The following is a 72,089-nucleotide window of genomic DNA, read 5'->3' on the forward strand; positions in this document are numbered from 1 at the left end:
AGATAGAAATAACTATTGAAACTTTTACATGTGCAGTCACTATAATCATGCTATTTATTCACAGTTTTCCTACATTCCTATATTTTTGTCTTTCTCATTCTGACTAATCTTATTGGTTGCATTCATATTGTCACAAATGGCAAGAGTTCATCTTTTTTATATAGCTGAGTAGCATTCCACTGAAAGAGAACCTCATCATATGAAGCTCATCCTGTGGAGACTGATGATTGGAGATGACAGCTTTTTAAGTGTTTTATTAAATCCTATCCTGCAAAGGCAATAACATTATACACACACATGTATGTATACGGCTTTACCCTATTTATCAATCTACTTACTAAAGGGACATGGATATGTTGTGACCACCTCTCTGTCCAAGAAATTCCAGGTTGAAATTTTTCCCAGAGATTTCCTTGACTCTGAATCCAAGATCCTATCTTCAATGTAGGGGTTTTGCAAAGACATCCTTCATTTTCCTGGCTAGACCACAGATGAGAAGGGATGGAGGGAAAGAGTAAGAAGTCTATGCCTTACACAGGGCCAGATGATTGAGTTTACTTAGAACTATTGGCATTTCTTTCGCGTATTCTTTAGTCAACGCTGATCATTATAATTTCACATATTTCAGGAAATTTAAAATTCCTAAGATTTTTCTTTTTATAGTTACCTTCTATTTGGCAGTCTTTTGTGACAACTCAACTTAGGATCTGGGTTAGTCTGGCCCTATAATTAACAGCACATGAATGTAGGAACAAATTATTGCTCATACACGTTTAACAACCAAATCATGGCACATTATTATTTTAGTGTATCTAACCTGAAATGTAATGAGGTAGAAGGGTCAGAAATTATTTCCATTTTTCACATGAGTAGACCCAAACTCTGATAACAATAAAGCTAGTATATTATTATTTGCTGGTTATGTGACATTGAACAAATCATTCCATATTATTAGGTCTCAGTTTCTTCCTCAATAGACTGCTGCAATGTCTTTTTCCCATTGCTCTGAGGATCATTTAGGACCGTTAAGAAGCAAAATAATTTTAAAATTATGAAACAAATAAGAGAGTGAAATGGTTGTTTACCCAAGAAATCTTCCTTTTTATTGAGTTAATATTAGTTTACAACACTGTATATGATTGAGTTTACAACACTGTATATACCTAGGTTCACACCTCCTCAGGTATGTTACCACAACACACCCCTGCAGTACCCCAACATAGTGCATTGGACCATCTCCACACTTTGCTCTCCACCTTGCCCTACTCCTCTGGTAACCTCAAATTTACGTTCAGATTTCTAGACTTTGATTTGATTTGATTTTGTCTGACCCTTTGTTTTGTTACTTTATAATCCACATATGACTGAAACCATCCAGTATTTTTGTCTTTCTCATTCTGACTAATCTTATTGGTTGCATTCATATTGTCACAAATGGCAAGAGTTCATCTTTTTTATATAGCTGAGTAGCATTCCACTGTATATATATGTGTGTGTGTATATATATGTATGTGTATACATACATACATACATGTGTATGTATGTATACACATACATAAAACAACTTCTTAATCCTTGGATATTAGGTTGTTTCCATAGCTTGGCTACAGTAAATAGTACTGTCGTAAACATAGGAGTACATATATCCTTTAAAATTAGTTTTTTTGCATTCTTCAAATAGATACCTAGGAGTGGAATTGCTGGATCATATGGTAGATCTATTTTAAATGGTTTAAGAAAACTCCATATTGTTTTCCATAGGGGCTGGAACAGAATATACTACCAACAATAGTATATGAGGGTCCCTTTTTTTCCCATACACTTGCCAACATTTGTTATTTCTGGTCTTTTAGATATGGATCATTCTCACAGGTATGAGATGATATTTCATGAGGTTTATTTTTTATCCATCACCATCTCTTGTGTCCTCTTGACCCTCTCCCTCCTCTTCCTTCTTAACCCAAGAGTTCTCAGGATATTTATTGATATCCACTAGTTTTTAAGTGTTTTACATTGTGGAATTGTCTGTTATGTGAATGCCCAGTATTTGTTTTTATCATTCTGCCTTACTTTGCTGCACATAATTCTCTCAAATTTCCTCCATTTTTGTTGAACATGGCTGCATTTCATCCTTTTTATGGCAACATAATACTTCATGGTGTGTTCATACAACATCTTCTTGATCCATTTATCCATTGCAGGAGATTTAGGTTGTTTCCTCATCCTAACTATTGAAATAATGCTGCTGTAGGACACAAAATCAACACACAAAAGTCAGTAGCCTTTCTATATGCAAACGATCAATCTGAAGAAGAAGAAATCAAGAAAACCAGCCCTTCTACAATTGAAACCAAAAACATAAAATACTTCAGAAAAAATCTAATAAAAGAGGTGAAGGACCAATACAAAGAAAATTATAAAACTTTGTTAAAAGAAATAGAAGAACACACAAAGAAATGGAAAGATGTCCCCTGCTAATGGATCAGAAGAATTACCATTATGAAAAATGGCCATCCTACTGAAAACAATTTATGGATTCAATGCTATTCCAATGAAAATTTCAATGACATTCTTCAAAGAATGAAGCAAATGTTGATGAAATTCATATGGAACCACACAATACCTTGAATAGCCAAAGCTCTCCTGACCAAAAAGAAGGGGAATGGAGGTATCACATTCCCAAACTTTGAACTATACTACAAAGCCATAGTAATTAAAACTGCATGGTACTAGAACAAAAACAGACACACAGACCAATGGAATTGAATAGAAAACTCAAAAATAAAACCACTTATATATGGACAACTAATCTTTGACAAGGGTGCAAAGAATATGCAATGGAACAAGGACGGTTTGTTCAATAAATGGTGCTGGGAAAACTGGACTGCTACAAGCAAAAAAAATCAAGCTAGATTACCACCTCATATAATGCACAAAAAATAACTCAAAATGGATGAAAGACTTGGATATGTCCTGAAACTGTAAAATATATAGAATAAAATACAGATAAAACACTACATGACATACATCTAAGTAATACCTTTAAAGGCATATCCCCCAAAGCAAAAAAAAAAAAAAAAGTGAAGGAAAAGATGAACACCTGGGACTGCATCAAACTATAAATCTTCTGCATAGCAAAAGCGACATTAACCAAAAAAAAGAGACACCCTACTGGATGGGAAAAAATGTTTTGTACACAATACAACTGATAAGAGACTGATCAGAAAATTCTACAAAGAGCTCACACAGCTCAACAAAAACAAATTAAACAATCCAGTCAAAAAAATGGGAAGAATAGAATACCTGTACCTATATGTTTATTGAAGCACTATTTACAATAGGTAAATAGACCTGGAAACAACCCAAATGCCCAAAAATAGATGACTGGATCAAGAAGATGTGGCATATATCACAATGGACTATTATTCAGCTTCAAAAAAGATAAACTCATGCTATTTGCAGCAATGTGGAAGGAACTAGAAGAAATTACACTCAGTGAAATAAGCCAGAAGGAAAAAGAAAAATATCAGATGTTTTCACTTATAACAGGAATATAGGGGAACCAAATAAGACATCAGTGTAAAAAATAATAACAGTACAAAACAAAAACAGACAATTATAAATCAGACTTACTACAGGGGAAGAGGAGGAAGAGGGATTAGAGGGTGGGAGGGAGGAGCACAGGGGACTTAGGTGATGGTGCATGGGTGCATCGGTGAAGGAAACTCTATGGGGGGAGGCAAATATTGTTTAAAAGTGAACAATGACATAAAAAATAAAAAAATATATAAAAAATCAAAAGAAAGGAAATGTAGGTACAAGAAACAACTAAAAAGTATATAAATTTAATAGAAAGAAATAAAAACTATTGATATGGTCAATAAAAAATAAATAAATACAAATGAACAATGATGTAAAAAATAAAAAATAAAAATAAAAAATGAGCAGAAGAGCTAGAAAGACACTTCTCCAAAGAGGAAATACAAATGCCAATAGGCATATGAAAAAATGTTCAACATCACCTGTAATCAGGGAAATGCAAATCAAAAGCACAATGAGATACCACCTGACACCAGTGAAAATGACTCATATTAAAAAAAAAAAAACGGGCAAAAGCAAATGCTGGAGAGGATGTGTAGAAAAAGGACTCTCTTACACTGCTGGTGGGAATGCAAATTGGTCCAACTACTATGGAAAGCTGTGTGGAGGTTCCTCACACTACTGAAAATGGAGCTTCCATATGACCCAGCAATTCCACTCCTAGGAATCTACCCAAAGGACACAAAAATATTAATTCAAAAGGATACCTGTACCCCTATGTTCATTACAGCACCATATATAATTGGTAAACTATGGAATTGGTAAGCTATGCTCAAAAACAGATAACTGGATCAAGAAGAGGTGGTATATATACGCAATGGAGTACTATTCAGTAACCAAAAAGATAAACTCAGGCCATTCACAGCAACATGGATGGAGCTGGAAAGGATTATGCTCAGTGAAATAAACCAGAAGGAAAAAAAAAATATTGGATAGTTTCACTCATAGGAGGAATGAAGGGGAACCAAATAAGGGACCAGGAAAAAAATAAATATAATAAATCAAAAAACAAAATTAACAGGCAACTATTAATCAGAGACACTCTGCAGGAGAAGGGGAGGGAGAGGGATCAAAATGGGGTGGGAATGCGTTCTTACACAAGGGACTATGGTGATGGGTGCATGGGTGAATTGGTGATGGGAATTTTGTGGGGAACTATACCTGAAAAGAGAAAGCATGCATTGTACAAAAAGGAAGAAAGATGTAAAATATATACAAAGTAAAATTTTAAAAAATAAATAAAATACCCTGGGGGAAAAAAAAAGAATTAATGCTGCTGCAAATATTGCGGAAGATGTGAGATTTTTTAATTGTTTAATTTTCTTTGACTATATGTACAAAAGTGGGATTGCCAGATCATATAGTATTTCTATTTTTTAAATTTTTAAAAGAAATCCACATTGTTTTCCATGATAATTTCACCAGTTCACATTCCCACCAACAATACATTGTTGATATGATTAATGATATGTTAATATGATTCAACTCAAAATTGATAAAAGGTTTGGATGTAATATCTGAAACCATAAAATACAAAAAAGAAAACATTGGCAAAATATTCTATGTCAAAAATTTCAGAACTTCTTTTTGAACTTATCCCCAGAAGCAAGGAAAACAAAAGAGAATATAAAAAACCTGGGACTACATCAAACAAAAAACTTCTGCACAGTGAATGAGATGATAACTAAAATAAAGAGACACCCTACGGAATGGGAGAAAATATTGCACACCAATCATTTAACAAGGGATTGATATCAGAATTCTACAAAGAGCTTGTGTGACTCAACAAAAAGAAAACAAATAACCCAATGAAGAAATGGCCAGAGAAGCTAAATAGACACTTCTCAAAAGAAGACACAGACAGCCAATAGGCACATGAGAAAATGTTCACCATCACTTATCATTAGGGAAGTTCAAATCAAAACCACAATGAGATACCATCTGACACCAGAAAAAAATGGCCTACATCAAAATGACCAGCAGCATCAAGTTCTGGTGAGGGTGAGGAGAAGAAGGAAACTTCTTGCACTTTTAGTAGAAATGTAGAATAGTCCAACCCAGTTGTATCTGCCATACAGCTCAACAATTTCACTCCTAGATATCTACCCAGAGTACAAAAACATTAATTAGGAAGGAAAAACACAACCCTATATTGGTGGTAGCACTATTTATGACAGTCAAAATATGGCAAAAAGCGAAGTGCCCAACCACAGATGAGTGTATTAAGAAGATGTGCTACATATATACAATGCAATGCTACTCAGCAATAATAAATGATAAATTCATGCCATTTTGCAGCAATATGGATGGAGTTGAAGGGATAAACCTAAGTGAAATAAGTCAGAAGTAGAAAGATAAATGCCAGATGGAATCACTAATAAGTGGAATATAAATAAACCACCCATTGTTAGTGTCCATTTCATGGAAAGTAAATTTTATCTATAAGGTTTTATTTTATTTCAAAATATGGTCTGCCATTTGCTAATTGGATTGAAAGCAGTAGTTAACATTTTTCTATCTACTTAAAGTGGTTCTTAATGACTAAGCTCTTTGTCTTTCTCTTTCCTGCCCAATAATCTTTTTTTTTCCTCAGAATCAAGTTCTCTTTATTGTTTTCAGAAATTTTGAGGATCTAGTTGTTGTGCATATTCCAGCTCATTGTTAATCATAACATTCATAAATAACTTCCCTGTTCTCATATGTCAGATGATAACTAAGCCATCATAAATTGGGTTGAATGGAAAATGACATACAAATGGATGTCAATTCCCTATGAAAGATATTATGAAAATATCAAAAATTTCATTCACACAAAAATAAGGGTACTAATGGCATCTGTGATAGTCTTTCATTCATAAAGTCATTTATTTGTTCATCAAAAATTTGCTGAATGTCTACTATGTATCTTTTGCTATGATTAGCCATGGAAATACAGTGGTATAAAGTACATACAACTTTACCCTTGTAATCACCACTGCAGTCATGGAAATGTCATATTTATTATGAGTTCAGTTTTTGGAGTGGAACACTTGTCCTGTCCTATGAGCAAGATGTAGAATTTCTACAAACATGCAGAGTACTTTCAAACATAGTCAGTGCTACTAGATGCTTAAATTTCTAGTTCACCTTCAATGGCTTTACCCCAAAATTCTATTTAGGAAGATAAATCCTGTTTGTATTGGGAAACAAGTTATAGGGCACTCTGACATTCCCAGTGACATGTAGTAGATAGAATACATTGGTGACTGAGATATTGAAAATAAAGGAACAATTCTCAGAGATGTTTAGAAGCCAAGATCTGGTGGTGGTATAAATAACATGATGGTCACCTTAGTTTTCCTACCACCAAAGTGCCCACAGTCCTCCGCCATACTCCACCATGTTCTCCTGACTCCACCCCTTCCTTTCGCTCCTTCTACTGAATGTTTCAGATCTATGGTCTGTGTTCAAGGGTCAGTCTTACAGTTTGCCTTTGTCCTATCCTTTGTTTGTTTTCTCTAGATTCCACCTATAAGTGAAACTATCCAGTATTTATAGTTCTCCTTCTGGCTCACTTGGCTTAGTATAATCCCTTCTACTTCCATCTATGTTGCCAGAGAGGCATGACTTTATCTTTTTTGATCACTGAGTAGTATACCATTGTATATATGTACCAATATCTTCTTAATCCATTCATCTGTTCTGGGGTATGTAAGTTGTTTCCAAATCTTGGCTATTGAAAATAGTGCTGCTATACACATAGGAATGCAGGTTTCCTTTGGAATTAGTGTTTTTGTGTGCTTAGATACCTAGGAGTGGAATTGTTGGGTCATATGGAAAATCATTGAGAGAAATAGCTAATAAGTACAGATCTTCCTGTCATGATGAAAATGTTATAAAATATTTATGCTAATTGTTGTACAACTCTGAATACACATTAAAACTATTATGTCATATACTCTAAATCTTTGAATTTTCATTACGTGAGTTACATTTTAAAAAATGTTTATAAAGAAGAAATATGTAGACAATTGTTTTTAAAATCTTTTTGAATGACTGGAAAAACAGTATTAAGAAAATGGTGATGTCCTTGATAACAATACTAAACATTTGTTGAACATATCAAATATTAAATTTCCGTGCTAAACCAATAAATTGTCATTTAACCTTTATAACAATGTTGTGAGGTATTATTATATTCCCCATTTTATTGATGAAGAAATTGAATTTTTGAGACATTAGATGATTTTTCCAAGGTCAGATACTAACAAAGGTCAGAATCACATGGTTGTGGTCTGATTCCATTGTTTGTACTCTTACCCATCATATTGCTTTGCTGCAACTAAAAGAAATGAGAAAATCAAGAGCAGACTTGGAAGCAGGAAAAATAATCAAGATATTCTGTAGGGAATTGAAATATTAATCTCCTGGTCAAATTCAGAGATTCTTGCCTAGTTTTTCATTAAGGACTAGAAACAGTTGAAATACCTTTAAAGCGTTGCTAACCATGAGTACATGGTTATAAGTTACTCATCCTAAAACATATTTCTACTGATTTCTGCAGTTGTTCCATTTGGCAGAAAAACAGCTTCAGGGAGAGTTGTCCAGTCCAATGCTTCTGGGAATGATCCAGGAATTTGATTTATATCTTTGAAGAAGCAGGCCATTTTCTAGGTCCACTATTTCCCTGCATACATAACTTAGTCTCTGGAATATGGTAGGTAATAGACGACAAGGGAATAAATGACATTAGCTTTCTGGAATAGATTCTCATTTCTCAAGTGCATTTAAAATTTTCTTTGTAGGTTACTAGGCTACAATAATAGGAGGATGCAACTTTTTCTTAATATAAAGACAAACTTCATCACTTCGCAATGATAATATCATATTTTCAAGGTGAAGAAGTTTTACCTCACCCAAATTCATAAAAAAATATAAAAATCACATTTCTTTTTTTTCACTTAGGGCAATTGAAAAATCTAGTAAAAATGTCTGTGCTTTCAAAATACCCCTTCTAAATTGTCAAAAATAATCTTGTTGCAGACTTTCTTTGGGGAATTTTTTCAAAGGAGTCATGAATCAATAGCTGAGCATGTCTTGTCTGGTTACAAATTGCATAAGCACAAATCCTGAGTAATACAAGGAGAAAGCTTAAGTCTAGTTCTTTTTTTTTTTTCAAAGAATTATTTTTATTTATTTATACAAGCACTGGGTACAGTCAGAAGCACGGGAGGGTGAGAGAATTCACCAGAGCCAGAGCAGGAAGCAGAGCAGGCAGACTGAAGTACACTGCTGCGGGGAGCAGCAGGCGGCAGGAGAGGTCTGCGAGCCGTGTGGGACCCTCCCTCAGGTGGCCAGGGAGCAGCAGGGGATCGAACCGGTGCTGCAGAGGTTGCGGGCAGCTTCGCACCCCAGCGTTCAACCGCTGTGCCACCGGGGAGGCCCTAAGTCTAGTTCTAAGAATGCTTCTGAGAATGTACAGTTGGTTCATTTGCTCCATAATATAGTACTAAGTGGGGCCTCCCCGGTGGTGCAGCAGTTGAGCGCTGGGTTGCGAAGCTGCCTGCAGCCTCTGCGGCGCCGGTTCGATCCCCGGCTGCTCCCCGGCCACTGGGGGAGGGTCCCACATGGTGCGCAGACCTCTCCTGCCGCCCGCTGCTCCCCTCAGCAGTGTACTTCGGTCTTTCTGCTTGCTCTGCTCCCCGCTCTGGCTCTGGTGAATTCTCTCACCCTCCCGCTCTTCTGACTGTACCCAGTGCTTGTAAAAATAAAGAAATAAATAAATAAATAATTAAAAAAATATATAGTACTAAGTAATACTAAGCTATCTTTGTGACTGTAGAACTGTGTTCTTATTCAATAAAAGCTTAATTAATGGTCTTTTAATTAATGATTGTTAATCCAGATAGTCTCTTTATCCAATTTTTAGTTTTACTGGTGTATCCACATATTCTGTTCCTAGTTTATTCTTTCTTTTTTTTAAGATTTATTTATTTATTTATATAAGCACTGGGTACAGTCAGAAGCGCAGGAGGGTGAGAGAATTCACCAGAGCCAGAACAGGGGGCAGAGCAGGCAGAAGGACGGAAGTACACTGCTGAGGGTAGCAGCGGGCGGCAGGAGAGGTCTGCACACCATGTGGGAACCTCGCTGCGGCCAGGGATGGAACCGGTGCTGCAGAGGCTGCGGGCAGCTTCGCAACCCAGCGCTCAACGGCTGTGCCACTGGGGAGGCCTGTTACTAGTTTATTCTTAAGACAAAATCCCAAACTGTCATAGAAACGATTCATTTTTATTGTTCTTGAAATGCAATTTTGTTTTTATTTTTATTTTACTAATTATTAGATCAACTATGACATATTCATATCCCAAAGTTTTTAATTATCCCAGAGCATGAATGACATATTACTAATATTGAGGGCAGAAGAATATACACAACAAAAGAATGCTCTAAATTAGATTTTCAGGTCAATGGGACTGTCTCAACAAATCAAGTCATGTCGTGATCAGAAAAACCTGGTTGACAATCTCCTAACCCAGATTCAAGTTCCACAGAAAGTGACATTTATAATTTAGAGTGTTTTTGTTTCTGTTCTAGTGCAAAAGGGAAGTTTTCTGTAAAAGAATACTGTACTGTGTAGTAGCTTCTGTACTGGTTTTCATCAACACATCTCTTACACTTCCTGACTTTCGAGTTATAGAAGTGATCTTCTCAGAATTATTTTATTTTGTTTTAGCAACTGATATTTGTAAGAGCCTCCACCATACTGAGAATACTGCACAAAATTAACATTAACACTGAGAAGGAAACGGTTTCTTCTATGTTCTGTTAATGTTGCAGTTAGCACAGTAAATAGTCATTTCTTTCCTAATATTTGGCTTTAAGATTTATAATTTAAAATATTATACTAAATGGGAAGATTATAATAGTGCCATTTATAAATAGAAATGATTGCACAAATGCCAATATCCATTATTAATGAGAATATTTTCCTTCCCCCGCTACAAGATTACCTCTTGACCTTTAACCTTTAAAAAGGATTCTTCTTTATTGAACTATAATTTGCTTAATTCTCTACTTCAATAAACCTTCCAAGGGAACTAAAAGGTATCCATCCTGGTGAATTCTTACTCGGTGTCCCTTTTTACATCCTTTGGTATCTTGTTTGATAGTTTATTTGTAACTATCTTAAGAATAAATCAATTCTCAATTCACACCAAGAACTGATACTGAAAAATAATGAAGCATGAATTAAATAAGAAAAAGGAATGTGCGTTTTAGAAGTTACTCAGGAAATTAATTTGCTTAGGAGGCAAGTATAGCCTATGAATTGTAAACCTTGATGAAGCTGGGGAAATAAAGTAATGATTGATTACCAAGAATCTAACAAATACTATAATGAATGTGCTGAGACTGTGGGCAGAGTATGATTCTGCCACCTACATTGCAATTTCTTCCAAAGATAACTCTGTAAGAAAAAGAAATTGAATTCTAAATCTGCTTCTCAAATGAAGCTAGAAATCTCTTCCCAGCAATTAAAAGTGAAAGCAAGTACATTTTTTTTTCTAGGAAATTCAAAGAAGCCAAAATATTCTCCCAACAAATCAACTAACACATAATTTGTTTCTGTTTTTGTGTGTGTTTGTACATGTATTTGTTTTAATGAGCATATTCTTTTGAGACTAGTTTCTCTAAATCGTGCAAACATTTTAAGCATCCAAAGAAGCTTTAACTGGAAAACTCCAAAGCATGTAAATTATACTTTGTGTGCAGCATATAGTACAACTGAAACTAGCATGATGTTAACATTCTTCTTATTTCTTGATAATTACTGGCATCATCTTCAATTTTATGCTTTTTTATATATCTGTGAAGCTTGTAGTTCTAATTTGCCTGCCTGGTGAAAGATTAACAGAACTATTCCTAGGAAGTAATTCAAGTTTCTTATGCTTCTGCAGTAACTGGCAGTAACTCTGGAACTTACTGTTGCTAAGAAAGAATGAAAGGGGTTTGTATGTTATTAGAGTGTCTTATTGTATAGTCAATTCCATATATATCTATCTTTTGCCTCCATCAGACTCTGTCTAACGTATCTTTGAATTCTTGGTACTGTTTATTTACTTTGCCTATTACAAAGATGAGACAATAAAATTATTGATTTAACTGAATCTGAAGTTCACAGACAACAGTCAAAAAGATGTGATACATGTACACAATGGAATATTACTCAGCAATCAATAAAGATAAACTCATGCAATTTGCAGCAACATGAATGGAGCTGGAAGGGATCACGCTCAGGAAAATAAGCCAGAAAAAGAAAAAGAAAAATAATGGATGGTCTCACTCATAGCAGGAATTTAGAAAACCTAAATAAGGGACCAGGAAAAAGACTAATTATACTAAATTAAAAGTCAAAATCAATAAGCAACTATAAACCAGAGACACACTATGGGGGGGTGGGAGGGAGAAGGAAGTAGGATCAAAGCAAGGGGGGGTGGGAATTGTATGGGGACTATAACCAAGATGAAAATGTATACATTGTGCAAAAAATGAAAAATGATGTAAAAATATTTGAAATAAAAAAAAATTGTGAACATTATCCAGCAAAACAAAGGGGTCCAGCTGTATTTTTGTATATACACCCATTACAGTTTTCACAAAGACTTTTCTACTTTAGAGACATCTCCAATTAATGCTCTGTCTGGTGTGATTCTGTCTGCACTCCTGTATTTCTAAATTGGTAAAACAATGCATGGGTATATAGCACATCTTACCTTGGAACTAGGGAGCACCCTTAGAAATTCTGAAGCAAAATCATCTTGTACAAAACAGAAATCTATTCACTCCATGTCTCACTTCCTTCATGGTGCTTTCCTGGAACACGGTTCTCCCATTCTTTGATCTCCACCAACACTAACTTCACTTTTTTCTTCTGCTCTCTGATGCCACTGTATGTGACTGTGCTTCTTTCTCCTGTCTAAATATTCTAAATGCCTGTAAAGAGCAGAAACTGATCTCCATGTTTTATACCTCCACAATGTCTAGCATGAGTCTGAGAAAATACATAGTGTTCAAAGGAGGTACACCTATTGTGCAATTTGTTGACATGTGCTTCTCTTTGCAGAAAATGGGAGAAAATAAAGGGAAAATAAGTGGCACAATACTGCAGTTATCTTCTTTTATGTGCCTGACTCTAAGTTGTATAGAAAATATAGAAATATGAAGAATGGTGTCTACTACAAAAATATTTAATAAAGTCTTTTGCAATAGAATAATAATAGATTCCATCTGTATAGGATGATATTTGCTTTACATCCCTTATTCCACTTGATTCCAAAAAAAAACTTGCATATGCATCAGGGCAGAGCTCATTAAGTCCCTTTGACAGAGTATGTGGAGTTGTTTCCAATCACACAGCCTGTGTAGTATAGCTTGGGATTGAACACATGTCTCTTAACTCCAAGTTAAGTTTTCTACCTATTATACCATGCTGCTTCCTGGTACAACAGATGTCCCCTGTCTAACTATCACTGTCATAAATCAACAGTAGTAGTATGAAAATATGACCTCTAGTGTTTGCCATTTGAGATCTCCTTTTTGCCAAGGAATTTTATGTAAAACAATACCAATAGCATGCAGCTTTTTCAAACAGACCATGAAAAAGGTTTCTACGAGAAATATGACACGTTGGCCCCAAGACACTTTATATAATAGCTATTCACAGCAACTTCAGCCTTTCTGAATTTATCAAATGCAAAAATGCACTTGAAATATATGTAGTCAGTGTTCCTTATCTCTGTCCTGATCTTTGAGGCAATCTAGAGTAATGGTTATATGCAGGCTCTGAAATCTTCCCCAGAGGTTTCTAAACAGATTTTCCTTGATGTCATATTGACCTTATTGCATTATATACTCATTCCTAAATCAATTATTGGCAAGAAGAATGAATGGAATTACCACAATTGATTTAGTCTATTCAAAATTCACTCGGGTCAGAGAGATACATTTTATTGAGTGAACAAAATTGGGTTATCTATAGGTAGGAATAAATGCATTGACTATAAGGTAGGCAACCAATAATTCTCCCACAGTTATTTCCAAAAAAAATAACAAAACAAAAAACATAATCTTCAGTGAAATTCTACATAATATTATCAGTAAATTATTGCAATTTGGGGACTCTTTAAAGCAGAGATGTTAATCAGAAATATATTTTTAGACTAGCTTTATTTATTTCCATTTTGTACATAAACCATTTTAATTGTAATAAGGCTTATTTTACTTAACCTAAAATAGTTGTGGTTATTCAATTCACAGGCCTTTGGTATTTCCTTGTTGATGAACACAACTTAGGAAATATAGGTCCACACTGTTAAAATAAATAGACAACCTATTCAGTGGGAAAACATATTGTCAAATAATTTATCAAAGAGTTAATACCCAAACTTTACAAAGAACTAAAAAACTGGACAGAGGATTTCAATAGATACTTTCCAAAGAAGAAATACAGCTAGCCAAGAGACACTAATTATAAGGGACTTATAACAAAGATCTACAAAGAGCTGATGAAACTCAACAAAAACAAAGTAAACAACCTAGTCAAAAAATGGGCAAAAGAGCTAAAAAGACACACCTCTAAAGAGGAAATGCAAATGCCGCCAACAGGCATATGAAAAAATGTTCAACATCACTCATAATCAGGGAAAAGCAAATCAAAATCACAATGAGATACCATCTTACACCAGTGAGAATGGCACATATTTAAAAAATAGCAACAACAAATGTTGGCAAGTATGTGGAGAAAAAGGAACTCTCCTACACTGCTTGTGGGAATACAAACTTGTCCAACTACTATGGAAACCTGTGTGGAGGTTCCTCAAACTACTAAAAATGGAGTTTCTATATGATTCAGCAATTCCATTCCTAGGTATCTACACAAAGGACACCAAAACATTAATTCAAAAGGGCACCTGCACCTCTATGTTTATTGCAGCACTGTTTACAATAGGTAAGACTTAGAAACAACCCAGATTCCCAAAAAGAGATGACTGGATCAAGAAGATGTGGTATATATACACAATGGGATATTACTCAGCAATGAAAAATGATAAACTCATGCCATTCACAGCAACATTGTTGGAGCAGAAAGGGATTATGCTTAGCTAAATAAGCCAGAAAGAAAAAGAAAAATATTGGATGGTTTCACTTATAGAAGGAATGTAGAGAAACACATAAGGGATCAAGGGAAAAATTAACTATAAAAAAGTTAAATTCAAAGTCAACAAGCCACCAAAGACCAGAGACATTCTGTAGGGGAGAAGGATCAGGACAGGGGTGGGAAGAGCACAAGGGACTATGGTTATGGGACAGAGGTGAATTGGTGGTGAGAATTTCATTTTGTACATGAAGAATGATTAAAAATTTATATAAAATTAAAAAATAAAATAAATATTAAAAAATGTTATTGAAAATCTCTTATTGTTAGGGAAATGCAAATCAAAACCAATCACTGAGGTATTATCTCTTATCTGTGGGAATGGTAATCATACAAAAGACAAGAAACAAATGCTGGCCAGGATGCAGAGAAAAGGGAACCGTCATACACTGTCAGTGGAAATTGGTGCAGCCGTTATAGACAACAATATAAAGAACTCTCAAAAAGTTAAGAATAAAAATATAATGTGATCCAGCCATCCCACTTCTTGGTACTTAAGCAAAGAATATGAAAAGCACTAATCTGAAGACATATATGCATTCCAATAGTCATTGCAGCACTCTTCACAATAATCAAGAGTTGGAAACAACCTAAACACCTACGGGCAGAATTTTGGATAAAGGAGATGCTGTACATATATACAATGCAATACTACTTAGCTATAAAAAAATAAATCCTGTCATTTACAACAACATAGATGAACCTAGAGGGTATTATGTCAACTGAAATAAATAAAATGGAGGAAGACAAATGCCGTATGACTTCATTCATATGTGATATTTAATATATAGAGAAACCAAATCAACGAGTTAAAGAAAACAAAACAAAAGCAAACATTTGGACTATAAGAACCAAATAGTTTACCAGAAAGGGAGGCGGAAGGAGGAGTATTAATGGAGTAAAAAAGGTCAATTGTATGGTGATGGATAGAAACTAGACTTTTGGTGGCAATGTAATGTAGCATACACAGATGTTGATATATAAATCTGTATACGTGAAACTCCAGTGCTATAAACTGATGTTACTTCAATAAAAAAAAAAGAGATCAGCAGAATAAATCTTAAAATGTGATTCAATTATGAAAAAAGAGAAGGTGAAAAAATCAAAGGAAATATAGGTTCAAGTGGCGGGTTGAAATATAGTTGTGTTGAATTGAACTTCAGGAAAAAAAGGTACAAACAAGTTTCACATTTGGGTTTTCAACAGATTTCGTGATATGAAATTTCCACATTTGATTCTGCAGCAGTTCATTTTTTTTAAAGATTTATTTATTTATTTGTTTGTTTGTTTGTTTGTTTGTTTATTTATTTATTTATACAAGCACTGGGTACAGTCAGAAGTGTGGAAGGGTGAGAGAATCCACCAGAGCCAGAGCAGGGAGCAGAACAGGCAGACTGATGAAGTACACTGCTGAGGGGAGCAGCGGGCATGGCAGGAGAGGTCTGCTTGACATGTGGGACCCTCACCGGTGGCTGGGGAGCAAACCAGCACTGCAGAGACTACGGGCAGATTTGCAGCCCACCGTCAACCGCTGCACCACCGGGGAGGTCCTACAGCAGTTCATTTTTAAAGTACTGTTTCTTCAATTATTTTATATAAGTATTTAATGATGTGAAATTTTGATCAAGTTTTTGTTTGTTCATTTTTTCCTTGAAAAAAGAATTTGTGTTGTATTTTTCTAATAGCAACTAGAATTAAAACTACAAAATGCTCAATTAGACTTTAAATTCAGAAGCTATCAAGTTTATTTCTAAAAGTGACAATACTTCAAATATCTACAGATGGAATTGGTAATGCTTTATGTTCAACATGGTAACCCAAAAAAGATAATTTTGCTCTTACTGTGGCTCAAATTAATTAGCTTAATGTAGAATCTTCTCTCTTGATTCTAAGAAGCATAAAGTGAGTAAAGAGTTGAATGGCAAAATGACTAAAATCCCTAAGAACTCATAATGCTTTCTCTAGAAAGACAATATGATTGGCATAAAGACTTTTCTACACAAAATGGGTGATATCAAGGCTGAGACAATCTCATTGAGTACAGATTTAATTAGGTTAATATATATGTGTATATGTGTGTATGCACCTGTGTATATTTACACCCTTGTTTAAGTTTTCATTATATAGGCTTTTTCCCCTCAGGTGTAGTCACCACAGTTTTCCCACCACCAGAGCACCCATAGTCCATTACGCTCTCCTCCCCCTTCCCCTTTTTTCTACTCTCTCCTTCTCCCTTCTCCACCTCCTCCTGACAGTCTCAGATGATGGTCTGCTTTCAAAGGTCATTTGTAAAGTTTTTCTTTGTACTCTTATGTTTACTGCAGCATTATCTACAATAGCCAAGACATGGAAACAACCTAAATGCCCAGAACTGATCCATGGATTAAGAAGATGTTACACACACACACACACACACACACACACACACACACACACAATGGAATACTACTCAGTGACCAAAAAATTAAAACTGGTGCCATTTGTGGCAACGTGCATGGGGTGGGAAGAGATTATTCTAAATGACAAGAGCCAAAAGAAGAAAGATAAATGCTGGAAGTTTCACTTATGTGTGAACTATAGTTTAATATTAAAATAAGACCTTTGTACAAGTTGATAAATTTGGAAACAAATGTCCGAGGCCTGATAGTAAGAGCTCAGATGGTAGAGAGAGCCCATATGTAAGGTTTTTTGTGTAAGCAGATACTTTCATTTTGGTATTATTTCTATGACTTTGCACAGACTAATATTCAACTGATGACAAAATTATGCAATGAGTGATAGATTACTCTTGTGATATTTTTACCTTTTAGTTGTATGACAATTACAATGCAGTATTTTCAGAATCTTCTCCTGGATGGAGAAACTTGCTGGAAGAGGACAGTAGATTTAGGAAGATTCCAAAGTAGACAGTGGAAGTCAAAACATATAAGTAAAATGTCAGAGGACTAAAGCAGTAGGAATTAGAGTAGAGCATCAGAGAGGTCTGGGAATACTTTTGAGAACCAATCACTTGTGTAATTGACACTTGTTCAATCTACACATCAACTGAGTTATTGAATAATTGGCTCTGGTTTTTAGTCTTTATATTTTGCACTTTCCATTATGTAATAAGTCTATACTTCCAAATGTAAGTAGCTAGAGTATTGACAGGAAGAAACCCAATTCAGTGTTGTAAGAGATATAAGAACTGAGGAACAAGATCAGAGCGGGCTAAAAATAAACCCACTGTTTCATTAGATTCCAGTTACCAAATTGACCAAAAAAAATTAGATAATTGACTGGAAACTCTAGGTAGACTACTGTTTAAAATAAAGATCTATTAATTAAAAACTTTTCATTTATTTATGATTTGTCCTATTAAACCATAACATCCTTGTTCACTCTTCACAGAGGCACCTGAAGCCTCTGTGCCAAATGCAAAGATAAAGGTAACTTATTTCTTTATGACTCATTTAGAAAATAATACTTATATCAGGATGTTAGTGGATTTTTCCCTGTCAATGTATTTACCATTAGACAAAAAAAATTATATCCTTCCCCACACCCAACCTAGCAAGTTATGATTATTCATTGACATTATTTATAAAATTAGATTCCTGTCTCTGGGGAGAAAAAAATACTGTTGGCGTTGAGGCATAATGAAATCCCTACTTTCCTTTTTTATCTTCTCTCTCTAAACATAACTTAAGGTAGAACCATCTTGAATCCTGTTGTCTGCATTTTCTTTCTAAGCTTGTTTCTCCTTGGCATTTTTTCCTCCTCTATACATTACATACCTGAGGAGTATATAGAACAGGTTTTCTTAATGTGCACACAAGCTTCATTTATTTAATTTCTTGCATTTTATTTTATGTATTTTTCAGTTATTTTATTTTTTTAATTTAAGTAACACTGGTTTACCATGTTGATTATGATTCATAAGTTTACTATCTCCCCCTTCAAATGTTACCACATCACACGCACCAAAAAAAACACCAATAGTTCTCTACCATAGTCGATTGTGCTCCCTCCCCACTTTGTTCTCTCACCTCGCCCGCCCTCTCCCTCTGGTAGCCTCAATTCTACAGTTAGATTTCTAAGGTTTGTTATTGGTTTGGCATTCTCTGACCCTTTGTTCGGTTTATCTATATTCCACATGTAAATGAAATCATCTGGTGTTTGTCTTTCTCCTCATGACTTATTTCACTTAGCATAATCCTCTCCAGTGCTACCCATGTTATTGCAAATGGCAATAGTTTATGATTTATTATAGCTGAGTAGTATTGCATTCTGTATATATACCACATTTTCCTAATCCATTCATCTCTCTTTGGGAATTTAGGTGTTTCCATAGAATGGCTATTGTAAACAGTGCTATAGTAAGGTAGTATTTGTGTATTCTTCAGGTTAATATGTAGGAGTGGAAATGCTAGGTCATATGGTAGATCCATTTTTATTTTTATTTTTATTTTTTTTATAGTTTTATCTTACTTTTTTATTTTTATTTTTTTATTTTTTTTATAAATTTTATTTTTATATTCCCCATACAATTGCAACCCCCTTATTTTGACCCCAATCCCTTCCCTCCCGCCCCCTAGCCCCCATAGAGTGTCTCTGGTTCATAGTTTTTTGTTGATTTTGATTTTCACTTTCTTATAGTTATTCATTTTCCTGGTCCCTTATTTAAGTTTTCTAGATTCTTGCTATGAGTGAGACCATCCGGTATTTTTCTTTTTCTTTCTGGCTTATTTCGCTGAGCATGATCCCTTCCAGCGTCATCCATGTTGCTGCAAATTGCATGTGTTTATCTTTTTTGAATGCTGAGTAATATTCCATGGTATATATGTACCACATCTTCTTGATCCAGTCATCTATTTTTGGGCATTTGGGTTGTTTCCAAAGCTTAGCTATTGTAAACAGTGCTGCTATAAACATAGGGGTGCAGGTGTTCTTTGGAATTGATGTTTCTGTGTCCTTTGGGTAAATACCTAGGAGTGGAATTGCTGGATCATATGGAAGCTCTATGTTTAGTAGGTCCAGAAATCTCCACACAGCTTTCCACAGTGGTTGGACCAGTTTGCACTCCCACCAACAGTGCAGAAGAGTTCCTTTTTCTCCACACCCTCGCCAACATTTGTTGTTGCTAGTTTTTTTAATATGTGCCATTCTCACTGGTGTAAGATGGTATCTCATGGTAGTTTTGATTTGCATTTCCCTGATGACAAGTGATGTTGAACATTTTTTCATATGCCTGTTGGCCATTTGCATTTCCTCTTCAGAGAAGTTTCTTTTTAGCTCTTCTGCCCATTTTTTCACTGGATAATTTTCTTTGTTGTTGTTGAGTCTCATCAGCTCTTTGTAGATTTTTGTGATCAGTCCTTTATCATTAGTGTTGGGTGCAAAAATGTTCTCCCAGTTGGTGGGGTTTCTCTTTGTTTTTGTTATTGTCTCTTTTGTTGTGCAAAAGCTCTTTAATTTGATGTAGTCCCAGCTGTTTATCTTTGCCTTCACTATCACTGCTTTGGGTGATGTGTCTGTAAAGATGTCTTTGATGTGCAAATCACGTAGTGTTTCGCCTATATTTCCTTCTATATATTTTATGGTTTCAGGTCTTATGTCTAGTTCTTTAATCCATTTTGAGTTGATTTTTGTGTATGGTGTGAGGTAGTAGTCAAGCTTCATTCTTTTGCATGTAGCGACCCAGTTTTCCCAGCACCATTTATTGAACAAACTTTCTTTGCTCCAATGCATAGTCTTTGCTCCTTTGTCAAAGATTAGTTGACCATAAATCAGTGGGTTTATTTCTGGATTTTCTATTCGATTCCATTGGTCTGTATGTCTGAATAGCCAAAGCTCTCCTGAAAAAAAAAAAAAGAAGGGAATGGAGGCATCACACTCCCAGACTTCAAACTATACTACAAAGCCATAATCATCAAAACTGCATGGTAGATCCATTTTTAATATTTTGAGAAAACTCCATATTGTTTTTCATAGGGACTGGACAAATGTCATTTAAATCAGGGTCCAAACAGGACTTAGGACCAGTCCAGATTTGCATCATACATGTACATGTGAAGAGGAGGTCTCCTTAGAACTATTGGACTCTGTACTTGCTTGGCGACTTCTGCTTGATGTTTGTCAGTCTGAATATAGACAGGCATGTTGAATGACCAACCGGGGTCTCCTAGTCTTTTAATGCTGCTTTTTCTTTCCATTAGTACAAAAATCAGCAGATCTAAACTAGTTCACAATTTTATGGCCCTAGCACTGTAAAGAGTGTGTTTGCTTAGCAAAGACAGATTTTCAGTTTTCCAGTATGTACTTTCTTTTAGAAAATCTGGGAGTGGATGTTTCTGATTCTCTGCAATCCTCTAGTTCCTTTCTGGCTATCTGGTTTTCATTAGTATAATCCACTTTGAAGGGGTGTGTTTTAGGGATAAAAGACAGAGATTCGGAATGAAAAGTCTAAACTCGGAATTCTATCAGCTTCCAATTGCAAAAAAAGCACTCAAACACCAAATTGAAGATTCTGAAATGACAAAACTTCTACATGAAAACATTATTGCTGCAAATAAACTTGTATTTTCTTATTGGACCCCTCAGGACAGCCACTACCAAAATATCTTTTGTTTGAAAGATTTCCTATTCCAAAAACAAACATAAAAAGAATGGGACCTCATAGAATCCCAAAATGTCAGAGTTGGAAGGAATCTTAAAAGCTTAGTTGAGGGAGGCTAGGAGCGAAGCAGGGCTCAGTGCACTGCTGTGGCCATGGTGCAGGGAGAGCAGTGATAACATACACTTGTAAAGCTTCAAACCTTTGACTCTTCCGAACTCCTAAAACATGTACATGCTGTAAATCGATATCACTTAAACATAATTCTCTTTTTAAGATTTATTTATTTATTTATACAAGCACTGGGTACAGTCAGGAGCACGGGAGGGTGAGAATTCACCAGAGCCAGAGCGGGGAGCAGAGCAGGCAGAAGGACCAAAGCACACTGCTGAGGGGAGCAGCGGGCGGCAGGAGAGGTCTGCGCACCATGTGGGACCCTACTCCGATGGCCGGGAGCAGCCGGGGATCGAACCGGCACTGCAAAGGCTGCGGGCAGCTTTGCAACCCAGCGCTCAACCGCTGCGCGACTGGGGAGGCCCTTAAACATAATTTTTAAAAAAGACTCAGTTCAACTCCTTCTTTGGGTGCCCAGTGAGGAGGTGCCTTCCTCCAAGTTTCCTGTCAATTGGCCGAAAAAATTGGAGTAAAAGTCTCTTTTTCTTTTGCTCTTTACACTACAGTCTACTACTTCCTGGGTTCGGTGTCTACTCTGATCATGATACTGCTGATTAAACATTTATTCCCTCCTCCATAAATATCATTTTCACATAATCAAACATACAATAAAAATGGGAAATACAATATCCCCTTTTCATACTCAGTTTTTACTTCCAGGGCCTTTCTTTTCATATAGACTTTGTCCTTGTTTTAATTTTGTTTATTACATCAGAACTAGGGATCATCTAAATTCTACAATCTGTGATAAAGGATTTTTGGTCTTTGGTTTTATTTCTAATAATATTTGGTTCATTATGATTGATAGGCATAGCTGGGCAAACATACAAATATGCACACACACAGTTGCTCAGAGGCTGGCTGGTAACAAGAAATGAACAGGTGTGAGGGGCTGTCATTGGAATCTGCAGTTTGGATTCAGGCAGATCCAATGTCACATTATGATGATTTACTCTGGGTCACAATGAGCACAGGTGCTGCAGTAGTCATCCAGTGTTCATTTAATATTATTCTGTTTGCAGCGGACTCTAGAAAACACCTGCTTTCCCCCTCACATCATGATGTCTTCTCTCCATTCACCATTCTACACCACTTTCTTTTCCTTACCTCCACATCTGCTGCCTGCTTGTTCAGATTTGGACCTCCTGACTGAATGGTGACCATGTGGAAGCTGCCCAAATCATTTTAGCCTTGTCCTGAATTTATGTTCCAGAGCTTCATTACCATGGCATTAATTTATGGGTCTCATAAGTTAGATACATCAATTCAAAGCTATCCTTTGAATGTTTGCTCATTGACTGTTCATATACTCATTACTGAATTGCAGCAGCAGTTTTCACAGAAGTAAAATGTTTTTGGTTTGTGTGTTTTTGCTTTTCATGCCTGATACATGAATGAGGTTTTATAAATCATGTCATCCCTTTTAATGCCCTATGGTCATATTTTAAAAAGACCCTGTGACAAGGCACCCCTGCACATTGAATGGAAAGACTATAAAAACTTCAGAACATTTGACATAAAACTGATATATTATGTGATAATGTTTCTAGTAGAAACCAGGACCTTATTCATCATAAAGGCACTCCTTGGTTACGTTCCAGGTTGTATATTAAGAAAATTATCACCCTCTAGTTACACTGAAGATTGTCACTCCTAGTCAGAGCTTGACCATCTAGAAATTTTAGAAGAAAATACTGTTGTGAAAATTGAATTTTGTCAAGCAAAGAATATTGGGGGACAAGCTCAGACAGCAAACCCTCTCATCAAGACAACTCTCAGGGTCTTAATTTTATTTTCCACAATAATGAGGAGATAGGCCTGCAAATCCATATTTCTGTGGTATACTTTACTTTTTTGCCTGATGTTAAAATCTCTGTAGCTGGTCCACATGTTGGAGTATAACTTAAAATTGGTAGATATTAACTGGGGAGTTAGGAGCAATAATCATTTAGTTAGAATGATGATTGGTTTTGCACACCCTAGTGGGTCTCATTATCTCAGAAGGCATTGTGAAATGTGAGGGAGGAAACAAATTACAAAAAAAAATTTAAAAAATGAACTGAAAGTAGGAGCCAACAGCATTCAGCACTTGTATGGGGTCGTGGGAAGGAGTGTTAGGAAACTGAACAATGCTTTCCTTCTTCCTCACCCACATATCCAACTGGTCACCATATTCTGCCAAGTCTTCTCCAGTAATATCTCTCACATCTGTTCCTTTCCATTTGCAGAACTGACATTCTCTCGGCAGCCTCCGTCCGCAGTTCACCCTTGATTTACTTTAAAAGTCCCCTTGAGGGTTCTCAGCCTGTTCCTGTCTATCTTTGGCTCTGCCATATCAGTCTTTCTGACATACAATTTATTTTAAAGAAAAAGAAAAGGAGAAAAACTTCCTTATTTGTTTTTAAATGAATTTTATTGCAGTAACATTGATTTATGACATTATATAAGTTCCAGGTGCACAACATTATAATACAATAATTGTATCTACCCTATCATGGTCACCACTAAGCCTAATTTCCATTCCTCACCATACAATTGACTCACTTTACTCATTTTACCCACCCTCCCAATCCCCTTCCCTTCTGGCAACCACCAATCTCTCTTTGTATTAATGAGTTGTTTTTATTTTGTCTTGTTTGTTCATTTGCTTTGTTTCTTTATAATCCAGTATAAGTGAAATCACATGGTACTTGCATTGCTCCATCTGACTTGTTTGCATAATAACTTTAAGGTCCAGTCATGTTGTTTCAAATGGCAAGATATCATTGTTTCCATAGCAGAACAGTATTTGTCTGTGTGTGTGCATGTGTGTGTTTGTATCTCCCATTTATCCAGCCATTCACTGATGGATATTTCGGTTGTTTCCATATCTTCACTATTGTAAATAATGCTATATTAAAGCATAATTTTAAAATTAGTGTTTCATATTCTTCAGATAAATATTCAGAAGTACAATAGATAGATCAAATGGCCTTTCTACTCTTAATTTTCTGAGAAATGATCATACTGTTTTCCACAGCGGTTGTGCCAGTTTATGTTCCCATCTACAATGCACAGTGGTTCCCCCTTTTTTTTCACATATTTGCCAGTATTTTTTTCTTGTCTTTTTGATGAAAGATTTTCCAACAAGTGTGAGGTGATATCTCATTGTGGTTTTGACATTTCCTTAATAACAAATGAAGATGGACATCTTTTCATGTATATTTTTCATGTATGTTTTCTTCTTTTTTAAGGTTTTTTTTAGAAGTGGGGTACAAGCCAGAGTGGCAGGGGATGAGAAGATTCACCAGAGAGAGCAGGGAGCAGAACAGGCAGATGTACCTTAACACACTGCTGAGGGGAGCAGTGGGCGAGATAGGAGAGGTCTAAGGTGCCATGTGGGTTGCATCCGGCTGTCCAGGGATCTAACTCGTACCGCAGAGGCTGCGGACAGCTTCACAGCTCTGCACTCAACCCCCTGTGCCACAGGGAGACCCTTTATATATGTTTTCTTTGTGAAATATCTATTCAGATTCTCTTCTTACTTTTTAAATAGGTTGTTATTTTGTTGTTGTTCAGATGCATGAGGTCTTTGTATATTTTGGATATTAAGCACTTTTCAGATGCATAATTTGCAAATATTTTCTCCATTTTTTAAAAGATTTATTTATACATACAAGAACTAGGGTACAGGCCAGTGGTGCGGGGGTTGAGAGGATTCACCGGGGACAGAGTTGGGAGCAGAACAGGCAGATTGACTGAAATACACTGCTGAGGGGAGCAGCAAGCAAGACAGGAGAGCTCTGCTGCTCCATGTGGACAGCTCCCTAGCAGGCCAGGGATCAAACTTGCTTGGCAGAGGCTGTAGAGGCTGTGGACAGCTTCACAGTGCTGGACTTAACCTCTTGCACCAATGGGGAGGCCCCCATTTTTGTTTTTTTTTTTTTCCCATTTCAACTATATACATTTATTTTCTTAAGATTTATTTTTTAATTATTTTTTAATTTTATTATATTCTTATTTTTTTAATTTTATATATTTTCACATCATTTTTCATTTTTGCACAATGTATGCATTTTCATCTTGGTTATAGACTCCATACAATTCCCACTACCCCCTTATTTTGATCCTACAGAAACAAACCAAATGCCTAAAAATAGATGACTGGATCAAGAAGATGTGGTAGATATAAAAAATGGAATATTGCTCAGCAATCAAAAAAGATAAATTCATGCAATTTGCAGCAACATAGATGGAGCTGGAAGGGATCATGCTCAGTGAAGTAGGACCATTTTTGTTTTCATGATGATTTATTTCACTAAAACTAAGAAAAGGAAGAGGGAAAGGGAAGGCAAGGAAAACGAGCTACTGCAATAATCTGGCAGTGGCAATATTGGAAATGCTTTCAGTTTTATGAGATTTGTGACAACAGATGAAGAAACACAAAACACAAAGAAAGACTGACAGGCATCTCTTAGAGAATGCATAAGCACAGATAATATGTCTACCTTCAGGCATGAAAAGAGGAGGAAATGACAGAAAAGTAAATATGATTAGGAAACCGTTGCTTGGCCTCAGCAGAGTGGTAACTAATGACAGAAGGGAAGGGAATGAGAAGTAGTCATAGAAATGTAAATAGGTTTAAAGATGACATATAAATGAGTGAATGTGATTTCAGTGAGGAAAAAAATAAAGGAAATTAAAGAGAATAAGGGAGAATGTAGGCAGGAATAAAGGGAGGGAGGGAAACAGAAAGATAGTGATTGAGCGGAAAGAGAGACGCTCTAATCACCAAAATTCAAAGTTACCAGTTTTTGTGCAGCAAAGTGGTCAAATTTTGTGGAATTTGTTCCACTGACAGTCTGTGCTAGATATAGTAAAATAGTAATTTTTAAGTTGTGAGGTCTTGTATAGATGTGTCTCCTGTATCCTTATATAGCTCATTTTTATATTCCACTGGGCATTGTCTTGTCATGGGTTTATTTGTGCTTTTGGATCTTAGTCCCTTTAATAGACTTTCTAAAATCAGAGTTTTCTTTTTGAGGATCTAGCACAAGAACTTGTAGATGTAACATAGACATTCAGTAAAAGTTATAATCTAGATCCTCTTTCATTCTCTTTGGTCCCGGCCTCAGAAGCACGATGAGGAAAGGAACGTCATCGTTGGGAAAGCATCGCAAAAGACGCACACATTGTGCCACCACTGTGGTTCTAAGGCCTACCACCTTCAGAAGTCGACCTGCGGCAAGTGTAGCTATCTTGCCAAGCGGAAGAGAAAGTATAACTGAAATGCCATGGCTAAAAGACGAAATACCACCGGGACTGGTCGAATGAGGCACCTGAAAATTGTATACCGCAGATTCAGGCATGGATTCCGTGAAGGAACAACACCTAAACCCAAGAGGGCCGCTGTTGAAGCGTCCAGTTCATCTTAAGGATTTCAGCAGTCACGCAATAAATTTCTGGTTTAAAAAAAAAAAGTTATAATATATTTATATATAGGAACTCTGAGATTAAATTCTGAATTTTCTGCAAATACTAAAATATTTTATTAGTTCTTGTACATTTGTAAGGGGTACTTTCCATGCACTTTAGAATTTTCATATTCTTTGTTCAATTGCCAGAGTCATTAAAATAATGCACCTTCAGTACAACATTTGGACTTAAACTTAGGGGGAAAGGATGTCCTGAACAAACTCCAGAAATAGATTTTATGCACCCCACCCCCACTCCAGACCAAAGATATTCAAGATACCAAGAATTACAAATCCCATAATATCATCATCACCAAATAGAGGATTGCTGGAAACTGAGGGTGGAGTTAAGCAACCAGGTTTCGTATATAACCAGACATGTGGGCCTTGGGACTCTCTTGGTTTTTCCTCGTCTCTCAGTGTGCTATTGGGGTTCCAGCTCAGTGGAACTGGTAGGACGCATTCATGAATTTACCTCCCTCTCTTTCTCCCTGAGTTACTCGTTTCTTCATTTCCCCTTCTTTTGTAAATAAACCCTTTGTTAACTTTTTTGTGTGCGCCTGCAGTTGAGAATTATTATGCCTCTTTTAAGCGTGTGGGTGAGGACCCACAGCCAGGCAACCCATTTCATATTGGGGTTGCCCTGTAACAATAAGACCAGGTATCTATCTTAGAATGTCAATAAACTATGAAAACACACCAGCTGTCAAACTGTGTTATGGAATCAATAAATGGAACTTTAAATAAGAATATTAAAAATGAAGTGTCAAGGGCCTCCCTGGTGGCACAAGGGGTTAAGTACAGCACTATGAAGCAATCCGCAGACTCTGCAGCAAGCAGCCAGGGAGCAACCCACATGGTGCAGCAGACCTCTCCTGTCTTGCCCACTGTTCCTATCAGCAGTGTATTTCAGTCAGTCTGCCTGTTCTGCACCCCAATATGTCTCTGGTGAATCCTTTCACCCCCGGCACCTCTGGCCTGTACCCCAGCTCTTGTATGCATAAATAAATAAATCTTTTTAAAAAATGAAGTTTCGGGCCTCCCCTGGTGGCACAGCAGTTGAGTGCTGGGCTGCTAGGCTGCCCACAGCCTCTGCATCACCGGTTTGGTTTGTTCCCCAGCCACCGGTGAGGGTCCCACAAAAAAAAAGAAGTTTCAATAGCTGAGTTGAGAACGTGGAAATTAACTTTAGCATATTTAAGTACCACTTGTTAAAAATAAAATACACTCTAAATTTCAGACTTTAATATTAATTTATGACTAGTGATTAGATAAATTTTATTTCTTTCCAAAGAAAGTAAAATGCTTTCCTCCTCCAAAGTTCTTACTTGTGATGTTTTTCTACCCTACAAAATCTCCCTCTCCCACTACATAACACTCATCTCTAAAATTTTACATCAAAGGACACCTTTTCCATGAAATTCCTGAATTTCTCTAATCATGGTTAATATTGTTTCTTCCCTATTCTCTGCTCTAGTTCCGTGCTGTCATTCTATTTCGACATTTAGAATCATAAAGCCTGAATTTTAGAGTTATAAAGGACCCTAGATATGATAAAGTCCAATCTAGTTCACTTATTTATAAATGAGCCACATAGTTCATTTTCACTTTCTTTGATCATAAAGTTAATTGTAACCATCATCCATTAAATTTACAGCCCGTGTTTGTAAGAATTGTGTTTTGATTCTTCGGATCTCAAGGCCTTGCGAAAAAGGAGTGATCTAGAAATATTTATTGACCACTCCTTGAGCTTAATGTAATATATACATGGTGTTTTTTTTTTTGTTTTTTTTTTTGTTTTTTTTTTTTTTTGGTGGGACCCTCGCCAGTGGCTGGGGATCGAACTGGCGCTGAAGAGGCTGCGGGCAGCCTCGCAACCCAGTGCTCAACTGCTGCGCCACCAGGGGAGGTCCTACATGGTGATTTTTTTAATATGCATATATTAGTTACATAATGCCATATTTCTATAACTACTTCAACAACGAAAAATTAATAAAAGAGGAGCAAGAAAAAATTGAAAAAAGAAATATGAATGTTACATAATGAATGAGCTGAATTGAATTGCCTGGCTAAGTAATGAGTTTAGCGGTTAGATTTTTAAGATTCCCTTAAATGCCACTTCTCTTTTTGTCATTCCTCACTCCCACTCCTTGCCCTGAAGCCCAGTTTTGTTATGCTAATTCCTTGTACTGAGTATCTGATTGTGGGAACTCCATTGTCTCCCAATGGAAGGTATCTACCAGTTATTTTACAGAGAGGTGGCCCAGCTGAAGCATTTAATATTTTCCCTAGAGCATATGTGATGGTGTCTGATTTTCCCAGTTCCTGCTGCATAGCATGACTATGTTGATGATCCATAGCAAATCAGGCAAGCTGTACATTTCTGTCACATCTGATTTGGCACTACTCAGATAAAGTTTCTTCTTTACCTTCCTCAGACCTTTCCTGTTCTGACATCCTGTCTAACTTAAATGAAGAATTTTCTTTAAAAAAAAAAAAGAGAATTTTCTTCACCTAGAATATTGTTGGTAGTTGATTTAACAGAAAATTCTTGAACACATACTTCTCTTCTCTGTGGTGTTGATTTTACAGGAACTATTCATTGTAGAAGAAAGAAATCTTTTGTCATGGAATAGAGAGATGTTATCATTGACATATCAGAATGGTAGTTTTTAGGGATCATTTGGGATAATCAAACGAAATATAACTAAGGTTTTTAGGATCTACTTAGTGCTTTAATGCCCTACTTGAAAGTAAAAGGATTAGTGAAACCTCAAAAGAATTCAAAGTCATTTTCTTGATGAATGTAATAACGTATAATATATAAGAAATGATATGATAAAGATTCTTTCTTATTGTTATCGCCTATTGATATAATGGCCTCAGACCTTGGAGATTTCAACTGCAAACATGTATGTGTTTATGTTATTGAATCATGGGGCCACTGCTACATAAACACACTTGAAGCAGTGTGAAAATTGCATCCCATTTGAATGCCATCATAAATAAAGTGTATTTCAATTTGAAGGCAATTTCTGCCTGAATCACTTCATCATCCCATGTAATTGAATGAAAAAGTTAGAGAACACAGCCTGACTTCACTTTTAAATATTTCAGGACCTGAAGATTTAAGTAAAGAACACTCAAAGAATAACAACTTTAGTGTTCATGGTGAAGTGAAGTGTGAGGTAAGGGGAAATGCAAATGTACAAGGATGCTTAGAGACTGATGTAGTTGTTGGGATTGGTGACATGGTAGAGAGAAAAAGCAGAGAAATCTATTAAGAGATCCAAGTTTTGGCTGTTACAAAATCTCCATAAAATTATTGTTTTGTCAACCCCTTTTACATTATAAAAGAATTTTTCTCACAGTTCTCCCTGGTGGCACAGTGGTTTAAGTCTCAACACTATCAAGCTATTGGCAGCCACTGCAGCATGAGTTCGATCCCCAGCCAGGGAGCTAACCCACATAGTGCAGCAGACCTCTCCTTTCTCCCTGCTGCTTCCCTCAGCAGTGTATTTCAGTAGATGTACCTGTTCTGCTCCCCACTCTCTCTCTGGTGAATCTTCTCATCGCCATCCCCTCCCACTTTTGGCCTAGACCCAAGTTCTCATATGTATAAATAAATAAAATGAATCTTAAAAAAATTACCATCTATTTTATCAATCATTATTAAATGATTGAAAATGCTGGTTTTCAATCATTTAAATTGAAAAAATTTACAGGACATTATGAAGAAAATCAAAAAACAATTTAAAGAATGGGAGAAAATATTTGCAAAACAGTATGGCTGGTATGGAACTCGTACCCAGAATATATAAAGAACTTATACAACTCAACACTAAAAATACTATCCTTATAAACATGGAAAGAGCATTTGGATAGGATTTCACTAAGTATGATATACTAATGAACAATAAATACATGAAAATAAACTATGATTATTTATAATGGAAGTGCAAATCAAAACCATATTGAAATACTACTTCACACTCACTAAGTTTTCTCTAATAAAAAGACAGTCACAAATGTTGATGTGGATGGATAGACATAAGACTTTCATTATGTAACTGGTGGCTGAAGCCAGACTATTACAGGTGGTGCCTCCTGGAGGGGGTTCTGGTGAGGATAGATAGCCCCAGGGAAAACGCAAACAATGTATCATATTTTGGAGTAAGACTGATAAGAAATATAAGGGACTGCAGATAGCCCCAGGGAAAACGCAAACAATGTATCATATTTTGGAGTAAGACTGATAAGAAATATAAGGGACTGCGGAAGCAGCCCCCAAGATTCAGTGCTCGGGATTCAGCGTTTGAGCATTGAGCTTTTGGGATTCAGTTTTTTTGGATCTTCAGCGATCTGGGGTGAGGGATTTCGGCCCTCAACGTGGAGAGGCTTCCAGCAGGCAGCCTCGGAGAAGAGAAGTTCGGAGACTTTGCAAGTAGCCAAGCGACTGAAACTGTCCCTGGTTTTGCTGCTGTTACAGCCTGGCAGGGCAGGCGAAGACCCAGAGCAGGCATCTCACTGAGTTGTGAGTGTGGCCATCTGTCAGGTTGTTCAGCAGCTGCAGCTGCTGTTTTGAGTGTTGCTTCTTTGGCTCTGTGCTTGGACATCTCGGCAGCTCCAGGGAGCATCTCCTGTTCTATCTTCTATTATCTTTGTGAGTTGGAACCAGGTTTATGGTCAGGCTGCCGTGTGCTCCAGGAATGCAGAGGTGGGAAGATGCCATCTTAGATGCTTTTTGTTTAGGACTTGAAAACATTGCACACTGTTTCGGGTGAGATAATCGGCCATTTTTGGCCTCAGTAACTCTTTGTTTTTCCCTCATTTCTTAAATAAACCCCATTATTGTTGTTCTCTGAACTTGAGTAGTCTTGCAATTGTGTGTGTGGGTGAAAAACTCAGACAGCTACCGATAAACTATTTGGACAGCGTCCTTGGCCAGTTTCAGTGCCCCTTGTTGCCCTGTATCAGTTACACAGCTGGTGGGAATGTTAATGGCATAGACACTTTGGAAAAGAGTTTGGCAAGTCCTCAAAAAGTTAAACATAAAGTTACTGTATGACTCAGAAATTTTACATCTAGGTATATAAACAATATAATCGAACATGTATATCCACACAAAAACCATGCAAATGTTCATAGCAGCATTATTCTTATTTGTTTTATTAAATATTTATTTATTTTGGCATAGAAGAGCTGGGGAGCAGGCCAGAGGTGCGGGGGTCATAGACTTCACCAGAGACAGAGTGGGGAGCAGAACAGGCCAATCTATTGAAATACACTGCTGACGGGAGCAGTGGGAGAGACAGGAGAGGTCTGCTGTGCCATGTGGGTTAGCTCCCTGGCCTGGGATTGAACTCCAGCTGTAGCGGTAATATTACTGACTCTCAACCCCTAGGCCACCAGGGAGGTACCAGCATTATTCTTATTTGTAGTCAAAGAGTGAAACCTGCCTAAATGTCCATCAACTGATGGACATTTACACTTTGTTCTTGATAACCAAATGTGGTATAGTCGCAAAAAGGAATATTATTCAACTATAGAAAATATTGAAATAGTTATATATGTTATAGCATGATTAAAACTTTATTAACATGAAAACAGTCTGTTACAAAACATTGCATATTGTATGGTACCATTTATATGAAATGCCTAGCTAAGCAACTCACCAGAAACAAGGAGATTTGTGATTCCAGGAATAGGTTGATGCCTTAAAGGGGATGCACTGCTAACTGGTGAGGAGTTTCTTTTAGAGATGATGACAATATTCAGGTATTAGTAAAGACACTTGTACAACCCCATATATACACTAAAAATAATGTAGTTGTACTCTTTAAAAGGTGAAGTTTATTGTATATAAATTATAAATGCACTTACAATTTTGAAAAATAATGCAAAAGCTTCTGAGCATAACTGAAACAAAGACAAGCTGCCACAGTAGAAGCAAATCAAAGGAACATTCTTTCCTGTGCTGAATGTGGGAGTGATAGTATTTCTGCTTTGTTTTCCTTACACATATTCTTCTAGATAGACACTCATATATGAGTAGATCAGATTTTAGAATTGGGATCAAGAACAAAGTGTAAATGTAATTATTTGTCTTCTGATGTCCCTGCTCCATTCACCTCATCCTTAATTATGAAGTGATGCCACACACTAGTTAACAGCCCAGTCCTGTATATAAACAATCTCAGTTTGCATGCCACACAAGGCAAAACAATAAACCTCATTTAATTGTAGTTTCATTGGGTTTTCATTGAGATCTAAATTAGCAAACTTGTCCATCCATCTTATACACTGGGCATAATCTTGAATAAATTCTATTTCTTTTCAGATATGAAACTTGTAATGAGAATTTACTTCATTGATCATGTGAGAAATGATTTACCTACACATTGAGAACAATGCCAAAGGAATACGAACTCCATAAACATTGCATTATTTCCTAGAGTAGCTACTTAGGAAACATAACATGAATTTGGATATATAAATTGTCTAGACTGCCATATGACTATAGAGACTTTATGTTCAGGAAAGCCAAACCATCATCCATCTTTTCTTTTTTCCTTTAATATAAAATTCTGATAAGATGTATTTCCCACTTCTTTAAAACTTACTAGGAAAGGAATAAGTTCTGTAATACTTTGAAAAATGCAGATTTACAATCCTTAAGCATAGAAATGACTCACTTAAATTATACCAAAAGTGTTCATTATTCATGGCAGCACCTTCTAGACATGTTAAATACTCATCAAGTAAATTATCCACAATTTCAGATTATAAAGGCAAAAAAAAAATAGTCATCTAGTGAAAAACTTTTGGTGACCATACATACCAAAACTAGTTCCAGTTGTCTAAGGACTCCTTAATTCTCTAATTTCCTTTGGATAAACTTAGGCATATAAGCATTGAGATTAAAATAATGTTGTTCGATTTGTTTCCAAAAGCAATATCTGATCTCACACCATGCACAAAAACCAATTCCAAATGGATAAAAAACTGAACATAAGACCTGAAACCATAAAATATATAAAAGGAAACAGAAAAATACTCCATGACATACATCTCAGAAACATCTTTAAAGACTCATCCCCCAAAGCAAAGAAAGTGAAGGAAAAGATAAACAGCTGGGATAACATCAAACTAAAAACTTCTGTACAGCAAAGGATACATTAACCAAAACACAGACAGCCTATTGAATGGGAGAAAATATTTGCACTCCATATAACTGATAAGGGACTGATTTCAAAGATCTACAAAGAACTTATACAACTCAACAACAACAACAAAAAATAAAGAATTCGATCAAAAAATGTACAGGACAGCTAAAAAGACACTTTTCTTTCTTTTTTTTAAATTTTAAAAATATTTTATTTTATATAATTCTTACATCTTTTTTCATCTTTGCACAATGTATACATTTTCATTTTGGTTATATTCCCCATACAATTGCAACCCCCCTTATTTTGACTCTTGTCCTTCCTTTCCCCGCCCCTTCCTCCCCACCTCCCGTAGTGTGTCTCTGGTTTATAGTTGCTTGTTGTTTTTGATTTTTACTTTGCATTGATTAGTCTTTTTCCTGGTCTCTTATTTAGGTTTTCTAAATTCCTGCTATGAGTGAGACCATCTGGTATTTTTCTTTTTCTTTCTGACTTATTTCGCTGAGCATGATCCCTTCTAGCTCCATCCATGTTGCTGCAAACTGCATGTGTTTATCTTTTTAGATTGCCGAGTAATATTCCATTGTGTATATGTAGCACGTCTTCTTGATCCAGTCATCTATTTGAGGGCATTTGGGTTGTTTCCATAGCTTAGCTATTGTAAATAGTGCTGCTATAAACATAGGGGTGCAGGTGCTCTTTGGAGTTGATGTTTCTGTGTCATTTGGGTAAATACCTAGGAGTGGAATTGCTGGAACATATGGAAGCTCTTTGTTTAGTAGGTCAAGAAATCTCCACACAGCTCTCCATAGTGGTTGGACCAATTTGCACTCCCACCAGCAGTGCAGGAGAGTTCCTTTTTCTCCACAACCTCGCAAACATTTGTTGTTGCTAATTTTTTTTTAATATGTGCCATTGTCACTGGTGTAAGATGGTATCTCATTGTAGTTTTGATTTGCATTTCCCTGATTACAAGTGATGTTGAACATTTTTTCATATGCCTGTTGGCCATTTGCATTTTCTCTTCAGAGAAGTTTCTTTTTAGCTTTTCTGCCCATTTTTTGACTGGATTATTTTCTTGGTTTTTGTTGAGTCTCATCAGCTCTTTGTAGATTTTTGTGATCAGTCATTTATCATTAGTGTTGTGTGCAAAAATGTTCTCCCAGTCGGTGGGGTTTCTCTTTGTTTGTTATTGTCTCTTTTGCTGTGCAGAAGCTCTTTAATTTGATGTAGTCCCAGCTGTTTATCTTTGCCTTCACTATCACTGCTTTGGGTGATGTGACTGTAAAGATGTCTAAAAAGACACTTTTCCAAAGAGGAAATGCTAATGGCCAACAGGTATATGAAAAAATATTCAATATCACTTATAACCAAGGAAATGCAAATCAAAAGCACAGTGAGATACCACCTCACACCAGTGATAATTGTACATATTAAAAAAAAAAAACTGGCAACAACAAATGCTGGAGAGGATGTGGAGATAAAGGAACTCTCTTATACTGCTGGTGGGAATGCAAATTGGTCCAACCACTATGCGAAGCTGTGTGGAGGACCCTCAAAGTACTGAAAATGGAACTACTATATGACCTACAATTCCACTTCTAGGAATCTACCCAAAGGTCACAAAAATATTAATTTGAAGGCATCCCTGATGGAGCAGAGATTAATGTCTCAGGGCTATCAGCACTATCAAGCTATTACCAGACACTGGACTTAGGCATAAGTTCAATCCCGGCCAGGGAGCCAATCCACAAAGTGCAGCAGACTTCTCCTGTCTTGCCCACTGCTCCCCTCAGCAGTGTATTTCAGGAGATCCACCTGTTCTGTTCCCCACTCTATCTCTGGTGAATCCTCTCACCCTCTGCACCTCTGGCCTTCACCTCAGTTCTCGCATGCATAAATAAATAAAAATAAATATTTTAAAACAAACATTAAATCAAAAGGAAACATACACTCCTATGTTTATTGCAGCACTATTTGTAATAGCTAAGATATGGAAACAACCTAAATGTCCAAAAAAAGATGACTGATCAAGAAGATGTGGTATATATACACAATGGAATACTATTCAGCAATCAAAAAAGATAAACTCATGCCATTCACAGCAACAGGGATGGATCTGGAAGGGATTATGCTCAGTGAAATAAGTCAGAAGGAAAGAGAAAAATATCAGATGGCTTCACTTATAGGATAAATAGGCAAGCCAATCAAGGGATCAGGGAAAATATCCCAATGAAACAAAGCTAGTAGGCAAATTATAAATTGGAGACATTCAGCTGGGAAGTGAGTGGGAGAGGGATCAAACAGGGGAAGGAAGAACCATCACTAAGGTGATGGTTCATGGGTGTCTTCATGGTGATAATTTTATGGGTATTACACCTGAAAGGAAAATAACAATGATGTAAAAAAATGTATAAATTAAAAATAATAATAATTTAAAAATAAAATAATGATAATGAATAAAATGTGTAACATTAAAAAAAATTTAAATAGCATTCTAGGAAGTATCACATGACCTGACTTTAAACTTTATTATAAGGCAACAGTCCTAAAAACAACATGGTATTGGCAAAAAATCAATGGAATATAACCAAAAGTCCAGAAATATGTCCACATACTACAGACACCTAATCTATGATAAAGCCACTCTATAAAATGGGGAATTTCACACAATGGAGAAGTTGACTATACAACAGGAATGGTGTCTTTAATAAGTGGTGCTGGGATAATTGGAAAGCCACCCATAAAGCAATTAAGTTGGGCCACTTAGTAACCTGATACAACAGCAAAAATTCCAACAAGATTAAGGTTTTATATATAAGATCTGCAAAAATAACATACATTGAAGAAAACGTTGACACTCTGTTTCATGATATCAACAATATATATATTTGGTGACTCCAACCCTATGGCAAGGGAAATAAAAACAAAAATAAACAACTGGGATAATCTCAAGTTAAAATAGTAGATGCACCTGGTGGTGCAGCGTTGAGCTTTGGGCTGCAAAGCTGCCCGCAGCCTCTGCAGTGCCGGTTCGATCGCCGGCCACCTGCAAGGGTCCCACATGGCACACAGATCTCTCCTGCCCCTCAGCAGTGTACTTCGTCAGTCTGCCTGTTCTGTTACCTGCTCTGTCTCTGGCGGGTCCTCTGACCCTCCTGCACTTCTGACTGGACCCAGTGCTAGTATAAATAAATAAATAAATCTTTTAAAAAAATAGTAGATGATTAATGGAAACTATGAAGTGTGGGAAATCAGTCATACAATATATAATGACAATAGAAGCAATGCCAAAGGAATAATAAAATAACTTAATAGCTAAGATATATTTAAAAAACACAAAATTCAACAATAAAAACCAACTAATAAATGGTCAGCAAATATGAACATGCAAGTATCAAAGAGAATAGCTAGAAGATCAATAAACATATGAAAAAAATGTTCATCATCACTTCTAATAAGAGAGATGCAGGTTAAGGGCTTCCCCGGTGGCGCAGCTCTTGAGCGCTGGGTTGCGAAGTTGCCCGCAGCCTCTGCAGCGCCGGTTTGATCCCCAGCTGCTCCCGGCCACCGGAGGAGGGTCCCACATGGCGCGCAGACCCCTCCTGCCACCCGCTGCTCCCCTCGGCAGTGTACTTCGGTCCTTCTGCCTGCTCTGCTCCCTGCTCTGGCTCTGGTGAATTCTCTCACCCTCCCGCGCTTCTGACTGTAACCAGTGCTTGTATAAATAAATAAATACATCTTTATTTTAAAAAAATAATAAAGGCATGAGTAAAAACACCATGGTTTGATAAACAAGGGAATGTAATATAATTGCAATTTAAAAAAAAAAAGAGAGAGATGCAGGTTGAAACCACAATGAGATACCATCTCACACCCATGAAAACGGTACATACTAAAAAGACCTTCAGTGCCTCCCTGGTGGCCCAAGGAGTTAAGCACAGCCCTGTGAAGTTATCTGTAGCCTCTGCAGCATCAGTTTGATTCCAGGAGGTCAGAGAGCAACCCACATGGCGCAGCAGACCTCTCTGGTCTTTCCTGCTGCTCCCCTCAGCAGTGTATTTCAGTCAATTTGCCTGTTCTGTTTCCCACTGTCTCTGGTGAAGCCTCTCACCCCGCAGACCTCTGGCCTGTACCCCAGTTCTTGTATGTATAAATAAATAAATCTTTAAAAAATAAAAAGACCTTCAACAACAAATGTTGGAGAGGATGTGAAGAAAAAGGAGCCTTGTTATACTGTTGTGTAAATATAATCTGGTGCAACCATTATGGGAAAACAATCTGGGTTTACCTAAAAACAACCCTGAAAAATGGGGCCTCCCTGGTGGCACAAGGAGTTAAGCACAACACTGTGAAGATATCCGCTGCCTCACAGCATGAGTTCGATCGTCGGCTGGCCAGGGAGCTGCCCACATGGCGCAGCAGACCTCTCCTGTCTCGCCAGCTGCTTCCCTCAGCAGTGAATTTCAGTCAGTCTACCTGTTCTGTTCCCCATTCTGTCTCTGGTGAATCTTTTCAGCCCCTGCACTTCTGGCCTATACCCCTGTTCTTGTATGCATGAATAAATACCTCTTTAAAAAATAAATAAAAATTAAAAAAGCTAAAAATTGAAATACCAAACCACCTAACAATCCCACTCGCGCAACTATATCCAAAGTAAATGAAACCATCGACTCAAAAATCCATATGCTCCTCAACAGTCATAGCAGCACTATTTTCAATATCTAGGACATGGAGGCAGCTTAAATGTCCATTGGCAGATACTTTCAACATTATGTGACATATGCACACTATGGAGTATTATGTAGCCCTAAGAAAGAATGAAATGCAACCATTTTCAACAAATTGTGGGAGTTTTAGAGAATTATATGTGGTAAAGGAAGTCAGAGTGACAAATACAAAATACTGGAAATTTGTACAGTAGACAATTCAATACATAAAACACTTCCAAAAACTAATGGACATCAATAACACCATGAAGATTCTGAGATTAAAAAGAAGTGGGAGGGAGAGGGATAAGGGGATATAAATAATGGTGGTGAGAAAAAGATAACAAAATATTAAGAATAGAATCATAGGAATTTAAGAGTGGTATTTTTTATTTTATTTTAAATAATTTATTTTGTAATGAAGTATCTTTTCTTACAACCTTGTTAATTTTTTGACAGTATAGGATTTCTCCCCCAGGTCTAGTCATTGTACGTCTCCCATCACCAAAGCACCCATAATCCACAGTAGTCCATTGTGTTCTTCTACTTCCACTGTTTTTAAACCTTACCTTAACCCCACCTCCCTTTCCCTTCCGGATGCCTCAGATCTATGGTCAATTTTCAAAGTTTGTCTTTGACTGTTTAGTTTCTCTATATTCTGCATATAAGTGAAACCATCCAGTATTTATCTTTTTCCTTCTGACTCATTTTACTTACCATAATCCCTTCCAGCTCCATCCATGTTGCTACAAATACCACAAGCTTATCTTTTTTCATCATTGAGTAGCATTCCATTGTGTATATATACAACATCTTGATCCATTCATGTGTTTTGTGGCATTTAGGTTGTTTCTATAACTTGGCTATTGTAAATTGTACTGCAATAAACACAGGTTCAGGTTTCCTTTCAAACCAGTGCATTTGTGTTCCTCAGGTAGATTCTTAGGAGTGGAATTGTTGGGTCACATAGTAAACCCATTTTCAGTTTTATGAGGAATTGCCACACATCTTTCCATAGGGACTGGACTAGTCTACATTCCTACCAACAGTGTAATAAAGTAAATACATCTTACAAAATACCTCTCACCTTTAAGAACAAAATTAATGCTAAGTAGTGAATCAGAGATGTTTTGTATGTATCCAAAGGGCATTTCATCAGTCTTTGTATACCTGTCCCATGAAGGGATACATGTTAAATCTGTGTTTATCTTCCTATGTGCTCACATCAGAAGCTAAGTTAGGAAAGAGATGTGGAGACTTTGGTTTTCTTTATGCAGAATATTGTGGGCGTGTTCAAACAGGTATTCAGGGAATAGTGAATCAATGTAATTGCAATATTTCTATTAAGAAATTATCTATCGCTGGGCCTCCCCGGTGGCGCAGCGGTTGAGCGCTGGATTGCGAAGCTGCCCGCAGCCTCTGCGGCCCCGGTTTGATCCCCAGCTGCTCCCCGGACACTGGAGGAGGGTCCCGCTTGGCGCGCAGACCTCTCCAGCCGCCCGCTGCTCGCTGCTCCCCTCAGCAGTGTACTTTGGTCCTTCTGCCTGCTCTGCTCCCCGCTCTGGCTCTGGTGAATTCTCTCACCCTCCCGCGCTTCTGACTGTACCCAGTGCTTTTATAAATAAATAAATAAATCTTAAAAAAAATTAATAAAAAAAAACTTAGTTTAAAAAAAAAAAAAGAAAAAAGAAATTATCTATCGGGCCCTAGTGGCACGGGGGTTAAAGACAGCATTATCAGGCTATTCCCAGCCACTGCAGCACAAATTCAATCCCTGGCCAGGGAGGTGACCCACATGGTGCAGCAGACCTCTTCTGCTCACCCACTGCTCCCCTCCGCAGTGTATTTCAGTCAATCTGCCTGTTCTGCTCCCCACTCTGTCTCTGGTGAATCCTCTCACTCCCTGCACCTCTGGCCTGTACCCCAGTTCTCATATGCCTAAATAAATAAATCTTAAAAAAATAAGAAATTATCTATCCAAATAGAAATATTGCATATGTAACATTCTTTGCTTCCATTCACTGAGTAGTATTTATCTTCAAAGTAACAAGAGACAATATGTTTTAGAATCCTTAGTTCTTAACATTTCCAATCTAAGATTAGAAACATCTTAAATGCCCTCAAGTTCACCAACCCCTACGCTCATGGCTTCCTCATCTGCCAAAGGCTCATATCTTATCTACTATCTCTGACATATGATTATTCTGGGTGGTAGAGGGTGTAGAATGAGTGATGACTTTGGAATAGATCCACATTGTAAGTTATTCTTTCTCAAGCTTCTTTTATCTCTAAAGCTACTCAAGGTGACTGAGTACATGAATGTAGACTTCTTAGCAAAGAAAAGGTTGTCTCTTGGTCCTGGACTGGTTGAAACAGATGTGGGTGAGAGACCTGTGGGGAGGTTAACAATGGCAGCTTTTTTTTTATCTTGATTTTGATTTTGCTCGTTTCCTCCCAGACTTGTCTGGCTGTTTCTGACACTTACTTCAGATTTTTGGCAGGCTTTCGGGCCTTACTCTGGGCCAATTCTGTTTGGGTGGACTTTTACCACAAGGGGATGGGTAACTTTGGGTGCTTGATTTAGAAACTATATTCTTTGTCTTTTCTACATTGTTCACTAATTGTGTTAAAATTCCTTTCCATTAAATAAAAAAAGAACAGGTCCTCCCTGGTGGTGCAAGGTGTGAAGCACAGCACTGTGAAGCTATCCACAGCCTCTGCAGCACTAGTTCAATTCCCAGCCAGCCAGGGAGCTACCCACATGGCGCAGCAGATCTCTCCTCTCTCTCCCACTGCTCCTCTCAGCAATGTATTTCAGCCAGTCTGCCTGTTCTGCTCCCCACTGTGTCTCTGGTGAATCCTGCACTCTGCACTCTGGCCTGTACCCCAGTTCTTATATGCATATAAAAATAAATCTTTAAAAAAAGAACATTCACAATTTTTTCCCACTTTCTCTTTAATTTTTAATTGTATTTTTTAATGATTTTTTTTTATTTTTTACATCATTGTTCAGTTTTAAACAATATTTGCTTTCCCCCACCCCCTCAGGTGTAGACCCAGGGTGTTTCCTTCAACATCTATATATTTTTTTAAAGATTTATTTATTTATTTATACAAGAACCGGGGCACAGGCCAGATGCATGGGAGGGTGAGATGATTCACCAGAAACAGAGTGGGGAAAAGAACAGGCAGAGGGGAGCAGTGGGTGAGACAAGAGAGGTCTGCTGCACCATGTGAGATTCTCACCTGGCGGCCAGGATCGAACCCCCACTGCAGAGGCTGTGGACAGCTTCACAGTGTGGCGCTCAACTGCTTGTGCCACTGGGAGGCCCACCATCTATATTTTTTGAAGAATTTGGTTATTTTTCTTTTGTTAATGTCAAGCCTGTACTTGAATCTCTAACCTACTAACCTATGTGAGTCTTAACTGGTGAAAGTGTTCAGGTATTTGTCATCTGGTAGTCATGCAAATTTCCACAGAAGCACATATTTCTATCATACTTTGCATGTAAGTGATACTGGTATCAAGATCAGATAATAATAGTAATAATTCATGGATAATAATCATTTTAGGATGGGCAAATGAGCTTTTGGGAATGATCCAGGGCTAAAGCCTACAAAATTTACTAAAGCAATAAAAAGAAAAAAATTATCTTTTCAATTATTAGAATATTTCAGGATTATCTACTGCTCTTGTATCAAATGGAAATTTGTTCAAATCATAAAAACATAAAAACATGAAGACTGATTTATTTCCATATAATGGTATAATAAACCCCCAGAAGTGTGAACAAGATTCTTGTTCGGCTTATTGAGATAGCCCTGAAAATGTTCTTTTTATTAAAATGAATTCTTAGATTAATAACCAGAACAAAGAGAAACCCCACCGACTGGGAGAAAATTTTTGCACACAACACTAATGATAAAGGACTGATCACAAAAATCTACAAAGAGCTGATGAAACTCAACAAAAACAAAGAGAATAATCCAGTCAAAAAATGGGCAGAAGAGCTAAAAAGAAACTTCTCTGAAGAGGAAATGCAAATGGTGGGGTTTCTTTTTGTTTTTGTTATTGTCTCTTTTGCTGTGCAGAAGCACCATGTGGGATTCTTGCCAGCTGGCGGGGATTGAACTGGCACTGTAAAGTCTGTGGACAGCTTCACAGTGCGGCGCTCAGATCACTGCACCACTGGGGAGGCCCTGTGGTCTTTTTAAAAAAAGATTTATTTATTTATGCATACAAGAACTGGGGTACAGGCCAGAGGTGCAGGAGGGCAAGAAGATTCACCAGAGACACAGTGAGAAGCAGAACAGGCAAACGTACTGAAATACACTGCAGGGGGGAGCAGCGGGCAAGTCAGGAGAGGACTGCTGAACCATGTGGGTAGCTCCCTGGCCGGGGATCGAACTTGCACTGCAGCTACTGCAGACAGCTTCATAAGTTGTCTTAACCCCTTGCAGCACCAGGGAGGCCCCTATTTGTGGTCTTTTGTGTTTCTATAAAACTTCTATAATCACTTATTATATTTAATTGAAAACCTCATTTTGATAAGTATCATGTTGTATCTTTAAATTGCCTTACAGATATAGTCATATCAATTATGTTTATCCCTCCAACTCATGCCCAAAGTATGTCTTTCCATTTCTTTGTGTCTTCTTTTATTTTCTTTAACGTCTTTTAGTTTGCATTGTACAGTTTCTTCATCTTCTTTGTTAAGTTTACACCCAGATATTTAATCATTTTTGGTATAATTGTAAATTGGGTTGATAGGAAGAAAATGAAGCTTGGAAAGTTTAAGTTTTTGATACGTAGTCAAACATTTTCAAACATTTTCATAATCAAGAGTCAACGAAAGTCTGCTTTCCAAATTAATTCCACTACATTAGATCTTAGTTTGGTTTCTTTGTTTATAATGAAAAAATAATTTTTTGTTCTGAATTCCAGAGTAGGGGTAAGGGTAATCACAATATTTTTTTTTCTAATTTCCATGAGCATTCCATAGACCAGTAGAGCAATCAAAACTGCTAGTGAAAGATATTCCAGGGTATTTGCTCTAAGAGGACATCCCAGTTCCCATCTGAAGCCAAAGGTTTGGTTAGAACAACTCCCATGGGGCTTATATCTCAATAATATTAGTAAATGCTGAATTAGTTCTCGCAATATAATTGATATTTCCATCATTCTTTTTGAGGTTCATAGCATCTTAGCTTTGGGTTATTGGACTGGTCTTCAATTCCTTCTTTAAATTTGCTTTGTAAAATACAGCCAGTTTTATTTTCTCTAAAAATCTTTATGTCAAGGCCATATATGACAAGCCCACAGCCTATATCATTACCAATGGTGAAAAGCTGAAAGCATTCCCATTAAGATCAGGACAAGACAAGGATGTCCACTCTCAACACTGCTTTTCAATATAATACTGGAAGTCCTAGCCAGAACAATAAGACAAGAGAAAGACATACAAGGAATCCAAATAGGCAAGGAAGAATTCAAACTATCCTATTTGCAAATGATATGATAATATACATAGAGAACCCCAAAACCTCCACAGAATAACTAATTAAACTAATCAATCAGTTTAGTAAAGTGGCAGGATACAAAATCAACACACAAAAATCAGTAGCATTCCTATACACAAACAATAAACCTGAAGAAGAAGAAATCAAGAAAACCATTCCTTTTATTATTGAAACAAAAAAATCAAATATGTGGGAATAAACCTAACAAAAGAAGAAAAGGACCTATACAAGTAAAACTATAAAACACTGTTCAAAGAAATAGAAGTAGACACAAAGAAATGGAAAGACATCCCCTGCTCATGGATCAGAAGAATTAACATTATCAAAATGGCCATCCTACGAAAAGCAATCTACAGATTCAATGCTATTCCAATTAAAATTTCAATGTCATTCTTCAAAGAAATAGAAAAAATATTGATGAAATTCATATGGAGCCACCTAAAACACCGAATAGCCAATACCCTCCTGAAAAAAAAGAAGGGAATGGAGGCATCACTCTCCCAGATTTCAAACTATACTACAAAGCCATAATAATAAATGGAACCAAATGTCCATAATTACATGGGACCAAATAGAAAACCCAGAAATAAACCCACAGATTTATGGTCAACTAATCTTTGACAAAGGAGCAAAGAATATGCACTGGAGCAAAGAATTTTTGTTCAATAAATGGTGCTGGGAAAATTGGGTCGCTACATGCAAAAGAATGAAACTTGACTACTACCTCACACCATGCACAAAAACCAACTCAAAATAGATTAAGGAACTAGACATACGACCTGAAACCATAAAATATATAGAAGGAAATATAGGCGAAACACTACATGACCGCACCTCTAAGACATCTTTACAGACACATCACCCAAAGCAGTGATAGTGAAGGCAAAGATAAACAGCTGGGACTACATCAAATTAAAGAGCTTCTGCACAGCAAAAGAGACAATAACAAAAACAAAGAGAAACCCCACCGACTGGGAGAACATTTTTGCACCCAACACTAATGATAAAGGACTGATCACAAAAATCTACAAAGAGCTGATGAGACTCAACAAAAACCAAGAAAATAATCCAGTCAAAAAATGGGCAGAAGAGCTAAAAAATAACTTCTCTGAAGAGGAAATACAAATGGCCAATAGGCATATGAAAAAATGTTCAACATCACTTGCAATCAGGGAAATGCAAATCAAAACTACCATGAGATACCATCTTACACCAGTGAGAATGGCACATACTAAAAAAAACTAGCAACAACAAATGTTGGCGAGGATGTGGAGAAAAAGGAAATCTACTCAGCTGGTGGGAGTGCTAACTGGTCCAACCACTGTGGAAAGCTGTGTGGAGATTCCTCAGCCTACTAAAGATAGAGCTATATGATCCAGCAATCCCACTCCTAGGTATTTACCCAAAGGACACAGAAACATTAATTCCAAAGAGCACCTGCACCCCTATGTTTATAGCAGCACTATTTACAATAGCTAAGATTTGGAAACAACCCAAATGCCCAAAAATAGATGACTGGATCAAGAAGATGTGGCACTTATACACCATGGAATATTACTCAGCAATCAAAAAAGATCAACACATGCAATTTGCAGCAACGTGGATGGAGCTGGAAGGGATCATGCTCAGCGAAATAAGCCAGAAAGAAAAAGAATAATACTGGATGGTTTCACTCATAGCAGGAATTTAGAAGACATAAATAAGGGACCAGGAAAAAGAACAACTATAAGAAAGAAAAAATCAAAATCAACAAACAACTATGAAACAGAGATACACTTTCGGGGGGTGGGGAAAGGTGGGATTGGGGTCAAAATAAGGGGGTTGCTATTGTATGGGGAATATAAAAATTAAATTTAAAAGAATAAAGATAAAAGTCTTTTAAAAATCTAAAAAAAATAAAAAAGTCTTTATGTCATGGCTTTGTCCATAATTACATACTATTATCCTGTTTTATACAAGATAAATTATGTCACATATTGTTCACACTGATACTCTAATTATACTGCCCTCTGTTTCTCAGTATGAGAACAATTTAAACACTCCTATTTAACCAGTATTGCACTGACATTAAGGCATCATGTAAAAACCCATTTTTCTACTTATTTGTACATACTCATCTAGCTGAAATGTCAGTTCCTTTCTCTCTGCCAGTTCACTTTATATGCTCTTTAATCTCTCCAATCCACCCACCTCTGAAATCCATTTACTAGTTGTTTTTCATGTTATATAATATGCCTTGTTTGTACAATGACTTAACCTATCTTAACTCTGTTTGTTTCCCCCAACCAAGCAAAAGCTTCTACCACTGCATATTTCTTCACATGTATTTCCCCAAACACAGACTCCTTGCACATAATAAATACTCTAAATGAATTTGTTGAATAAGTAAGTTTGTGAATTCAATAAGAAGATGAAATTTTATCATAAAAGACAATACTTCTAAAGTCCAACACATAGAGCATACTGTGTGCAAAGAGTACACAGTAATGACATTTATAAACCGGAGCGATAGTTCTGGAAAATATTTGCTCTGGCTTCCTATACATAATGCTTTGGAGCTCACTGTATATTTCACATGCTTCTAATTTTAATTTAAGATCTAAAAGTCACATAAGAAGAACATCAACATGTCAGTTCATAATTATTTTGCCTTCCATCTCCTTCAGGTTAATGTATAAGTTTGAAATATTAATTTAATTTCTTATATCCCTACATAGAATCCAAAAAAAAAACTTTGATTCCTTTTGTCATAAACTTTAAAAAGAACTGTTGTAACCTCTCACAGTGGGCTGGCTGAAATATAGAATCCATATACAAATTTGGTTCTAACTTTTATGTAAATTGAAAAACATTTGCTGAATTTGGGTTTGCAAAATATTTCAAATGGAACATATTTCACTTGGGAAATATCTACTTTTAAAATTATTGAAACACTTTGAATTTCAGTTTTGCTTGTTTGTCACTGTGTTGCCCCTTTCAAATTAGTATTCTCTCTTGGAGGAATTGTGGTGAATTAAGTTAGAGACTTAAAGCTAAATTCCCACGAATTTATGAAAAAGGTTATTTGCTTATATCTTTTGCATAAAATTGATCATATTTCCATTCACACATGCAAATTTGGTTCATTCTGTGTATGTGTGTTCGTGTGTGAGACAATAATAGAGTACAAATATTTATTAATATAGCAATTAAAGGCTAATTATTTTTTAATAATTTAAAAATAAATCACATATGTAAAAATAAAGTGAACTTCACGAAAAAGTAAAAGTGAAGAACATCTGCCAAAAATTAATAGTCACCTTAAAAACCCAGCTTTACAAAAGGTGTCCCTATCTTCTCTTAAATACTTGCCTGTTAAAGTGACAGTTGCAGGCATGTTCTTGTTAGCTGTTTTCCTCATCCAACAATTCAAGAGGGCTAAACTATTTCAGAAAACAACAAAACCATTTTCTCAGCTCCAAATTCAGGAAAGAACGTGGAATGGCTTAATATTAAGCGAACTCTAATGCTCACAGTTCAGTGAAACTGCGCCTTACTAAATAAACACACCAGTAGTGAAATAAATCAACTTTTCAAAAGTTTGAAAAGAACTGTATTTTTTAAAAATCAAAGACCTTTTATAAAAAATGTATGTCTGTATTTGATTTTCACATGCCCCCTTGTGGTAAAATGCAGAAATAATCTCAGAAGGCTTCAAATCTTAATGGCTTACTTTTCAGTACTGTTATGTTCAAATTATTATTTATTGACTTATTTTTTTAATTGAGGTAACATTTATTATCACCTCTGTATGTGATTCTGAGTTATAGGCCCATACCCCTTCAGAATATGTTATCACCAGCAGTCACCAAAGCACCCATGGTCCTCCAACATAGTCCATTGGTGCCCTTTAAAATTTTGCTCTCCACCTTGCCCATCTCTTTCTCTGATTATCTCAGTTCTACAGTCAGATTTCTTATCAGTTTGGTTTTGTCTGATCCTTTCTCTTATCTCTCTATATATCACATATAAGTGAAACCACCAGGTATTAAATTATATTTTCATATTATTTATTTATTAATTTTTCATTGTCCTCATATTTTAATGATATATAACACATACAATATAATTATATATAATATAGAAAACTATACGTATTTTTAATGATATAACGATATCCACATTATATGTTGATGCATCTATGTAATTGACAGATACTGACAAGTAATTGGGAAAATAATTCTGAGTCTTAGGAACTTTCTTGTTTTTTGTTTCCTTTTTTAATTTTTAATTTAATTTTCTATATTTTACATCGTTTTTCATTTTTGCACAATGTATGAATTTTCATCTTCGTTATGTTCCCCAAACAATTCCCACCCCACTTATTTATTTTTTAAATTAAGAAAATGTTTATATCTTTTTTATATTTTGTATTATATAGGAACCCCCACACTCTTCAAGTGTGTTATCATAGTGCACCTATCACCAATGCATCTGTGGTCTACCTTAGTCCATTGTGCTTGCTTCCCACCTTATTCTCACCCCTTCCCTTCCCCTCCCTCTCTGGATTCCTCACTTTTTTAATCAATTTTGCTGTGTTAATTTTTCATTTTGATTTTATCTGTCCCTTTGATTAGTTTCTCTATTATTACACTGTTTGTCTTTTTCCTTTTGTCTTATTTCACTTATCATTAATCCCTTCCAGCTCCATTCATGTTGCTGGAAATAACATGTTTGTCATTTTTGATGGCTGAGTAGTATTTCATTGTGTATAAATACATCTTTTTAATTCACTTATCAATTTGGGGGCAGTTAGGTTGTTTCCATATTTTAGCTATTACAAATAGTGTTGCTATGAACATGGGGATGCAAATTTCCCTTCAGTTAATGTTTTTGTATTCTTTCTGTAGATAGCTAGGTGTGGGAGTATTGGGTTATCCAAGAGATCCACTTACAGATTTTTGGGGAAACTTAATACTGTTTTTCATAGGGCCGAACAAACCTATATTCTCATCAGCAGTGTAATAGAATTCCATTTTCTCCAAGTGTTTTCCAGCAATCATTTTTGGGATTCTTTTTAATACCTCTAATTCCCTTGGGTGTCCGCTGATATCTTATTTTGGTTTTAACTATCTTATGGAACTGCTGAACATTTTCCGACATATCTATTGCTTTCTGGATATCTTCTTTATTTAGGTCTACTGCCTATTTAGTAATTGGGTTGTTTGTTTCTTTATTGTTGAATGGTATATTTCTTTAAAATAGATCTTAGAGGGCCTCCCCAGTGGCGCAGCGGTTGAGCGCTGGGTTGCGAAGCTGCCTGCAGCCTCTGCAGCTCCATTTCGATCCCCTGCTGCTCCGCGGCCACCGGAGGAGGGTCCCACATGGCGCTCAGACCTCTCCTGCCACCCGCTGCTCCCCTCAGCAGTGTACCTCGGTCCTTCTGCTTGTTCTGCTCCCCGCTCTGGCTCTGGTGAATTCTCTCACCCTCCCATGCTTCTGACTGTACCCAGTGCTTGTATAAATAAATAAACAAATAAATCTTAAAAAAAATGCATTTAAAAAATAAATAAATAAATAGATCTTAGAAATTAATCCTTGTCAGTTGCACAATTTATACTTTTTTGTCATTCAGTAGGGTAAATTTTTAATATACTTATATTTTCTTTTGTTGTATAAAAGATTTATTATTTAGGAAATCTTGATTCTTTTTGCTTTATTTCCCTGCCACAGAGGTTGTGTCTTCAAAAATATTTTTATCATTGAAATCATGGAACATTTTACCAATATTTACTTCTATTTAAATCTATTCTTGCAGGTCTTATATCTAAATTTTAATCCATTTGGCATTTACTTTTATGCATGGGATTAGCAAGTGATCCAACCTCATTCTTTTACATGTGGCCTTCTACATGTTTCCCTAACAAAATTTATTAAAAAACACTCTCCTGCATTGTATGGTCATAGTTACTTTATCATAAAATAAGTGTTGATGTATATATGGATTTATGTCTATGTTTTTGATTCTATTCCATTGATCCATATGTCTGTTTTTATACCAATGTCATATTATTTCAATTACCCTGCTTTATATTATAGTTTAAAGTTAATGTGGTGGGCCTTCTTGGTAGCACAAGGGGTTAAGTCTCAGTACTATGAAGCTATAAGCAGCTACTGCAGCATGAGTTTGATTCCCGGCCGGGAAACTAACCCACATGTCACAGAAGACCTCTCTGTCTCACCCACTGCTCCCCTCAGCAGTGTATTTCAGTAGATGTGCCTGTTCTGCTCCCCATTCTGTCCCTGATGAATCCTCTCACCCCTCACACCTACGCCCCAGTTCTTTGATTGCATAAATAAATAAAGTAAAATCTTTTTTTTAAATAAAATACATGAACATATCTCTTAGTGTATTCAATAAAATTTGGTCAACGTGATTGATGTTTTGCTGATTTTTGAGGACCTTCCCAGTTATCTTTCCAAGCAATACTTTCCAGTCTGAACTGAAGATTGCAATGCAGGTAGGAACAAGCAAGCAAATTCTGTTGTGTACTGAGTCTAGGATATAATATGAAACATAGTTGCTATTTATTTTGTTATGCGTAATTTATTGATGTCAGATGTGCTGTCTTCATGTTTTCCTTAATACATGTTATTATACCTGTGATTTCAGAGTTTTTGCATTATAGTATCTTTATGATTTGTGACTGTATGACAGTTGATCCTAATAATGATTTTCAGTCTACGTATATTTGATTCATACATTTTCCATTTCTTATATCAGACAAGGGACTGATATCAAAGATCTACAAGGAGCTAATACAACTCAACAAAAAGAAAACAAACAACCCAATCAAAAAAATGGGCAGAAGAACTAAATAGGCATGTCTCCAAAGAAGACATGCAGATGGGCAACAGACATGTAAAAATTGTTGATAATCATTTATCATCAAAGAAATTAAAATCAAAACCACAATGAGATATCATCTCACACCTGTGAGAATTCTCTTTTAATTTAAATTTTATTTTTATGTTCCCCATACAATTACAACCCCCTTATTTTGACCCAAATCCCTCCTTTCCCCGCCCCCCAACCCCCCATAGAGTGTCTCTGGTTCATAGTTGTTTGTTGATTTCGATATTATCTTTCTTACAGTTATTCTTTTTCCTAGTCCCTTATTTAAGTTTTCTAGATTTCTGCTATGAGTGAGACCATCCGGTATTTTTCTTTTTCTTTCTGGCTTATTCGTTGAACATGATCCCTTCCAGCTCCATCCATGTTGCTGCAAATTGCATGTGTTTATCTTTTTTGAATGTTGAGTAATATTCCATGGTGTATATGTTCCACATATTCTTGATCCAAAAGTTTTTATCAAACAAACAAACAAACAAAAGAAACAAATGGTAAAGGTGTGGAGAGAAGGAACTCTCTTATTTACATTGTGGGAATGTAGACTGGTCCAGCCCCTATGGAATGAAGTATGGAGATTCTTCAAAAGATTATAAATGGATCTACCATATGACCCAGCATTTACACTATCAGGTGTCTACTCAAAGAACACAAAAGCACTAATTTAAAATGAAACATGCATTCCTATGTTTATAGCAGTACTCTTTACAATAGACTTGGTATGGAAATAAACCAAATGCCCCAGAACAGATGAGTGGATCAAGTAGATATGGTATATATGCACAATTGAATACTACTTGGTGATCAGAAAAGATAAATTTATGTTATTTGTTGTAACATGGATAGAACTAAAAGAGATCATCTTAAGTGAAGTGAGCCAGAAGGAGAAAGATAAACACAGGATGGTTTCACTTATAAGTGGAATCTAGAAAAACCAAAAGGTCAAAAAAAGACAAACTGTAAGGGCCTCCCTGCTGGCTCAAGGTTTAAGGTCTTGGTGCTGACAGGCTTTTGCCATCCACTGTGGCATGTGTCTGATCCCTGGCCAGGGAACTAACCTACATGGTGCAGCAGACCTCTCCTGTCTCGCCTGCTACTCCCCTCAGCTGTGTACTTCAGTAGATCTGGCTATTCTGCTCCCCACTCTGTTTTTGGTGAATATTCTTACCTCCTGACCCTCTGGCCTACACCCCAGTTCTTATATGCATAGATGAATAGAATAAATCTTAAAAAAAAATAGGTGAACTGTATGACTGTCCTTAGAAATCTGTGGCATCCAGGATGGGTGGAAGGAGAGGGAAAGAGAGGGGGGCAGTGCATAAGTGGAGTGTGGTAGAGGACTATGGTTGCTTTGTTTGTGGGAAAACTTTGGTGACCACACCTGAGTGGAAAAATCTTGTATTATGAAAAAACAAGCAAGGATGTAAAATATTGATATGTCATTAATAAAAGAAAGAAATGTGGGTCCTCCTTGGTGGCTCGGGGTAAAAGACAGCGCTATCCAGCTATCGCTAGACACTGCAGCACAAGTTCCATCCCCAACCGGCCAGAGACAAACCCACATGGTGGAGAAGACCTCTCCTGTCTCTCCTGCTGCTCCCCTTAGCAGTGTATTTCAGTAGATCTGCCTGTTCTGCTCCCCACTCTCTTTGGTGAATCCTTTCACCCCCATAACTCTGGCTTACACCCCAGTTCTTGTAAGCATAAATAAATGAATCTTTTTTTAAAAAAAGAAACAAGTGCCAGTGACATAAATGTAACCACATCTTGGAAATTGCTTACAGAATGACACTCTGGACTTTGCCACTCAGTATCATCTTTGTCTTTGTGACACATAATATTGCTTGATAATTGTGATTGAAAATGTTAATGCATTAGTAACCTGACTTAGTGTTTCCCTTAGTGTTCCACCTTAGTGTAAGTGTTCCAACTTAGTTCCAACTTAGTGTTCCCCTCTGGAATTATCTATAAAATAATTATGTTTATTTGCACAAAGATTAGAATAACTTTCTGATTAGTTCTTGATGGAAAAACTATTTGAACAACATTATACCTTGGCTTCTTTTTTTAAAATAATTTATATATATATTATATATATAACATCATTGTTTATTTTTGTACACTGCTTTCTTTTCTCAGATGTAGTGCCCATAGAATTTCCACAACCAATTCACCCATGCACCATCACCATTGTCCATTGTGTAAGAACACATTCCCTCCCCTGTTTTGATCCCTCTCTCTTCCCCTCCCTCTCAGAGTGTCTCTGATTACCCTGGCTTCTCATTTGTAGCTTCTAAATGAGATAAAATGAAAATGTTCCTCCAAAAGGAATGCACATTTATCAGATGAAGCAGCACGAAGAGTCAGAACTCTAGCAATTATGGATGCAAATTTATTTCCTCTGGAGCAAGCACAGAGAGGGTATACACTAGTTTTTCTTCTCTGTGGTTCCTGGAAATCTATCAAAGAGAAATTTGTAAGTCTGGGAAACAGCAGGATTTTAGTTTAGCATATTAAGAAACATGACAACATTTAGGATGTAAAGTTGAAAGTGGTGAAAATGTTAAAATGCTGCTTCTTCCCCCTACCCTCTCTTTTTCTGTTCCTTACCAGCTACATTCTTTAGTCACTAATTCATGCAGCATGGTTTGCAAGGAACTTTAAAGCAATATTTTCCTTTTTGCTATTCCTTATATTTTCATTTGTGGCCTAAATGAACTATGTGGGGAAAATTTACTTTGAGGCTTCAGTTTGGCTCAAAAAATTCCAAGTGATGAAACCCAGGAAATGAGTTCATTGATCTCAACAATGGAACCTTTGAATGTGGAAGAGTGTGGAATGATATACAGGCAAGCTGTTACGAAAAGGCTTCTAAATATATTTGCAAATATAATGATCCTAATGTTCTCATATGTTTTAAAAAACATGTGAAAGTTGTTATTTTTTAATTTTAAATTTTGTCTAGAGTATCTTTCTGAAATAAAACAAAAATAAAATAGATAGTAAAGTAAAATGATGGAAACTGATTATTCTAGTTATTCTTTTCTCCAGTTGTTCCATCCTTGTTTTCTGATTCTTTCCTAATCCTTATTTAATTTGGTTTTCAGAAAACACTTCTGAATGTGAGATCCTATGTTTTCATTCTGGGTAACCCCAATATCTCATAGTAGGAAAGGTGTTTCTGGACCCTTCAACCATGTAGGAAATGAGGGAAAGAGTTGTACAAATATAGGAGTATTTTTTTTTAATATTTTTCCCTTGGTTTTTCATCAGTTTTCAGCATGCTATTGGGGTCTCAGCTCAGTGGAACTGATCTCCACAGGAAGAAGATTAGTGAATCAGTAGGTGGCACTTTTCCCACTAAGCAAGAACTGAAGCAAAACTCCAGGAATTTAACATGCCTCAGTGTAGTGCCAGGAGGGGCACTGAGCAGGTTTCCTATGATTCTATGCAGACCAGGTAAGGATAGTCCTGGAGCCCTTGGTGTGCTTTTCTCACGCTTTTATTGAGCTTTTACATGTAGACACAGCAGGCAGGGGTGTGGGGGTGGGGTTGGGATGGGGAGAGGGTTAGGAGGCCAATTGGCCTCCAAGCCCCCAGCAAGTCTTCACTCTGGGCTTCTCTCTCCCTTCTGCCTCTTCTCCTGCTTCTGCTTCTCTTGGAAGACATCTCAATATTGAGCCATGGTCCACAGAAGTAAACAACACATCTTATAACAATGTAACAACTGCAGGTGCCCCATCAGACAGGGCAATCCTAATGGTGGGAGGGCAGAAAAGCCTGAAAACCATTTATCCTATACCCAGGAACAGTAAGCCTGTTTTGAAGGAAAGTTGGAATGGCAGGAGAGAAAATCATCAGAACATTTGTCCCCTCCCCACCCACAAAGCTGGCCCACTTTGACCAGCAGAAAGGAGAAAAACGTTTGGAGACCAGATATGGGGGAGAATCCTGAGACATCTGAGAGGTCCTGATAAGGATAGGGAGATAGCGGGCCCTGGGGAGACTATCCTACTCAACCCTACCCCGCTCATCAGGGAACCATACTAAAACAGCAACAACTAGGTCACTGGGAGTCCTGAGAAGCAATTATACTCTCAACTGTTGTGTGTTTGTTTATTGGTCAGTTGGTTGTCTGTTGTTCCTTTCCATCTTCCCTATTTCTATTTTCTGAGTCTTCTATTTTCTTTCTCCCCTTTAACATTACCATCACTACTTTCTCTCCCCTTTCCATTACATTCCCTCCTCTCACTGCTCCCTTTCCTCTTCCCTCTATCTAGCCTTTGATTTATTTTCTCACATTCATTCCTTTTATATCTCTGTATCATCCTCCTCTTTCCTCTTAATGCTACTTTCACTCCTTATTCTCTTTTGAGACACACATAGAGGGACCTAGCATTTCAACAGAGAAATACATCCCACCCAGGCTGCAGGCACCTCCCAGTGGACATAGCCTCAAAGTTCCTGGAGATGCTCCATATGAGACTCCAGCTGAGATATCAGGTCCCATCCTTCTCAATGGGGGCTGGAAAAGCAGAGGTTCCTGGAGTAAAGCATAGCTCATGACAACATCTACCATAATAGAAGAATTTCTGCATGTGTACCCAGCTGAGAACTGCAGGGACCCCCCAACTCCCAAATCCAGTAGCCCCCAATGCCCTGGGAAGAGTGACAGGAACAACCACCATTTTAGAGCAGGGGTACAGTTAAAGAAAAAAGAGGGAGAAAATATAAGAGCCCAAACCCAAACCTCTACCAACCAGCCACAGCAGTCCAGACACTAGGCAGACACATCCACACCTCAGCAAGAGAAATCAGAAGTCATGTCCACCAGGACCAGCAGTAGGGGCACTATGAACACAGCAAAGTCAAAGGCAAAATTTTGGAAGAAAAAAATACAAATAATCAAGCAAGCAGTGGTGGGAACAATAAACCACAGAAATAAAGTCAACCTCCAGAATCCTATAATACGGACACAGAAGAATATCTCCACCTAACAGACAAAGAAAAAGGCCATGATAAAAACAATCAAAGAAGGAAGAGAAAATGCAGAAAAAAGATAAGAATATAACGCCTCCCTGGTGGTGCAAGGGGTTAAGACACAACCTATGAAGCTATCTGCAGCCACTACAGCACGAGTTCGATCCCCAGCCAGGGAGCTACCCTCATGGCACAGCAGACCTCTCCTGATTCGCCTGCTGCTCCTCTCAGCAGTGTATTTCAGTCAGTCTGTCTGTTCTGTTCCCAACTCTGTCTCTGAATCCTCTCACCCTCCACATGTCTGGCCTGTACCCCAGTTCTTGTATGCATAAATAAATACATGCTTTTTAAAAAAGATAAAAATATAATTAATGATTTGAGGAAGAAAGTGAAGGAACTGGAAGATATCCAGAGATTAGTGGAGGAGCTCAAGAATTCGAGGAAAAGCCATGAAAATAGTATATTTAAAAATGGAAGAATGAATCAGTACTCTCAACGATACAGACATAAAATGAATGAAAAAATATAAAGAAGTAGAAGCACAGAGGAAAAAGAAGGAAGAAACACTTCAAGAACTATCTGACTCCATGAGGAAAGGAAATATAAGATTCATAGGAATCCCAAAAGATGAAGAGAGGCAAAGGAATCCAGAAACTATTCAAGGAGATAATTGAAGAGAACTTCCCAAATATGAAGAAGGAAATGAAAATAGACATAGGAAAGCAAAAAGAACACCAAATTACCACAATGAAAGAAAACTACAGTTAGACACATAATTGTAAAGTTTCCAAACTTCCAAGACAAAGAAAAAATAATGAAACTGACAAGGGCAAAGAAACAGATAACCAACAGAGGAAAACCAATCAAGCTGATTTCTCTAAAGAAACTGATTTCTCTAAAGAAAGCTGATTTCTCAATCAGATTTCTCTAAAGAAACACTATGGACAAGAAGAATATGAAGGGACATATTTAACAAACTCCAAGTCAACAAATGCCAACGAAGAATACTCTACCCTGCAAAGCTCTCCTTTCTCTTTGAAGGGAAAATAAAAATTTTCTCAGAAAAACGAAATGTCCATAAATTCATTACTATTAAACCCCACTCCAAAAAACATTACAAGAAACCCTAGAGCTAAAACCAAAGGAGGAATGAATAGTGAGAATAGAATAAGGTAAGGAATACAGTCACAAAAAGGCAAACACAAAGGCAAACATGGATGCCAGAGTATAACTATTAACCCTAAATGTAAATGGACTAAACTCATCAATAAAAAGGCAAACAGAAACAGGCTGGATTTTTAAAAAAGGACACAACTTTTTGCTCTCTACAGGAAACACATTTAACTACAAATGATAAACATAGACTGAAAATAAAAGGCTAGAAAGCAATCTTACAAGCAAATGGACCAAAAGAGAAGGCAGGGTCAGCTACCCTTATATTAGATAAAATAAACTTCAAACAAAAAAGGTGAAAAGAGACAAAGACGGATGCTGAATTATGATTAAGGGGACAATACAACAGGAAGATATAACACTCATTAACATATACTCACAAAATGAAGGAGCACCAAAATGTATGAGACAAGTATTCTCAGCTCTGAAAACAGACATCAGAGAAAATACATAGATAGTAGGAGACTTCATCACCCCACTCTCACCAATGGACACATCAACGAGACAAAAAATAAACACGAACTCTAGAGCCCTAAATAAAGACCTTGATCTCATGGGCTTAACAGACATCTATAGGACACTATACCCAAAAAAATCTGAGTATGCATTTTTCTTAAGTGAGCACTGATCATTCTCCAGAATTGATTTATACTGGAAGAAAAGACAAACATCAACAGATAGGTTAAGATAAAAATTATTCCAACTATCTTCTCTGATCATAAAAGCATCAAACTAGAAATAAATCATTAAAAGAAGCAAGGAAACCTCCTACTTCGTGGAGAATGAAATCCACTCTACTGGAAGACCATTGTATTAAAGATGAGATCAATGAAGATAATTTTTTAAAAGATTTTTATTTATGCATACAAGAGCTGGGGTAAAGGCCAGAGGTGTGGGGGTGAGCGGATTCACCAGAGATAGACTGGGGAACAGAACAGGCAGATTGAATGAAATACACTGCTGAGGGGAGCAGTGGGCGAGTCAGGAGAGGTCTGCTGCACCATGTGGGTTGCTGCCTGGCCAGTTGGGGATCAAACTCATGCTGCAGAGGCTGTGGATTGCTTCATAGTGCTGTGCTTAACCCCTTGCACCACCAGGGAGGCCCTCAATGAAGATATTAAAAATATTTTGAGTTGAACGACAATGAGGACACCATTTTACTGAATATATAGGACACAACAAAAGCAGTAATAAGAGGAAAGTATGTAGCAATACAGGATGACACCAAGAACAAGAAAGAACTCAAAGAAACAAACTTATCTCCCATTTCAAAGAACTAGGAAAAAAAAAAGAAAAAAAAAAAAAACTCAAACCAGGGCCTCCCTGGTGGCTCAAGGGGTTAGGTCTCAGCACTATGAAGCTATCCACAGTCACTGAAGCATGAGTTCAATCCCCAGCCAGGGAGTTAACCCACATGTTGCAGTAGACCTCTCCTTTTTTACCTGCTGCTCCCCTGAGCAGTGTGTTTCCGTGGATCTGCCTTTTCTGCTCCCCACTGTCTCTGGTGAATCCTCTCACCCTGTGCACCTCTGGTCTGCACTCCAGCGCTTCTATGCATAAATAAATAAATCTTTTTTTAAAACCCCAAACCCAGTGGAAGAAAGGAAATAATAAAAATCAAAGCAGAAATAATATAAATAGAATTTTTTTAAAAAAAGATTTATTTACTTATTTATACAAGCACTGGGTACAGCCAGAAGAGCGGGAGGGTGAGAGAATTCACCAGACCCTCCCCGGCGGCGGGGAATCAAACAGGTGCTGCAGAGGCTACAGGCAGCTTCGCAGCCCAGCGCTCAACCACTGCACCACCAGGGGAGGCCCTGAAATAGAAATTTAAAAAACAATTCAAAAGATCAACATTATTCAAAAAAAATAAATAAAATAGACAAACTTCTAGCCAGGTACACAAATTAAAAAATCAGGAGAAAACACAAACAATAGGATCATAAACGAAAGAGGAGAAATTACAACAAACAGCAGAAATCAAAAGACTAATCAGAGATTATAATGAACAGTTACATGCAAACAAATTCAACAATCTAGAATAGATGGACAAATTCCTAGAACTATATAATCATTCAAAGCTAGATAAAGAAGAAATAGAACACCTAAACAGACCAATTAAAAGCAGTGAAATTGAAACAGAAATAAAAACCCTCCCCAACAACAAAAGTCAAGGAACAGATGGCTTCAAAATGAATACTTTTTTTTTAAAGATTTATTTACTTGGGGCCTTCCTGGTGGCGCAAGGGGTTAAGAAACAACCTGTGAAGCTGTCTGCAGCCACTGCAGTGTGGGTTCAATCCCAGGTCAGGAGTTTCCACATGGCACAGAAGACTCTCCTGCCTCACCCCTTGCTCCCCTCAGCAGTGTATTTCAGTCAGTCTGCCAGTTCTTGTGTACATAAATAAATAAATTTATGGGGTACAAGCCAGAGGTGTGGGGGTTGAAAGGATTCACCAGAAAGAGTGAGGAGCAGAACAGGCAGATCTACTGAAATACACTGCTGAGGGAAGCAGCGGGCAAGTCACGAGAGGTCTGCTGCGCCATATGGGTTTCTCCCTGGATGGCTGGGCATTGAAAGCATGCTGCAGTGGCTGGCGATTGCTTGATGGTGCTGCCTTTAACCCCTGAACCACCAGGGATGCCCTTCACAAATGAATTCTACCAAATATTCAGAAATGAATTAGTGTCTATCCTACACAAAATCTTTCAAAAAATTGAAAAAGAAGGAATACTACAAAATACATTTATGAAGCCAACATTACACTAATACCAAAACCGAACAAGGGCAACACAAAAAAAGAAAACTACAGCCAATCTCTCTAATGAACACTAAAGCAAAAATCCTCAATAAAATCTTAGCTATCAGAATCCAACAATGTATCCATAAGATAATTCACCACGACCAAGTAGGATTTATTCCAGGGATACAAGGATGGTTCAACATCTGAAAATCAATCAATGTAATCCAATACATCAACAAAAATAAATATAAAAACCCTATGATAATATCAATAGATGCTGAGAAAGCTTTCAAAGAAGTGCAATACCCATTCATGATAAAAGCCCTTGAAATTCTTGGGATATAAGGAACATACCTCAACATCATAAAGGCCATATATGACAAGCCCATAGCCAATATTATTCTCAATGGTGAAAAGCTGAAAGCATTTCCATTAAGATATGGAACAAAACAAGTATATCCAGTCTCACTACTGCTTTTCAATATAATTCTGGAAGTCCTAGCCAGAGCAATAAGACAAGAGAAAGATATACAAGGAATCCAAATAGGGAAGAAAGAAGTCAAACTATCACTATTTGCAGATGATATGATAATATACACAGAGATCCCCAAAATCTCTACAGAAAAACTAATCAAACTAATCAATCAGTTTAGTAAAGTAGCAAGATACAAAATCAATACCAAAGATCAGTAGCCTTCCTATATACAAACAATCAATCTGAAGAAGAAGAAATCAAGAAAACTATCCATTTTATTATTGAAAGAAAAAAAAATCAAATACTTGGGAATTATCCTAACAAAAGAGGTAAAGGACCTATACAAAGAAAACTATAAAACACTGTTAAAAGAAATAGAAGAAAACACAAAGAAATGGAAAGACATCCCCTGCTCATGGATTGGAAGAATTAACATAATCAAAATGGCCATCCTACCAAAAGCAATTTATAGATTCAATGATATTCCAATAAAAATTTCAATGACATTCTTCAAAGAAATAGAACAAATATTGATGAAATTCATATGGAACCACCAAAAACTCCAAATAGCAAAAAATCTCCTGAAAAAAAGAAGGGAATGGAGGCATCATACTCACATATTTCAAACTATACTACCAAGCCATAATAACCAAAACTGCATGGTATTGGAACAAGAACAGACACATGGACCAATGGAACCAAATAGAAAATCCAGAAATAAACCCACGGATTTACAGTCAACTAATCTTTGACAAAGGAGTAAAGAATATGCAATGGAGCAAAGAAAGTTTGATCAATAAATGGTTCTGGGAAAACTGGGTTGCTACATGCAAAGTAATGAAGGTAATTACAACCTCACACCATGCACAAAAAAACAACTCAAAATTGATTAAAGAACTAGACATAAGACCTGAAACCATAAAATACATAGAAGGAAATATAGGCGAAACACTGCATGAAATACACCTCAGCAGCATCTTTTTTTTTTTTTTAAGATTTATTTTTTTTTTTATATAATAGCTGGGGTACAGGCTAGAGGTGCAGGAGGGTGAGAGGATTCACCAGGGACAGAGTGGGGAGAACAGGCAGACGGACCAAAAGCACTGCTGAGGGGAGCAGCAGGTGCCACAGGAGATGTCTGCTGTGCCATGTGGGAATGTCCCTGGCCAGCCAGGAATTGAACCTGTGCTGAAGAGGCTATGGGTAGCTTCACAGTGCTGTGCTCAACCCGCTGCACCACCGGGGAGGTCCACATCTCAGCAACATCTTTAAAGACTCATCACCCAAAACAGTGATAGCGAAGGCAAAGATACACAGCTGGGACTACATCAAATTAAAAAGCTACTGTAAAGAAAAATATACAGTAACCAAAACAAACAGACACCCCACTGACTGGGGAAAATTTTTGCACACAACACTAATGATAAAGGACTGATTGCAAAAATCTACAAAGAGCTGAAGAGACTCAACAAAAACAAAGTAAATAATCCACTCAAACAAATGGGCAGAAGAACTTAAAAGACATTTCTCCAAAGAGGAAATGCAAATGGCCAACAGGCATATGAAAAAATGTTCAGCATCACTTGTAATCAGGGAAATGCAAATCAAAGCTACAATGAGATACCATCTTATACCAGTGAGAATGGCACATATTAAAAAAAAAACCTGCAACAACAAATGTTGGCGAGGATGTGGGGGAAAAGGGACTCTCCTGCACCACTGGTGGGAGTGCAAACTGGGAGTGAAAACCAGCCTGTGTGGAGATTCCTCAACCTGCTAAAGATGGAGCTTCCATATGATCCAGCAATTCTACTCCTAGGTATATATCCAAAGGACACAGAAACATTAATTCAAAAGGGAACCTACACCCCTATGTTTATAGCAGCACTGCTTACAATACCTAAGCTATGGAAACAACCCAAATGCCCAAAAATAGATGACTGGATCAAGAAGATGTAGTACATATACACAATGGAATATTACTCAGCAATCAAAAAAGATAAACTCATGCAATTTGTAGCAACATGGATGGAGCTGGAAGGGATCATGCTCAGCGAAATAAGCCAGAAAGAAAAAGAAAAATATCATATGGTCTCACTCATAGCAGGAATTTAGAAAACCTAAATAAGGGACCAGGAAAAAGACAATTATAATAAAGAAAAAATCAAAATCAACAAGCAATTATAAACCAGAGACACAGGGGGGGAGAGGAGGGAGTAGAATCAAAACAAGGGGGGTGTGAATTGTATGGGGACTATAACCAAGATGAAAATGCATACATTGTGCAAAAATGAAAAATGATGTAAGAATATATAAACTTTAAAAAATAATAATAAAAAATAAAAAGTAGTAAAAAAACATTAATTAAATTAATACCTGCATCCCTGTTTATTGCAGCACTATTTATAATAGATAAGACCTGAAATCAACTGAAATGCCCAAAAATAGATGACTGGATCAAGAAGAGCAAGAAGAGGTGGTATATATACACAATGGAATACTATTCAGCAATCAAAAAAGAGAAATGCATGGCATTCGCAGTAACATGGATGGCGCTAGACTGGATTGTGCTCAGTGAAATAAGTCAGAAGGAAAACGAAAAATATCAGATGATTTCACTTGTAGGAGGAATATATGGGAACCAAACAAGGGATCAAGGGGAAAAATAATAACAATAAAAAAACACAGCACAACACAACAAAAATAAACGGAACTATAAATCAGAGACATTCTGCAGGGAGGGGAGAGGAGAGGGATCAAAGAGAAGATGGGAAGAATACAAGGGACTATGGTGATGGTGCACAGGAGATTTGGTTGTGGAAATTGTATGGGGACTACACCTGAGAAAAGCAAATATTGTAAAAAAAAAAAAAAGAACTATGATGTAAAATATATAAATAAATAAATTATTTTTAAAATAAAAATAAAAGCAATTATAAAACTGATTTTGTTGATCTTTCTACTTTTACTCCTAAGAATTTCATTCATTCATAGACCTTTGTAGTCTATGGTTTAGTTCCCTTTTCTGTTAACTCAAGCTTTACATTGTTTTTCTTCTAGCTCCTTGAGGTGTACAATTTTGTTTTTATTTTCTATATCTTTTTTTCTCATTGTAAGTATTTTAAAGTCTAAGTTTCCCTCTTGGTATTAGTTTTGCTGCATCCCATGAGTTTTGGTGTGTTGTGTTTCTACTTTGATTTGCTTCAAAGTATTTTTTAATTTCTCTTTGGATTTATTTTTTGACTCATTTGTTTTTCAGGGTTTTACATAATTTTGTAAATTTTCCAGTATTCCTTCTGTTACCTTATTTCTAGCTTCTCACTATTGTGGTCAAAATCATGCTACATATGTTTTCAATTTTCTTATTTGCTAACTATTTTCTTTTCTTTGTGACTTATATGATATAACCTGGAGAATATCCATAGTCTCTTGAGAAAGATGTGTATTCTACTGCGTTTGGATGGAATGCTCTCTACCGGTCCTGCCTGCAGGACGACGGGGTTCAGGAACACGGTGGAGGGGCTGGGGATGAAAAGACACGTGCACTCTCTTGGCTGGAAGCAGGAACTCTCTTTATTTTAGGGGAGGGGCTATATCTCAGAAAGCCTGCGCATGCACTTTACATGGATTTGCAACATCCGGTTACTGTTGCATCAGCCTCCGCTTTGGGCGGAAGTGACTCATCTTTGGGCGGAAGCGACCACCACCCCAGTTCCCCCTGCTGGTGTAAGCTTGGTACTGACAGCTCTCCCTGTGTAATATATGCTTGTTAAGTAATTTTTGTAGAGTATAGCACATGTCCAAAGTTTCATTATGGGTCTTCTACCTGGAGGATCTCTTCTTTGATGAAAATGGTTATTAATGTCCCCTGCTCTTATTATCTTATCATCTATTTCTCCCTATTGAACTATTTTCTTCAAATAGTTAAGTGCTTTAATGATGGTTTCATTATTATTGCTATATATTATTGTTTAATTGATATCTTTGAAATTATATAATAATTTTTTTATCTTTTGTTACAATTTTTGGCTTAAAGTTTGTTTTTCATATTTAAGTATAGTTATCCATGGTCTCTTGCAGTTCTCACTTGTGTGGAATATCTTTTTTTTTTCCATTTTTATTTATTTATTTTTTAATTTTATTTTTATATTCACCATACAATTGCAACCCCCTTATTTTGACCCCAATCCCTCCTTCCCACCCTGCCCCATAATGTGTTTCTGGTTCATAGTTGTTTGTCTATTTTGATTTTTTCTTTCTTGTAGCTATTCTTTTTCCTGGTCCCTTATTTAGGTTTTCTAAATTCCTGCTATGAGTGATACCATCTGGTATTTTTCTTTTTCTTTTTGGCTTATTTTGCTGACCATGATCCCTTCCAGCTCCATCCATGTTGCTGCAAATTGCATGTGTTTATCTTTTTGAATGCTGAGTATTATTCCATTGTGTATATGTACCACATCTTCTTGATCCAGTCATCTATTTTTGGGCATTTGGGTTGTTTCCAAAGCTTAGCTATTGTAAATAGTGCTGCTATAAACATAGGGGTGCAGGTGCTCTTTGGAATTAATGTTTCTGTGTCCTTTGGGTAAATACCTAGGGGTGGAATCACCCCATGCACAGAAACCATCTCAAAATGGATTAAAGCACTAGACATAAGACCTGAAACCATAAAATATATTGAAGGAAATATAAGCGAAACACTATATGACATGCACTTCAAAGACATCTTTACAGACACATCGCTCAAAGTGATTTTATTTCTTTGGTTAGATTTATTCATAGGTTTTTTATTATTTTTGATGCAAATATAATGAGCTTGCTTTCTTAATTTCTCTTTCTGATACTTATTAGTATATCAAAGTGTAACTGACATTTTGTATATTGATTTTGTAATATATAATGTTATCTACAAATAAATGTTTTACTTTTTCCTTTCCAAATGGGATACATTTTCTTGCCAAATTTTTTGGGCTTGGACTCTCCCTGATGGCACAAGGAGTTAAGCACAGCACTATGAAGCTGTCTGCAGCCACTGCAGCATGAACTCGATCCCCAGCCAGGGAGGTGACCCACATGGTGCAGCAGACCTCTCCCATCTCTCCCACTGCTCTCCTCAGCAGTGTATTTCAGTCAGTCTGCCTGTTCTGCTCCCCATTCTGTCTCTGGTGACTCCTTTCACCCCCTACAACTCTGGTCTGTACCCCAGTTCTTGTATGCATAAATAAATAAATCTTTAATTTTTTTTTCGGGCTAAGACTTCTAGTAATATGATGAATAAAGTGGCAAGGATGGGTATTCTTGTCTTGTTTCGAATCTTAGAGGAAAATATTTAAGCTCACATGATTGAGTATGATGTTATCTATGGTCTCGTCATACATGACCTTTATTATGTTTAAGAAAGTCAATTTATACTAGCGTTGCTGAGTGTATCATTCATGAATTGGTGTTGGATCTCGTCAATACAAGATTTTTTTCTGCATCTTTTGAAATGATCATATGATTTTTGTATTTCCTTTTGTTCATTTGGTATGTCATGTTGACATATTTGTGGATGTTGAACCATCACTGCATCCCTAGGATAAATTCCATTTAGTCATGTTGTATGATCCTTTAATGTATTAAGCTCAGTTTGCTATTATTTTGTTGAGTATGTTTGCATTTACACTCGTCAGGAACATTGACTTGTGATTTTTTTGTGGATTTTTTGTTTTGTATTGTGTCAAAGTAATGCTGGCCTTATAAAGTGAATTTGAATGGGTTCATGGACTATCACAGAATCCACAACTGTGACCAGTGACTATATGGCTATTGCCTGATGCATATGTGGCTAATACTCATCCAGGGCCCTTTGTTATTTGGTGTTGGTTCCCACAGATCATACAAAGGACTTTTATCTGTGGATGGATGCCAAATTATTGTTGAAGAGGGTAATGAATGAGGAACATTTTATTCATCCATGTTGCTGGCATCACTCCTCCAGATCTACTGAGGGCTTTCTATTTACCAGGCTCTGTGTTGAGATTATGAATCAGACTCAGTCACTGATTTGTAAATCCATGGATCTTAAGGTGGCATGAATCAATTTCTTCATACATAACATTGTGGACTGAAGATTCAAATAATTTTGTGAATAAAGTCTTGTGATTGGGGCCTGCCTGGTGTTCTAGGAGTTAAGTCTCACTAATATCACTCTAAAAACCTGAGTTAGATCCCCAGCCAGGGAGCGAACTCACATATAGCGCAGCAGACCTCTCCTGTCTCGCCTGCTGCTCCCCTTAGCAGTGTATTTCAGTAGATCTGCTTGTTCTGCTCCCCAGTCTGTATCTGATGTGTCCTTTCACCCCCAGCAGTTCTAACCTACACCCCAGTTCTTGTATGTATAAACAAATAACAAATCTCAAAAAAAAAAAAAAAAACTTGATGTGATTGACCTAACCACCAATATTTTTTTCTTCTGTTAATGAACAATGTTGATAGGCATAATTCCCATCAGAGACTATCTGGGATCTCATTTTGTGTAGCTGGAACCTGGCATTAAGCCAAATGTCTGATTTTTCCATCTCCCTTAAATAGAGACACATGACTCCATAATCACCTAGATAACATACATTTTTTAATTTTATTTTTAACATCTTGGGTTAGTTTTAACTGTACACACAACAAGAATTAGTCATATAAATGTTTCTTATTAGAAACTATTTTCAGACCGAAAGAAAAGTGAGTTCTCTATAAATTAGAATGTAACATATTAAGCCTCCCCTGGCGGCACAGGTGGTTGAGCGCTGCACTGTGAAGCTGTCCGCAGCCTCTGCAGTGCCGGTTCGATCCTGGCCGGTCGGCGAGGGTCCCACATGGCGCCGCAGACCTCTCCTGTCTCGCCAGCTGCTCTCCTCAGCACTGTATTTCGTCAGTCTGCCTGTTCTGTTCCCCACTCTGTCTCTGGTGAATCCTCTAACCCTCCTGCACATTTGGCCTGTACCCCGGTTCTTGTATAAATAAAAAAATCTTTTTTTAAAAAAGAATGTAACATATTATGACATAGTGGATGCCCAATGTCTCTGATTCTATCAAATTTATGGAATATCTTTTCTACCTACATGACTGATTCTTTGATTCCCCTCTGATGTTGTGAATATGCTAACTGTTTAAGCATACAGATTCTAGTTGGACAAAAATGTTTGCTTTAGAACTTAAAATTTAGGCATTATATGAATACCTAGAAACCAATAACCACTAAATGTTTGTTTCAATACCAATTTTCTGCTTGGAGTTCTTATATTCTTTGTAAAAAGGATGGGAAAAACTACATCAACTGATCTGTAACCTGTTTCAACAATTTCATCAGCCAATAATTACACCTAACTACTTATTATTCATAGTTTCAGTGGCAGGGACAGTTTTCAAGAGTTGGTTAATAGGAAGAAGTCTTAACATTTAGTATGGCTGGTGTTTATGCATCATTATGTCTTCTGGATTTTATTATTTCTGGGAAATTTTCCAACATTTTATGAACTTGGTGTTTCAGAACTTTCCTGGAATGAAGCATGATTATATATCTGGGCAAAGTTGTAGTCTACTCATGACAACATTGTCCAGATGGTCCTGGACTATTTCCAATGGCATCACAAGTTCTGCCAAAAATTTAGAAGTATGAAATTTATGAAGTTCAATTCAATTGCCTAGCGTATGCAGTATCCTCACCAGGGATTGGGATGAACCTCTGGAAAACCAGCTCAGTACTGATTAGGGTACACATGTAATTCTCAAAAAAAAAAAAGAATTTTCATATTTCTAGGTTTGTTTTGATTTAGTTTTGTCAGTTCCTTTGTGGTGTTTCTCTATATTCCACATGAGGGAAATTATCAGGTATTCGTCTTTCTCCTTATGATTTATTCCACAGCATAAACTTCTTCAGTTGCATCCATGTTATTGCAAGTGACAAATGTTAATCTTTTATACATGCACACATGCACACACAGGATAGAATAATTCTTAGCTATAAAAAAATTATATATATAAAACATCTTCTTAATCCACTCTTCTCTCATTGGGCACTTAGTTTGGGTGGTGGGAACAAAAGAGGGGGGAGCCAAATGGTGTAGTGTAAAATACTGTGGATGTTTTGGTGGTGGGCGCAGTGTATTGACATATATCTGAGGAGATGTGAACCTATTCTGCTAAATCACATACAGTGTTGTAAACCAAAATTAGTTAAATAAAGAAATAAACTTTGAATAATCTTTTGGGTTATTTTTTATTAGGCAAATATGCACAATTAATATAACTGTGATTTAAATCTATTTATTTTTGTTCATCAAATTTAATGAATTTTCCCAGCTTTGAGACATAATTGACAAATAAAATTAAATTTATATTACATATTCATATGTAATATATATGCACATAAGGTATACAGCATGATGTTCTGATATCTATACATTGTGAAATGATTACAAAATCAAGATAATTATTATATTCATCATCAAACATTGTTACCTTTTTGTGGTGAGACACCTTAACATCTACTCTCTTAGCAAATTTAAAGTATACAACACAGAATTAGTAGAGTCAACCTGTTATACACTAACTATCTATAAATTATTAAACCTACAAAACAAACTTTGTACAATTTGACCAACTCCTCTTCATTTCCTGCAATCTCCAAACTCTGAGTGAAACCATTCTATTAGGAATTCAGCTTTTTGGATTCCACATTCAAATGAGATCATGTAGTTGTTTGCCATTTTGTATCTGGCTTACTTCACTTATCATAATGTCTTCCAGGTTCATCCATGTTGTCACAAATGGCAAGAATTCATTCCTTTTTAAGGTTGAATTGTATACACATATATAATAATTTCTTTATCCATTCATCCATCAACAGGCATTTTCTGTATTTTGGATTTTAGCTACTGTGAATAATGCTGCAATAAATATGATGGAAAGATATTTCTTTGAGACAGTGTTTTTTTTTTTTTTCTTTTTGGATATATAGATCCAGAAGTGGATTTGTTGGACCATATGGTAATTATATTTTTTCATTTTTTGAGTAATCTCCACTTTTTTTCCCCAAAGTTACTGTGCCATTTCATATTCCCACCAACAGTGCACCAGGGCTTTGTTTTTTCTCCATCCTCGCCAGTATTTGTTATCCCTGGTCTTTTTCCTGATAGTCATTCTAAAAAATGTGAGGTCATATTTCATTGTAGTTTTGCTTTGATTTCCCTGGTGTTAATGGAGTTGAGTGTCTTTTCATATACCTGCTGGTTTTAGGTCTTCCTTGGAGAAAAGTTTGTTCAAATACTTAGAGCATTTTTAGTTGGGTTATTTGTTTTTGTGTTATTGAGGTGTTAGGAGTTCCTTACAGAAACGGATTCCAATTCTTAATCAGATGTATGGTTTGCAAATGTTTTCTCTTACTCCATGGGTTGCTTTTGCTTGTGTTTCATTTTTTTTTTCCTTTGCTGTTTATGAACTTTATAGTTTATTTATTTATTTTTAAAGATTTATTTATTTATGCATCTAAGAACTGGGGTACAGGCCAGAAGTGCAGGGGGTGAGAGGATTCACCAGAGACAGAGTGGGGAACAGAACAGGCAGACTGACTGAAATACACTGCCGAGGGGAGCAGCAGGTGAGACAGGAGAGGTCTGCTGTGTCATGTGGGTAGCTCCCTGGCTGGTCAGTGATTGGGGATCGAACTTGTGCTGCAGTGGCTGCCAGTAGCTTCACCGTTCTGTGCTTGACCCCTTGCACCACTAGGGTGGCCCTAACTTTATAGTTTAAGGTACAAACTACTTGTTTATTTTTTTGTTTTTGTTGCTTATGTTTGGGGGCTATATCCAGAAAATCATTATCCAGATAAATGGTAAGAAGCTTGCATCATTGCCATCGTGTGGTATATTTCTGGGGTGGAACATTCATATTTTAGCTCATGTGAATGAATTCCCTAGAATTTTATAGTACACAGACTATATTGTGACGTGTCATCTGTTCTCTCTTATTCATTGATAGAAGAATCGTGAGCAAATTCTACACACTAATCACAACAACTTAGAATGAAGACTGATTATTATCTATTTGATAAAAATAATAAAATGTCTTCTCTTTCTTTTTTAAAATTATCTTTAAGAACTATTTATTTATTTATACAAGCACTGGGTACAGTCAGAAGGCGGGAGGATGAGAGAATTCACGAGAGCCAGAGCGGAGAGAAGAACAGGCAGATTGACGAAGTACACTGCTGAGGGGAGCAGCGGGCAGCAAGAGAGGTCTGCATGTCATGTGGGACCCTTGCCAGGCAGCCAGGGATCGAACCGGCGCTGCAGAGGCTGTGGGCAGTTTCGCAACCCAGTGTTCAACCGTTGCGCCACCGGGGAGGCCCAAAATGTCTTCTGGTTTCTACAAATGAATTTTTGTATATTATTATTTATACCCTTCCATTCAGAATATTCTTGTATTAAATAATGTACTGTGTAGCAAGCAACTCTGACAAACTTAAGCACAAAATAATTTAATAAAAGAATTTTGAATGTTCACAGACTTGATGAGAGGCTAGAAGACAAGTAGAAAGTGAGAAAGCAAGAATCAGGAACTGAAAATCATATCAATTGCCTTTTAAGGATTCTCCAGTTCAAAAGCTATTGTTTACATGCTACTTTTATTGACACCACTATTACAGCTGCTGTTCTAAAAAAATGTCATGTCCAAATATACCTTCTGAATTCATTGCTTTCTTCAAAATTTAAAGTCCATGGAAAATATTTTTGATTTACTGAAGTTAAAATGTATGTCCAACCTTCTGAATCTCTCACTTCTAATGGTCAGAAGTATGGAGTAACACAGTGGGAGATGGGTGCATGAATTAATGTTACACAAATTACACATAATGGGGAAGAGGTAAATCTTTGTAAGGAGTGTGCTGTGAGGAATGGTATGGCTTCTTGCAGCCTAATAAACACTATGTGTCCAGTGTCTATTATAAACCCTGTTCATGTTAATTATAGGTCAATTCATACAACCATACTCCTGGATAATGCACATAACATTTGCTGATATAAATTAATTTGGTAGTTTTATGTACTTGGTATTATTAGGTTAAATAAAATAACTTGGTTATTTGGAAAGGGTAGTTTTAAATATCACATGAATTCTGTGGTAAAATTAGGTTAAGGGCCTTCCTGTTGGCGCAAGGGGTTAAGTCTCAGCACTACTAAGCTATTGATAGCCACTGCAGCCTGAGTTAGATCCCCAGCCAGGGAGCTGACCCAAATGGTGCAGCAGACCTCTCCTGTCTTGTCTGCTGCTCCCTTCAGCAGTGTATTTCAATCAATCCGCCTGTTCTGCTCCCCACTCTATCTCCGGTGAATCCTCTCACCCTGCCCACCACACCTCTGGCCTGTATCCCAATTCTT

The 72,089-nt window shown here is 36.8% G+C and overlaps 1 pseudogene across 1 annotated transcript; it reads left to right on the forward strand.

The window, feature by feature from the left end:
• The first annotated feature begins 26,684 nt into the window (after positions 1–26,684).
• Positions 26,685–26,977, forward strand: LOC311187441 (large ribosomal subunit protein eL37-like; annotated as a pseudogene). Its single transcript has one exon. The product of its transcript is annotated as a large ribosomal subunit protein eL37-like (transcript).
• The last annotated feature ends 45,112 nt before the right edge of the window (positions 26,978–72,089 follow it).

Source organism: Talpa europaea, assembly GCF_964194135.1.
Source record: "Talpa europaea genome assembly, chromosome: X".
Classification (NCBI taxonomy): Eukaryota; Metazoa; Chordata; class Mammalia; order Eulipotyphla; family Talpidae; genus Talpa; species Talpa europaea.